Source organism: Mustelus asterias, chromosome 13 (assembly GCF_964213995.1).
Source record: "Mustelus asterias chromosome 13, sMusAst1.hap1.1, whole genome shotgun sequence".
Taxonomy (NCBI): Eukaryota; Metazoa; Chordata; class Chondrichthyes; order Carcharhiniformes; family Triakidae; genus Mustelus; species Mustelus asterias.
Genome location: NC_135813.1, coordinates 15,026,518 through 15,090,519, shown reverse-complemented (window position 1 = coordinate 15,090,519; position 64,002 = coordinate 15,026,518). Strand labels below are relative to the sequence as shown.

Here is a 64,002-nt window from a genome sequence, read left to right as displayed (position 1 = left end):
CCTATCCCCCGTAACCCCACATATTTACCCTCCTAGTCTCCGTGACACTAAGGGGCAATTTATCACAGCCAATCAACCTAACCCGCACATCTTTGGACTGTGGGAGGAAACTGGAGCACCCGGAGGAAACCCGCGCAGACACGGGGAGAATGTGCAAACTTCACACAGACGGTGACCCAAGCCGGGAATCGAACCTGGGTCCCTGGCGCTGTGAGGCAGCAGTGCGAACCACTGTGACACTGTGCTGCCCAGGCTATAGTGTCGGAACTTAAGAAATGGGAGCAGAACACGCAGCCCCTCGAGTCTACTCTGTCATTCAATTAGATCATGACTGCCTCAACTCCACTTTCCCCCCTTTTTCCCTTAATTCCTGGGAGACCCAAAAGGTTGATCCCAACCTTGAACATATTCAGCAATGGAGCATCCACAAGCCTCTGAGTAGAGAATTCCAAAGATTCACGGTCCCAAGTAAGGAAGTTTCTCCTAACTCTGCCCTAAATGGTCGATCCTTTAAAACCTGAGACTGTGCCCCCATGTCCGAGATTTCCCAGGACAGAAAGATCTCGCTGGTAGAATTCTCTGGTTCTGCTGGCAATGTACCCCTGCCACGCGTTTCCCTGCAGCGTGGGGAGGCTTCAATGGGAATTCCCACTGACAGCGGCAGAACCGGAGAATTTCGCCCCCCGCCAGTGAATTACACGCTGCCTCCCGCCACCGAGATAAACACTAAGCGACAGCCAGAGATTCTCACCCAACATCTCAATGTCAATCCTCTTGTATTTTCAACCTAAATGTAGGGACGCAAAGCAGGGGGATAAACTTGGAGCTGGAAAAGGACTGGAATGGGATACACGGTTGAAGCAGAGAGTAAAAGCAGAGTTAGATCCTTAATATCTGACAACTGGGAACAGCACATTCTGGTGCCTGAGGTGGGGGAGGCATTCCTGGGACTGTGGCTCATGAGAGCTCTTTCTGCCTAACATGGAGCATGTCTGCACCATTCCTGCTCATTATTTATCACTCACCCACACTGGGAAATGCTAAAAATTCACTATAGGTTTGCCAAGGTTTCGGGGAACAAGAATAGGCGAGTCCCCCGGTCAGGTACACACCTCCTGGAAACCAATCAAGAATAGGCATTGCGAGACACCTGAAACAACGCTCCCTTCCCTCCCCCTCCCCCCCGCCCCTTCAGCTGGAGAGAAAGCACAAACACAAAGAAAACGTATCTGCAAATGTTTCACCTGTGAAATGCTTTCATAGAATCCGACAGGCCACTCGACCCATCGAGTCTGCACCGACCAAAATCCCATCCAAGCCCTATCCATAACTCCATACATTTACCCTAGCTGGCCCCCCTGACACTAAGGGGCAATTTAGCACGGCCAATCCATCTAACCCGCACATCTTCAGACTGTGAGAGGAAACCGGAGCAGCCGGAGGAAACCCACGCAGACACGGGGAGAATGTGCAAACTTCGCACAGACAGTGACCCAAGCAGGGAATCGAACCCGGGTCCCTGTGGCTGTGAGGCAGTAGTGCCAACCACTGTGTCACCGTGCCACCCTAAAACATGAGAAAGCTTCAGCAACCCAATGTAACATCCTTGTAAAATTGAACCCAGACTGCATTGTTTCTTCTCAAGCTGTGAGACAATGCTGGATAAATATAACAAATGATCTTTTCTAATGCTTGTGGACACAAGCACTCACATCGTACAGAAAGCTCTTACCTTTTAAGCGAATGAGTTTTCCTAATTAGCAAAGAAAAACCTTATCATGATAGCACAGCAACCACCGTCTTCAGTTAACAATAGGAAGCCTTAAGGTTTACCCCTCATCCTCAAACTACGACCCCTAGTACTGGAATCCCCCACCCCCGGGAACATTCTTTCTGAATCTATCCTGTCTAACCTGTTTGAATTGTGAAGAAGGTTATCTAGGATTGCAACTTGATCAATTGGGATCTTGATCAGTTGGGCCAGTGGGCTGATAAATGGCAGATGGACTTTAGTTTAGATAAATGCGACATGATGCACTTTGGTAAATTGTACCAGAGCAGAATTTACTCAGTTAATGGTAGGGTGTTGGGGAGAGTTATAAAACAAACATCTAGGGGTACAAGTTCATAGCTGCTTGAAAGGGGAGTCAGAGGTGGACAGGGTGAAGAAGGCATTCGGCATGCTTGGTTTCATTGGTTGGAACATTGAACACAGGAGTTGGGACGTCTTGTTGAAGTTGTACAAGACATTGGTAAGGCCACACTTGGAATACCGTGTACAGTTCTGGTTACCCTATTATAGAAAGGACATTAAACTAGAAAGAGTGCAGAAAAGATTTACTAGGATGCTACCAAGGCTTGATGGTTTGAGTTATAAGGAGAGGCTGGATAGACTGGGACTTTTTTCCCTGGAGTGTAGGTTGCTATGGGGTGATCTCATAGAGGTCTATAAAATAATGAGTGGCATAGATAGTCAACATCTTTTCCCAAAGGTAGGGGAATCTAAAATTAGAGGGCATAAGTTTAAGGTGAGAGGGGAGAGATACAAAAGGGTCCAGAGGGGCAATTTTTTCACAGAGTGGTGAGTGTCTGGAACAAGCTGCCAGAGTTAGTAGTAGAGGTGGGTACAATTTTGTCTTTTAAAAAGCATTTAGACAGTTACATGGGTACGATTGGTGTGGAGGGATACGTGCCAAACACAGGCAATTGTAAATAGCTTAGTGGTGAAAACTAGGAGGCATGGACAAGTTGGGCCGAAAGGCCTGTTTTCATGCTGTAAACCTCTACGACTCTAATTTTATAAGTTTTTATGTGATCCCTTCTCACTCTTCTAAACTCCAGTGATATAATCCTATCCAACTTAGTCTCTCTTCATGACAGATCTGCCATCCCAGGGATCAGCCTGGTAAACCTTTGTTGTACTCCCTCTATAGCAAGGACATCCTTCCTCAGATAAGGACACCAAAACTGCATACAATACTCCAGGTGTTGCCTCACCAATGCCCTATACAATTGCAACAAAACATCCCTATTCCTATGCTCAAATCCTCTCGCTATGAAGGCCAACATACCATTTGCCTTCTTTACTGCCTGTTGTACCTGTGCGCTTATTTTCAGCAACTGATGCACAAGACACCAAGGTCTCGCTCAGTATCCACCTCTCTCAATTTACACCCATTCAAGTAATAATCTATCTTCCTATTATTGCTACGAACGTGGATAACCTCACATCTATCCACATTATACTGCTTCTGCCATGCACATGCCCACACACTCAGCCTGTCCAAATCATGCTGAAGCATCTCTGCATCCTCCTCACAGCTCACCCTTCCACCCAGCTTTGTATCATCTGCAAATTCGGAGATAATAAATTCAGTTCCCTCTTCCAAATCATTTATATAACATGAACAGTTGGGTTCCTAGCACAGATCTCTGCAGAATCCCACAAGTCAATGACTGCCAATCAGAAAAAGACCCATTTATGCAAACTCTTTGCTTCCTATCTGCTAACCAGGATCCTATCCATCAAGACATTACCTGCAATCCCATGTGCTTTAACTTTACATAGTAGTTTGTTATGTGAGACCTTGTCTAAAGCCTTCTGAAAGTCTAAATAAACCACATCCACTGGTTATCCTTGGTCAACTCTACTAGTTATATCCTCAATGAATTCTAATAGATTCGTCAAGCATAATTTCTCTTTTGTAAATCCATGCTGACTTTGTCTGATTCTACCACTGCCTTTCAAATGCTGAGTTACAGACCGACTGTACAAACCCACCAGACACACACTTACTCTTCCACATCGTCATGGAAACAGTATTGACAAAATGTCAGGCTGCTCGTGTGAACACACACAGCTCTCGAGAACCATAACGAGAATAAAGCCCTCAGCCAGATTTCAGTGATTTCATCCCAGTGTTGGAAGCCATTGTCCCAGTCAATCGATAGCTCCTCCGCGGAGCTGGTTTGCTATCTGGGTGGCTCACTCACCTCAAGCTCGGCCATTGTGCTGTCATTTCAAATTGGCAGCTTTGAAGAGATTTGAGACAATAGCTGCTTTATGAAGGTCGTGGTACTCCAAAGAAACCAGCAACTGGACAGTTAGTCATTTGGCAAAACAGAACTTTAGTATTGGCTGAAAAAATAACATTTTGTCAAACTTTTCATCTTGCACTCCCCAGGACCATGGCAAGAATATCAATGTTGGGGAAACAACAACTTTGTAACGTATAAGAAGAGAGTGCTGATCGGTTAGTAAGTAGATTGGTGGAGGCGTCGTCATGGGGAATGAACCAGTTAATGGTGACTTGACAGTTATTGTCTTTCCTGACATTGAAAATCTCTCAGAATACCATTGACTTCAGGAAGCGTAATGAAGAACGTGCCCTGTCTACATCAATGGGGACGAAGTAGAAATGGTTGAGAGCTTCAAGCTTTTAGGTGTGCAGATCACCAACAACCTGTCCTGGGTCCCCCATGCCAACACTAGTTAAGAAAGCCCACCAACGCCTCTACTTTCCCAGGAGATTAAGGAAATTTGGCATGTCTGCGACGACTCTCACCAACGTTTACAGATGCACCATAGAAAGCATTCTTTCTGGTTGTATCACAGCTTGGTATGGCTACTGTTCTGCCCAAGACCACAAGAAACTACAAAAGGTCGTGAACGTAGCCCAATCCATCACGCAAACCAGCCTCCCATCCATTGACTCTATCTACATTTCTTGCTGCCTTGGCAAAGCAGCCAGCGTAATTAAGGACCCCATTGCCAAACGACCCCGGACATTCTCTCTTCCACCTTCTTCCGTCGGGAAAAAGATACAAACGTCTGACCTCCTCAAGAACAGCTTCTTCCCTGCTGCTGTCAGACTTTTGAATAGACTTACTTTGCATTAAGTTGATCTTTCTCTACACCCTGGCTATGACTGTAACACTAAATTCTGCACTCTCTCTTTTCCTTCTCTATGAACGGTATGCTTTGTCTGTATAGCAGGCAAGAAACAATACTTTTCACTGCATACTAATACATGTGACAATAATAAATCAAATAAAAATTCTTACGACTATCCTGATGAGTGCAAGATGAAAACCCTTGACAAAACAGCTGGATAGTATTTTCCTGAATGGGATAGTGAAATTGACACAAGTCTCAGATTTTAATCAAAGCGTGGGCAGAATGGTTGGGCAACTTTTTTTAAAAAAAAGCTTTCTACAGAAAACTGAATGATATAAACTGAGGTTAACAGGAATGTCCTCTGAGGCCAAGCTCCTTCCAGCTGGGGAGCACTGTAAGAGGAGGGGGAGACATGATGTCAGAATTGGTACCTTCACACACACCGTTTTCTCCTTTGGAGAATAGTAGGGAACTGCTGTAAAGATGACTGGGCGGCACAGTGATTAGCACTGCTACCTCACAGCAGCAGGGACGCAGGTTCAATTCCGACTTTGGGTGACTGTGTGTGCGCGTGCGCGCGTGGAGTTTGCATGTTCTCCCCAAGTCTGCGTGGGTTTTCACCGGGTGCTCCGGTTTCCTCCCACAGTCTGAAGCACGTGGGGGTTAGGTTGATTGCCCATGTTAAAATTGCCCCTTTGTGTCAGGGGGATTAGCAGGGTAAATATGTGGGGTTACAGGGATTGGGCCTGGGTGGGATTGTTGTTGGTGCAGGCTTGATGGGCCGAATAGCCCTTTTCTGCACTGTCGGGATTCCATGAATAAAGTACTGAATTCGTATTGTTTTTAAAAATATAATTTTCCACAAATTCCTGGGAAAGTGATCACAAGTGAGAAAAGTGACAAAAGCACAGGACAACTTAACCCAAGGATTTATTGTCAATTGTTTTGCATAGCTGGATAATACAGTAAAGAATACTGACTGCATAGTGAAGAGTACATGTCTCGTTAGGAGTAAAAGGGTAATTACATACTGCGCTTGCTTACAAATGTACAATATTAAAGTAATACTGTAGAACCTCTACTGGTTACGCAAATCACATTGTGCAGGCAACATTCATATGAGGATTGTCATGTCAGATTTGTTGGGGGAGGGGGAGAAAAATAGTGGTGTCACTGGTCTAGTCATCCAGATGTTCGGATTAATGGGGTCAAATCAAACCACGACAACTGGTAAAATTTAAATTAAATTCGTAAATCTGGAATTATAAAGCTGGTCTCAGTAATGGTGACCATCACTGATTGTTGTAAAAGTCCATCCAGTTCACTCGTGACCAGGGTCTCCAGGTGATGTGACTCCAGACCCACAGCCAAACACTCACTGAAATGGCCCCACCCACAACTCAATGGCAATTAGCGACTTTTTTTAATTCATTCGTGGGACGTGGCTGACCAGCATTTATTGCCCATCCCAAGTTGCCCTTGAGAAGGTGGTGGTGAGCCGCCTTCTTGAATCGCTGCAGTCCACGTGCTGTGGGTTGACCCACAATGCCGTTAGGGAGGGAATTCCAGGATTTTGACCCAGCGACCGCGAAGGAACGGCCGATATATTTCCAAGTCAGGACGGTGAGTGGCTTGGAGGGGAACCTGCAGGTGGTGGTGTTCCCATGTATCTGCTACTCTTGTCCTTCTGGATGGAAGCGGTCGCGAGTTTGGAACGTGCTGTGCAAGGATCTTTAGTGAATTGTTGCAGTGCATCTTGTAGATAGTACACACTGCTGCTAACAACAAATGCTTGTCTCGCCAGTGACTCTCACATCCCATGAAAGAATAAAGGGGAAAAATAGTCAACAACGCTGGGAGGGCAGAGGACGACTGACTGAAACATGGGTGGAGACCTGGTACCGTTCCAAGCGTAATTCACTCGTCAGTTCCCCTCCAGTACTCCCACTCATGGTTCTGTACCAACTTTGAAAGTTAGAGCCTTTCACGTCTAGTCAGTGACTGATCGGAGCACAGTGCAATCGCTGGAACATTACAAGGATGAAATAAACTAGAAGTGAAAAGTTGATTGGCCATATGTTGAACAAAGTACAGCAAGTCTTTACACAAAAAGTTTCTGAAATAATATTGCTATTTGCAACTCAATTTCCCCCCCCCCCTCTCACAAAGATTATCTCAGCAAAGAGTATCTAAAAGGAACTTCATGAAACAGACTATGCATTTTCCACCTGTTTTCCAAACCGGGATTGAGCATCACTCAAGTGATACCATCAGCGTAAAACCTTCAACTTACAGAAGCTGTGAAGAGAAAAGTTTTGAATGTCTCACCGCAGCTGACATGGACGTAACTTAGTGAGTGAATTGCTGTCTGTTGGGTAGGTCTTATTTCGGCTGGTAGAGGCAGATGGACAGGGAGAAACAAGCCAGCCTCTGACCGGCTCAGATCTCACTCTGGCTGGATCCTGGAGTAGGGATGGGTTTAATGCGACAGCAGGATTTCAAACTTGCTTTGCCTGACTCCAGAACAATGTTTTTGGAAACTCTTATTGAATAAAATTACCTTCCGTTGTCAGCCAATGATTAGGTTTCAATAACTGCTAAAGAATCGTGAGCAGATGCCTGGTTCCTGCCATAGGGCTGAATGTAAGTCCCTCATTAACACCTGTAAAGGGCCTAACTGTTGTAGTGGTGACCGCTCAGAGTGCCATTATTGGATCATATTTTGCCAGTGTCCTTGGAGGTTCAGGGCCGCTGGTTCCAGAAATTGGCTCTCTTTTTGCACCCCCATGTATGCCTGTAAAATAGGCATAGCAAAATTCAGGATGCTTTCCCATGTGTGTGAGTTCAATGGTAAAAGTTCCTACTTGTTAGTTATTGATGGATAGATGAGCCTTTCATGTCCATTAGACACCTTGGGTCATAGCGCAAAATTGCAGATAGCAAATAGGCTGCCCATTTTCCATCACTCCCAACTTATGAAAAACAAATTGGAGAGTGTTACACCGACTGATAATTCACTAACTCCTGTCCCTTTACCAAGCTGAGTTCCTCTCCCTCGTCAATTTTGTAGCAGCTTTGTCCATTGGAAAGCAAAGCCACAAAAAGCCCTAAAGTCTTTGGCATGGGCAGGGTCTATTTAGTGGAGCCTAAAATCACCACTAAATTATTCTCCATATTGCACACATGAAAAAACCGCTCGGAATATTGTGTTTTTTTATTGCCATAAATCGACATAAAAAAGGTGATCTGTCTCCATTAAAGACCTAAAGCAGGGGGTGTTTAAGAACAGCATATTTTGATCCCACTCAATCAAGTCGCCAGTTTTCCTAAGCACATGATTTGAGTGAATAATCTTTCCTGTCAATTTCAATCCCACACAGGATAAATCAGAGAAACAGCTATATTTCTCGCAATAAAAATACCTTTGGCATTCATTGAGAGAAGATGACAATTCATTGACATCTTTAATGTGGCTACAAGAGACTAGTTTTGTTTGAGAATTATCTGAAAAGAGCTCATTTTCACATTTAAATTGCTATTGGACCATGACAGCTCCAGCAACACTTAACCACGACAATATAAATCACACACTTTGATTATCCATTGCAACTAAAGTATCCAACGTCCAAGCATTTCATTCACAACACCAGGTTGGTACATTCAGATAGATTAAAGCTCAACCTTGGAGAACAAACAGAATCTCTGCAGCTTTCAAAGTGCATAACTCTTTGCCTTCCTGCAGAAGTGAATTATTAAAGCAGTTTCAGATTTTTATGAGTGCTCGGTTAGTAAGTGCATAGATAGTTGGAGCTGAGCCAAGCAGAAGAGGCAAGTCCCAGGCTTGATCCTTGCTTCTGTGCTGATCTCCACCAAGGTTGGCTGTCAGGAATATTACATTTGATTTTGGAATCCTGGGACCAGTCTAGGGGGTAAAACTAAAAGCGATCGATAGAGATTCTTGCTCCCGATAGTTACCTTGGGAATCTTGCCGGATCAGCTGAAGAAAGTTCTGAGATCACAGTCGGAATTTTTTTGGACAAGGCAGGAATGCTGTTGCCAGGGCTGGAGGTGAGGGCAGGCCTGGGAGTAATTAAGTGGTAGTCATGATGTGGAGATGCCGGCGTTGGACTGGGGTAAGCACAGTAAGAAGTCTCACAACACCAGGTTAAAGTCCAACAGGTTTATTTGGTAGCAAATACCATAAGCTTTCGGAGCAATGCTGACGAAGGAGCATTGCTCCGAAAGCTTATGGTATTTGCTACCAAATAAACCTGTTGGACTTTAACCTGGTGTTGTGAGACTTCTTACAGTAATTAAGTGGCCACTGCTGGAATTACACCTGGAAGAAGAGGCTGCATGGTTGGATGGTGTCCTGAAAGTTTCCGGGCACAGTAAGCAGGGTCTGGAGGTTTCAGGGTCCTTCAGGCTGGCTCTGGTGAGTGGGAGGGGTTGTGGTCACTGAGGGCATGCAACACCGATGCACGGCAATGGTGACTGCAGATAGGGCATCCCTTTGTGAGCCAACGAGTGCCCAAAAAGGCACCCCACCCTGAGGGTCTGCCAGTGTTTACCTGACTCGTTTCCCACCCAGTAGAGGTGGTATGGTGGCACAGTGGTTAGCACTTCTGCCTCACAGCGCCAGGAACCCGGGTTCAATTCCGGCCTCGGGTCACTGAGTGAAGCTTGCACGTTCTCCCTGTGTCTGTGTGGGTTTCCTCTGGTTAGGTTGACTGGCCGTGCTAAGTTGACCCTTACTGTCGGGAGGATTAGCAGGCTAAATTTGTGGGGTTCCGGGGTCAGGGCCGGGGTGGGATTATTGTCGATGTTGGCTCGATGGGCCGAATACCTTCCTTTCGCACTTTAGGAATTTTATGATTCTATGAGAGTATCCCCTGGCGTGCTGGTAAAAAGGCAATGGAGGCAGCAAGAAGTGCTTAATTGGCCACTTAAGTAGTTCAATTAGACTCTGGGGAGGTGAGCCACATTGACAAAATGGCAATGAAATGTGAAGGCCTGGGCACGCCACCTCATGCCCTACATTGCCATTTTGCCAACTTTACTGCCTCCAAACTCTTCCCCAAAGGCCTTGTAAAATTTTGCCCCTCTTAAGATGCTTTCCGGATTCAGATAGCGTGTTGACACTCACTTTGGAAAGGGGAAGTGGTTGACTGTCAAGTCTGTTCTCTAACCAATGGATTGGATAAAGTGGCCCCTGGACCTTTGAAAATTCAGACTGCACTGTTTTAGTAAGCTGAAATATTTGATGTACTGTGCCAGGCCTCCATTCTCCTTTGGGTTTACAGAATGTTGGAGGGACAGGACACTTGATAAAGGTGTCAAGGTCTGCCGAAAATCCAACACAAAAGTTAAAGTGCCCGCTAAAGAACAGAAACAACACGAAATCCTTCGAGAAACAGTGAAATGACAGAACAAAATCCCAATTTACAGCAACCAAAGTGGGGTGACAGAAGAAAGAATCTAACAGTGTGTGACCCGCACACAATGTTACGGTCATTACCCTGGCAGTAAAAAGAAAAGGTTTCAGCCTGGTTACATTTGGCACGGGTATATCAAGCAATTTCTGAAGGGAGGGTAAAGATGGCAAAGCACACGAAGTCTGTACAAATAAGACAGACCCACGGAGCAAAAGCAGCAGCTTAAATATTTGTCAATTCACATTCTCTCAAGCAGGGTTCTATAATATTCTCTATCTTGGAAATTCCAGTTCCAATAAGGAACATGTCGGTACCCACAGAAGCAGGTAACATGCAGCAGCAACAAATCTACGTATCGCCTTATCTGCAGAAGCTGGGTGTGCCCTTGGCAGACAGATCGACTTCCATCTGATAAACAAGGGTTCCTTTTTTGCCAAAAATAAAACTTTTAGCAAAGCTGGCTGATAGGAAAGTTTAAGCAGCAGAGGCCAACAAATGCAAAGTACAAACTTCTTCAAAAAGCTAGCCAGCTGTTGTTCCCATCAGTTACATAGCAACTGGCTGTACAATCAGCTGGCATAATTCTAAAGCGGAGTCGTGTTATGGAAAATAGACCAGTAGAGAGAGCTAGGTATGCAGCAGATACAGTGGGCTCTACTTAAGATCAGCTTTTGCGAAGGCTTAATCCCACTTTACGATAAACCATTCTCAGTATACACCATTTCCATTCACCGTCGCATCCAACGTTGCAGTTTAAAATCTGCAAAAAATCAAAACTTACAATCACAACTTTCACATCTCGACTTGGCTCTTCAGGTCACTTAAAACTGAACGGCCCGTCTCCCTTCCCCAGAGCGGAAAAGCTCCTGCAAACCAGGATTTAAATAAGACTTTCATGACCACAAACTCACTCATTGGCCACTGACATCAACACCAGCAACCCAATCAAAAGTAAACACAAGAGCCTAAGAAATAGAGCAGCAGATGGAGCGCACAGTCCCTCAAGCCTGCTCCACCATTCAATAACTTCTACATACGCTCCGCGTCCTCCTCGTAATGAGAAAGATCACTCCATTGACGCTGTTTCCGCATCAGGTTATCTGCACTGCTGGATAAAGCGAGTGCAGCACTCATTCAGGGCCACCGGAATGTTCTTTAGTTGTATCTTTACTATGTACTCGAGCTACCAACAGCAGCAGAAGATCCCACCTGCATCATTTTTAAAGAAAGTTATATTAATACAGCTGGCAGCTCCACTGTAGTTTGCTTTGATTTTTTTTTTTTAAAAACAGCTGCAGACACCAGGTTTTCAGTCCAGGCTCCTCTGGTCACTGAGGGGCGGTTCCCAGTTGTTCTTCAATAGGGAGTGGCACCTTCCCATTCTACCAGGTACTGCACGTTGCCATCCAGAGTCAGCCTCCGGGCCAGCACCTGGAACTTTTCGCCACACGCCAGCCTTCCTGCAGCACCAAAATAATTTGTGATCGAGGATTTAAGATGGGACAAGGAGGTGTCATCGTCACTCATGTTGTTAAAGGTGTGGCCGTTAATGTAATTATTATCCATGCATTGATCAGTCTGATCCACCCCATTCACTGGGTCATCAATGCCTTCCCTCTGTTGGTTTTTGCTGTTCAGTGAATATTCTATCGGTGCCTTTCTTTTACGACTCCCCAGTGTCTTTCTAAGAGCAAGAAAATTAAACAGAACAAGTCAAGATAATAAATAACAATACTGGTGAGAGGTCACAGAAAATGTTTCTCTCCTTCCACCGATGCTGCCTGGACTGCTGAGTATGTCCATCATTTACTTTCTATTTCAGATTTTCAACATCTGCAATAGTTTGCTTCTTTCACAGAATTCCTACAGTGCAGAAAAGGCCACTCGGCCCATCGAGTCTGCACTGACTTTCTGGCAGAACATCTTACCCAGACTCTCTCCCCGCCGCATCCCCGTAAACCCACACATTCCCCATGGCTAATCCATCTAACCTACACATCATGGGACATCAAGGGGCAATCTAGCATGGCCAATCCACCTAACCTGCACATCTTTGGACCGTGGGAGGAAACCGGGGCACCCGGAGGAAACCCATGCAGACACGAGGAGAACGTGCAAACTCCACACAGACAGTGACCCAAGGCCGGAAGTGAACCCGGGTCCCTGGCGCTGTGAGGCAGCAGTGTTAACCACTGTGCCATGCTTATTGAAGGTAAGGTGTGCAGGACTGTAGGAAGAATCTCTTTATGACACAACTCTGCCTGAGCTTTAATGAAAAATGTGCCATCTTTCTGTGAAAAACATTCTCACTGCCTGTATTCTGTGGGTCAGGATGGATCTTTCTGTAGCTGGACAGTATTCATTAGGCAGACTCTACACAAATGTTTGCATAATTAATCGTGAAACAAAACTTACAGAGAGTCACAGGACAAGCTGGTTGAAGCAGAACCGGACGTACTTGCTGCATCGGTCGAGTCCACATCAGAGTTAAAAGTCCCCTCAGAGCGATCACTGAAAGCAGGTTAAAAAAAGAGACAGATCTAAAATCTCCAGGGAGAAGGAACAATCTGGCTGACAGAGGTTTTGAGGAGGGCAGAGAGGGTGAGCATGTCAGAGCCAAATAGGCTGGAACTTGAGCATCAAATGGGTTTGTGTCTGCAGTTGCTCCTTGCAGCCAGTTTTGAAAGCGCCAGCTTAACGCTGCTGTGCGGAGGCTAAAATCTGTCATCACCAGGTGTCTCCCGCCTTTCGCTGAGCTTCATAGAATCATCGAATCCCTACAGCGCAGAAGGAGGCCGTTCGGCCCATCGAGTCTACATCGACAACAATCCCCCACAGGCCCTATCCTTGTAACCCCACGTAATCCCCCTGACACAGAGGGGAAATCCCACCCAGACCTGTTCCCCGTAACCCCCAGTATTTACCCCGTTAATCCCCCTAACCTACACATTTTGGGACACCAAGAGGCAATTTAGCACAGCCAATCCACCCAACCTGAACATCTGTGGAGTGTGCGAAGAAACTGGAGCATCCGGAGGAAACGCAAGCGGAGATGGGGAGAAACTGCAAACTCCACACAGACAGTCAACCGAGGCCGGAATTGTACCTGGATCCCTGGCGCTGTGAGGCCCAGCAGTGCTAACCACTGTGCCACCATGCTGCCCACAACTTTCAAGGGAGCAATGCTGTAGGACTGGGAGCACCATTCAGTCCATCCTTACAGATGTTTGACCTGCTCTGACGCAGCACGCACATCCTGAGACTGTTTCCAACATGCAACTCAAAAGCGGGACCCCACTCACCTTTTCAAACTCTGAATGTCATCCACGGTGAAGTCAAACATGTTTGCCAAATAGTAGCTGGTATTTTCAGCGGTTGAGAAGTCACTCTATGGTTGGAGGAAAGTAAAATGATGAACAACAATTAGAATATTAATTGCAAATTATTATAATTCACTCACTCATTAAACACCTCATCACCAGGAAATATTTGAATGTTTCACGTCGTGCATTACTTTGCCTACATCATCCTACAATGAAAGGAACAGCCAGGTTTTGGTGCAATGGGTGAGGAATTTTGGTTTATGTAGGGTAAGGCAGAACAAGGGTTAATGTGGGACCGGGGAATGGTACCGTCTGCAGTGTAATGTAGAGAGTCACATGGGCAGCGCGGTGGCACAGTGGCAAGCACTGTTGCCTCACCGTGCCAGGGACCCGGGTTCAATTCCTGGCTTGGGTCACTGTCTGTGCGGAGTCTGCACGGGTTTCCTCCAGGGGCTCCGGTTTCCTCCCAAAGTATCAAGCATCCGGACCGTCAAAATTTATAATGTCAGAGACTCGAGGTGGGGGACAAAGGGTAACAAGTAAAGATTATATTGTAAATGTATTTAGGTAAGGACTTGGGAGGGGGAGGAGATGTAGTATAAGAGTATCCGACAGAGTAAGGGTTAAGGTGGGACTGGAGAACAGAACCGCCCACAGTATGATGGAGAGAGTCACATGATAGCAGAGCTGCCTTCTTGAACCATTGCAGTCCTTGTGGTGTCGGTACACTCAGTGTTGTTAGAAAGCAAATTCCTGGGTTTTAACCCGACAACAGTGAAGGAATGGCGATATAGTTCCAAGTCAGGATGGTGTGTGTCTTGGAGGGGAATTTGCAGGAGGTGGTGTTCCCATGTACCTGCTGCCCTTGTCCTTCTAGATGGTAGTGGTTGTGGGTTTGGAAGGTGTTGTTGAAGGAGTCGTGGCAAATCTTCTCTTTCAAAGTCCTCACTAGCCCCCACCTTTCCCCCCATTAGCCCCCACCGTTTCCCCACGGCCCCGCTCACTTTCCCTTTTCAAACAATCTCCAATTCCCTTTGGAAAGTTACTGTTTAATTATGAATCCATCACCCTCTCAGGCAGTGCATTGCTCAGTTTTTAAGATCTCTGCCCTCCGGTTACTGACTTTGCAGTAACTTGGACTTTAACCTGGTGTTGTGAGACTTCTTACTCTGGTTACTGACCAATCCTCCAATGGAATAATTTTTTTTACCTGATTTACTCTATCAAAAACCCTCAAACACCTTTATTAAATCTCCCCTCAGCCTCCCGAGCTATGCAGAGGGAAATCTCAGCTTCCCTCAACACAACTTAAGTGCTGGAAAATCTCTTCTGCGTTCTCTCCTAGGCTGGGATGTTCCAGCTTCGCCTGCGGCCGGGAATGGAGATTTGGCTGAGCGCCAAATTCTCCGTCTCCCTGGCAGTGGTAGCGGGGCGTGCGAGACTGGAACATTCCAGCCCATGGGGGGGGGAATTCTCAGGCCTCCCAGCCACGTGCTTCTCGGTGGCAGGAGGTGGCATCCCATTCGCTAGCGGCGGGTGTCTCCGGTCCCGCCACTGTCAATGGGATTTGCCATTGATGTCACCCCCAGGCCACCAGGAAACCCGCGGGAGGGGGAGCACTGCCAGCGGGACTGGAGAACCCCGCGGGCGAGAACGGCTGGAGAATTCTCCCCCTATGTCTTTTGATGACCAAAGCATTGTTACATATCCCAGGTTGTTTGGGTTACCAGCATTCCCGTACCGCATCCCGGATTCCTCAGGAAGTTGGTTTTGGAGCAGGATAATGTGGGTTTTTTTTAAACTGGTTATGATACAGACTTTCTTAAAGGGGGCTTTACAATTCACAGCTGAAGCAGAGGGTGGAGGGCGGGTGGTGTAACTAACCTCTGGAACCGCGTCCTGCAGAAACCAGTTTGATTTTCTGCTCTTTATTCCCCTTTTCAATGGAAGTCTTCGTCTGCGAGGTTGAGGCACTTCTGGCAAGGGACTGTGACACAGCAAACAAGAGTCAAAGGCAATTAAATCAGGTAGAGATCCAGACAGGTTATAATAAACAACCAAGTCAGTCTAAACAGTTATTCCTGCTCCTTCAGATCCCATGCCCTAAGAGGGCACTGGTGACCTCCATGGAATTCCACTGCATTAGTCCATGATTACATTGGCAAAGTATTGCAGTGGTTTGATGTTGCCTTCTGTGGCATGGCTGACCAAACTCTCCCACTCTTACTGCCTGCCTTCAGACGTACTGGAAGGATTTACAGGTTGATAAGATTGAGTACACCTTCCATCGCCATCAAGTCCTGAAGTGGGACTTGAACCCTGAGTTTCTGGGTCGGACACAGTAAGAAGTCTCACAGCACCAGGTTAAAGTCCAACAGGTTTATCTGGTAGCAAAAGCCACTAGCTTTCGGAGTGCTGCCCCTTCGTCAGGTCAGTGGGAGTTCTGTTCACAAACAGGGCATATAAAGACACAAACTCAATTTACAAAATAATAAATAAATTGAATAAATTAAAAATAAATTGAATCAATTCTGAGTCAGAGGCAGGGATATTACCCACTGCGCCACAAGATTTCCGCACCCACAGATGTGACATTCATATAACTACAGATACTGAGCAATTACTATAAACTTCCATCAAACTAAAGTACTCATTGGATTAACGGGCCATGTAGCTAGCGGTATGAGTCTGTAAACATGCTCAATACATACCCATACTTTGGCGCAAACACCAACATGTTTTTTCCTCTCCTCTTGATCTCGTTGGAACCATTATCAGTCAACTGACCAATATTCTCTGGCAAAACGATGTTTGGAGGAACTGGGGGTACTCGAGTACGGAGACGAAAAATACATTTTTTCTTTTTAATTTCTTTACCACAAATAAACCTTTAACATAAAAGATAAGTACGTCAAGGCTGTTTTATTAGCATGATCCAAGTTTCCCTTTGGTTCGGTCATTAGCCTCCAATGCACATCATGACACTACATTCTTCCAACATTAAATCCCTGAGGGTTGGTGTTGGGAGTTGTATCACTGAGAAATTGTTGTGCTTCTCACGTGGATGAACCTCATGGAATTCTTTGCGAGAGTAAAGAGGATGTTAAATACTGAATAGGAAAAGTGGGCCGAGCAGGTGGTTGAACTAAAACTCACAGCCCTTTAATATAACTCCAAGGATGTGCGGGTTGGGTTGATTGGCCGTGCAAAATTGCCCCTCAGTGTCCTGGGATGCGTAGGTTGGCAAAAAATGTGGTGTGACGAGGAGAGGGCCTGGGTGGGATTGTCATCGGTGCAGACTCGATGGGCCGAATGGCCTCTTTCTGCACTGTAGGAACTCCATGATTCTATGATAATCAAATCGAAGCTTTTGAATCAATAGAAATGTATCTTTCTTCCCTTTTGCAAATAACACAACTCTTTCTCTGGTTGCAAGGCCAGTCTGGAGGCTTGTCCCATGGCTGTTTAGAATGTCTCTCCACCAATGCCCACAACAGCGGCCCAGGAGTCAAACCAGCAGATTTTCTTCCTCTCCTCCTCCATTTTTGGAGACGCACCCAGCTTCAAACTCACACCTTCCCATGGAAGCAAGAACTGTCAGCGACTTGTTACATGATAGGTGTGGACTCAATCTGGATGCGATCCAGTTCACTAAATGTCTTCTACTAAGGATGAGCTCAACTTCACAAGGTACATAAGCTCAGAAGCTGTGAATGGGTGACAGGTGGACAATCTCCCCTTTCACCGCCAGCTGTTCATTGTGAAAATGGCCTCCAGCTGTTGAAGCCCCAAACCTCCAGCGAGGTTTCCCATCATTCCATGGTTCCGGCATGCACGCCAACCCCTCCCTATCTCCTAATTCTCACTGATTTTCAGCCGCCGTGGCCTGAGCTTCCTTCTCTTTTGCCACATTAATGGAGCGGCATCACGGTGCGCATCAATATTCTCCCCCGTGCCCCGAGAGGCATCAAGAATTCAGAGAAATGTGGAAAACAGCAGGTTCTCATCCGACCGTACTCCAGGGTGATTTATTGGGGAGTTTGAGATTGTTGATGACCACAGAGGTGGGAAAACAGTCGTCAATCTCACAGGCAGACTAAACAAGCGTGGTGTCATCAGCCCCAGCTTATGAAGTTCAAGTAAAGGAGCTAGAAGGGTGTCAAGGGGAGATGATAGCCTAGTGGTATTATCGGTGGACTATTAATCTAGTAACTCAGCCAATGTTCTGGGGGACCCGGGTTCGAATCCCGCCACCGCAGTTGGCGGAATTTCAATTCAATAAAAAAATATCTGGAATTCAGAATCTACTGATGACCATGTCGATTGTTGTAAAAACCCATCCGGGTTCACTAGTGTCCTTTAGGGAAAAGAAATCTGCTGTCTTTACCCGGTCTGGCCTACATGTGACTCCAGAGCCACAGCAATGTGGTTGACTCTCAACTGCTCTGAGGCAACTAGGGATGGGCAATAAATAAATGCTGGCCCAGCCAGCGAGGCCCATGTCCCATGAAGGAATATTTTAAAAATATGGTCACTTATCCTCCTGTCAGTTTGGGTACCTCGTTCTAACCGGGGCTGGCCAGCAAAAACATACAAAGGGGAAAATCTCAAGCATTGTTTTTCTAAAACACGAAATTGGTCTATAATAAAACATACCTTTCCTTATTAAATGGTTTGGTTTTGTTTTGTCTGTGAAGGGGAGGTGAGTGTTTTAGCAATAGTTGGAGCAATAAATGCCAGTCTTGTCGGAGATGGTCACATCTCAAGAATGAATATTAAAAAATACAACAAGGTGAAGCGTGGTGACTGTAAGTCACCGAGTGACGGTCCTGGTTGGTATTTTATTTGAAGCTCTTGTAGTAAGATTTTTTCATTTGAAAGTTATCTTTTATAAATTATTCATGTGGCATCGAGATGATATTTGCTGGAATTTAATTTGTCCCTTTCCATCCATATCCTCACATCAATCGCTGGGGTGAAATAAATTCCCCCAGAGACTCGGACTCAGAATTGTTTTTAAACGGCAGGCCGGTAAATTTGGTTCAACCGCGACAATGTGCCGGGAATGTGAAATAGAGAAATAAACCAGATGATGCACATTAGGTCGGTGATAACATCATCTCCCCCGTGACATCTTCCACCCATTGGGTGATTAATTGAATATTTGCAGTTGCCCCATCAAATCAGAAATGTGATTTTATATTAATGTTGTACAATTAAGAATAATAATGGTAGAAACACTGCAAGGTAAACGACTCTGGCAAAAAAAAGTCTTAATTTTTTTTTAGGAGGAGATGCAGAAACTATCCCCCTGCTGCCAATATAAAACCATGCCATTGTGGGACTGGTGGTCTCAACATCAAGCACTCCCAAGCAAGATTCAACGGACCCTTTCTCAACACTAGGGTGCTTTTAACTCTTACTTTTTGGATTAAATGGTGGGTGGAATTTTCTGGCCGCTCTGGTCTAAAAGACAGAAATTCACGCCCGACTGTCAATGGGGTTTCACATTGTCCGCAACCCGTCCGCTAAAATTCCAGCGGCAGGCGGGATGGGAGAATTCCGGCCGGTGTTTCCCCAACTGTTTTCCTGACGTGACCCCATTTTAGCCTCTGAAATTTACTGTGACCTTGGGGCACCAACAAAAAGAAAACGGCAATAAAGCAGAACAGTATTATGTAATTATTAAAGTTCACTTGTTTATAGAAATATGAAAATCTGGCCGCAGTTTGGCGCAGATTGCGTTAGCGCAGAGTGGGGTTGGAGAATCACGGGAGAGAGGCCTAGCGCATTCACCGCCAGCCAGCGCGAAATCCCATTGTGATCCTCCCAGCCACCGCTCCTGGACTTACTCTGGGATTACAGGGGAGCATATTTAAATATAAGATAATGCGGGGGCTGGATAGGGTGGAGGCGGAGAGATTCTTTCCACTTAGTAAGGAAGTTAAAACTAGAGGACACAGCCTCAAAATAAAGGGGGGTCGGTTTAAGACAGAGTTGAGGAGGAACTTCTTCTCCCAGAGGGTGGTGAATCTCTGGAATTCTCTGCCCACTGAGGTGGTGGAGGCTACCTCGCTGAATATGTTTAAAGCGCGGATGGATGGATTCCTGATCGGTAAGGGAATTAAGGGTTATGGGGAGCGGGCGGGTAAGTGGTACTGATCCACGTCAGATCAGCCATGATCTTATTGAATGGCGGGGCAGGCTCGAGGGGCTAGATGGCCTACTCCTGCTCCTATTTCTTATGTTCTTATGTAAATAAGTATTTAAATACACCGAATCGGATTCTCCCTGCTCCCTGGGATTTTCCGATCCTTGGCACAGCGAGAACACCCGAGAACCACTACTGGTCTCCACAAGCAGAGACCAGCCACGATGGCCACACTGGGGGGAAGAGAGAGGGGGCTCAGAGGCCATTGAAGCCCCTGGGTGGTTGGTGACATGACTGGGCCGTACCCATCAGGCACTGCCAACCTGGTGTGGCACTGCCAGGGCATGAAAGGGCTGGGGTGTACCTATCGGGCAGTGCCAATCTGGCATGGCACTGCCAGGGCACAAGGGACAGTGCCAAGGAGGTGGGGCACAAAGGGGCTGGGGCGTGAAGTGGGACCCATTGGGAATGTCCCAATACTGGCGATCTACAGCGGGGAGAGACATGCCTTCAATGAGTTTGCGGGGGGAGGTCCCAATGTCCACAAGGGGAGGGAGGAAGTCCTCAATTTCACTGAGATCGGAGCACGCTTTAAAAACAGCGTCCGGTCTCTGTGACGCCGGGCTTGCTACAGGGTTTAGAGCCACCTCAGAGCCAGTGCAAAACTCACTCCTTCCCAAAAAATGACAAAGTGTGGGAAAATTGCGATCTTTTCTCACCCAAATCAACACATTTTTTGGGAAAATTCCTGTGTGTTTTTAACGTATTTTATAAGAACGTTATAATTGTGTAGGTTTCAACCAATTTCTCCCTCTTCCCCAGTGACAGCAGACTCAGTCCCTCTCCCCCACCCCAACCAGTAGAGCTACATTGCCACTTAGTGGTTGTAATCTGCAAATGCAGCAGCAGAGAACCAGTTTATCACCGAATCCCTACAGCGCAAAAAGAAGCCATTCAGCCCATCAAGCCTGCACCGACAACAATCCCACCCAGGCCCCAAGCCCGTAACTCCATGGATTTACTCTGCTGATCCCCCTGACACTAAGGGTCAATTTAGCACGGCCAATCCACCTAACCCGCACATCTTTGGACTGTGGGAGGAAACTGGAGCGCCCGGAGGAAACCCACGCAGACACGGGGGGAACGTGCAGACTCCACACAGACAGTGACCCGAGGCCGGAATTGAACCCGGGTCCCTGGCGCTGTGAGGCAGCAGTGCTAACCACTGTGCCACCCCGTTGGAGAATTCCATATAGGAATTTTCAGTGTTACATGGGGAGGGGGAAAGCATTAAACTTCAATGGGACATTGACAGGCCAGTAAAATGGGCAGACAATTGGCAGATGGAACTTAACGCAGAGAAGTGTGAAGTGATTCATTTGGGTAGGAAGAACGAGGGAAGGTAATAAAAACAAAATCAGCAGCGCCATTCCAAAGAGGATGCAGGAGGGAGCTGGAGTAGAAGTGCAGGAATCAATAAAGGTGGCAGGGCAGGTTGGGAAAGCAGTTCATGAAGTGAATGGGAACCTAAACTTTATAAATAGGGTGTGAAGTTCAAAAAATTAAACTTTAAAAAGTGAGGAAGTTCTGATAAACATGCAAGAAACACTGGTTTGAACTCAGCAATGTGGTTGACTCTCAACTACCCTCGGGCAACTAGGGATGGGCAATAAACGCTGGCCAGCCAGCAACGCCCATGTCCCATGAATGAATTTTTTTAAAAACTGGATTATTATTGTCCATTTTTGGGCACCAAATGTGGTGCATTAGGAAGGATGTGAAGCTATTGGGGAGGGAGGGAGAGGGGTGGAGGCAGACAGAAAAGATTTACAAGAATGGTTCCAGGGATGAGGAGCTTCAGTTGAGAAGAGAAGATTAAGAGGAGATTTGATAGAAGTGTTCAAAATTGTGAAGGAGACAGGGAGAAAAAGTGTTCCTTTTGCGGAAGGATTCAGGACAAGAGGAGTTCGAGCGATTGGCAAAAGAAGCAACACTGGCATCAAGGAAAACCTTTTTAACACAGCAAGTGCTAAGGATCTGGAATGTTCTGCTGAGAGTCTGGCAGAGGCAGGTTCAAAAGAGAATCGAATCATTATCCAGAGGAAAGATTTGCAAGGAAGTGGGACTAAGTCAGTTGCTCTTGCAGAGGGGTAGCATAAATATGACGGGTCCGAATGGCCTCCTTCTGTACTTGTAACCATTCACAGTATTACAGTGGTTAGCACTGCTGCCTCACGGCACCAGGGATCTGGGTTCGATTCCCGGCTTGGGTCACTATCTGTGTGGAGTCCGCACGTTCTCTCCGTGTCTGCGTGGGTTTCCTCCGGGTGCTCCGGTTTCTTCCCACAGTCCAAAGATTTGCGGGTTAGGTGGATTGGCCATGCAGAATTGCCCCTTAGTGTCAAGGGGATCAGCTAGGGTAAATGCAAGGAGTTATGGGGATAGGGTGGGATTGTGGTCGGTGCAGACTCAATGGGCCGAATGGCCTCCTTCTGCAACATAGGATTCTATTCAGGTGTAAAAACGTGACCAAAAATGGTGAGCACAGGAAACAAAGTGTGCGCACGGCAATTGCAGGATTTTTAAATGAGGTATGATCTTCATTGGGAGTTTTGGAATGTTTTTCCCTTGAGGAAAAGCAAAAACACATTTTAATTTTGAACTTTTATATGTACTGTAGACGGAGATGTCAAACGTGAGCTGGGTGCAAACTTAGCACCCAAGGGTGACAGACAGTGCCCCCCCTCATGAATGTACAAATTATTCTCATTATTAAGCCTCTCGTGATATCAAATGGAGATGCGGCTTTTGCAATTTCACCCAAGTCCCACTCATAAAACACAAGGTAACATCTCACCGGCTTTTATAGCTGTTTAAAGCATCGAGAAGAGGCTGCTTCCGTTCATGCACTGTCATTTCTGTCAACTGAAGAGAAATAAGAATAATTATTCCGTGCGGAAACACTGCAATATTTCAGCAACAATATCTCCTGAGATTTTAATCTGGAAAAGAGACAGGAAGGTCGATGATTAGAATTTTATTGATTTTTTTTTTTAAATGCTCCAGATCTCACATGAACCAGAAATGTTTTTGATCCACAGCTGAGAACAGAATTATTAACCGTTTGGATCTTGCATCAGCAGCTTCCTTGCTCTTGTCTAGTGAGATGAATATACTGTTCCCACCCTGCACGCTGGATACACGAGCTAGCCAAGAAATGGAAAACTCAATTTATGCAGGTGACTGAGATTAAATTTCATTCTAGGTTGGGATATCACCCATCAAGATCCAACAGTAAAAAGTGACTGTACAGCCTGGATTTCTCCTCATAGCTTATTCCCTTTACACTAGGAGTCATCCTTGCCGTCTTTCGCTGCATCATCTTCAATGTGATATGGTGATTAGAACAAAACCTAATGCTCTTAGCCGTGGTCTGACTATTGGCATTGTAAAGCCTCTGAAGGTATGAACCTGACTCTTCTGGCCATGCGCCTCAATATTAGCTTTCTTTAAAAAATAAATCATCGTTTCAGCATTCGGCCTTGTTTTGTCATTTCCATATCCTTTTACAAAATCAATGCTATTTATTGTATTAATTGTACAAATTCTAAACCTGACAATTCAAAGTGATTTCCACGCCAAATGATTCATCCAATGTGTGAATTTAGTACAAAAGAGAATTGATCAGATAACTTGAATCAAGTTCAACATAGAAGATAGGAGCAGGAGGAGGCCATTTGGCCCTTCGAGCCTGCTCCGCCATTCATCACCATCATGGCTGATCATCCAACTCAATAGCCCAATCCTGCTTTTTCCCCATAACCTTTGCTCCCATTCGCTCCGTATATTTACATTGCAGATTTTTCACCAAATTTGTTCGTATTAAATGTAGTTTTCATTGGTCTCGACAGCTACATAAGTTTGAAGCATTTGGCTTCAAAGTTATAGAACTTTGGTGAGGCCACAGCTGGAGTACTGTGTGCAGCTCTGGTCGCCACATTATCGGAAGGATATGATTGCACTGGAGGGGGTGCAGAGGAGATTCACCAGGACGTTGCCTGGAATGGAACATTTAGGTTATGAGGTTGGATAGGCTTGGGTTGTTTTCTCAGGAGCAGAGAAGACTGAGGGGGTAACCTGATTGAGGTGTTCAAGATTATGAGGGGTATGGGCAGTGGGCAGCTGTTCCCTTTATTTGAAAGGTCAGTTACGAGGGAACAAGTTAGAAAAGAGGGGCAGGAAGTTTAGGGATTTGAGAAAAAACATTTTTTACCCAGAGGGTGGTGACGGTCTGGAATGCGCTGCCTGGGAGGGTGGTGGAGGTGGGTTGCCTCACATCCTTTAAAAAGTACCAGGATGAGTACTTGGCACATCATAACATTCAAGGCTATGGGCCAAGTGCTGGCAAGTAGGATTAGATGGACAGGTCAGGACCTTTCATGTGTCGGTGCAAACTCAATGGGCCGAAGGGCCTCTTCTGCACTGTAGTATTCTGTGACTATACTTTATGGCTGAGTTTTTAAACTCAGTTGAAACCTGCCCACTTACACAGAGCTTAACTCAGGCCTCCTATCTCTATTGTAACCCCTATTTAATTTCAAGCTCAAAAATTGAGAACCTTGCAACTGATTTCGGTTTCCAAGACTTTTCTGTTGAGTTAATTCTTACATCTTTGTTTACCAGGTTTTGTGGTATAAAGTTAAAGTTTACTTATTAGTCACAAGGCTTACATTAACACTGCAATGAAGTTACTGTGAAATTCCCCGAGTCGCCACAGTCCAGCGCCTGTTCGGATCAATGCACCCTAACCAGCACGTCTATCAGAATGTGGGAGGAAACCGGAGCACCTGGAGGAAACCCACGCAGACATGGGGAAAACGTGCAAACTCCACACAGACAGTGACCCAAGCCAGGAATCGAACTCGGGTCCCTGGCGCTGTGAAGCAGCAGTGCTAACCACTGTGTCACCGTGCCACCCCATTGAGGTGTATGTTACCATACCCACAATTCCTCTCTCCCTGCCTAGAGGGAACAAAGTTAAACTCTTGGGGACCAGACAGTTTGCCCATTCCTTCAAACCCCACACTTCCCATCCACAGTTAAGACCAGGGGGAAATATCCAGAAGACAACCAGTCAAGATGCCCACTTAAAGGAATTCCTCGAGCGCAAGAGTGACTAACTGACGGAAAATGTCTCATCATTATCAATTTAGGAGTTTTTTGTAAATAAAGCAGTTAAATTTCTTTTTCTGACTGAAATTGTTGATATTCCAGTGCAAACAATTGCGCTTGGCCAAGTGTTGCAGACTGACACATTCCGAGGTCCAGGATTACGTGCTGAGGGACACACTCAAGCTTGTGGCAGCCACCACCAAGACCAAATGGGGAAAGGCCAATGTGTAAGGCCTTTCAGCCAATATGGACTGAGGGGCTAGTAACAGTGTAAAACCCCTTAGACTGTAAGCTTAATCCTGACTGCACATTGCAAATGTTGAAGCACTTCACAGTGCGATATGACCGATGTATATAATTTGCTGTTGAGATGTCGGCGTTGGACTGGGGAGGGCACAGTAAGAAGTCTCACAACACCAGGTTAAAGTCCAACAGGTTTATTTGGAATCATGAGCTTTCGGAGCTCACCTGATGAAGGAGCAGCGCTCCGGAAGCTCGTGATTCCAAATAAACTTGGAGTTTAACCTGGTGTTGTGAGACTGTATATAATTTAAACAGCATTGTACTCTGTGATGAAAATATTGGAATGTTTGTAATGCTCTCAGTGTATTGAAACACCAAGTGCAGTTTGATCTCTGTAGAGGATGTGAATATCATTGCACTTTCCTGTAATGTCAATTTGAAATGTTTTTTCAGATATTTTATGAATAAGGTACATTTTATGGAAAAAAACATTAAACCCTTATAACCATAAAACAAAGAATTACATTAACACTCTGTCTTTTCTGCAGTTACAAAAATCAAGCTATATGTTCGATTGTATTCCTGATCGTTTCCTCAGGAAGTCACATTTGAGTGTTTGTTTTTCTGATTTTACACTGGCGTTTGAAGGGTTAAGAACCCAAAATGAATTACATTCGAATGTTGATGACCAACACTGGGGACTATTCCTTAACATCCATTAAACTGGCTTCAAATCAAACAACCTTTCAACCACTTTGCCAGATATTGCTGAAGACAAACTAGTTTTTAATATTAGGAAAGATCATTGATGTGGAATTGTAAAGTTTATTTATTAGTGTCACAAGTAGGCTTACATTATCACTGAAGTTATTGTGAAAATCCCCTAGCCGCCACACTCCGGCGCCTGTTCGGGTACACTGGGGGAGAATTTAGCATGATCAATGCACCTAACCAGCACGTCTTTCGGACTGTAGGAGGAAACTGGAGCAATTGTACCTGTGTCAGAGCAGGAGAGCATTTAACTATACACCCGCCCCACAGAAACATGTACACCTACCTTTCCAAGCTGGAGGCTCAGCCAGTTGTGATTAATAAATATTAATATTTCCTCTTCAAAATCAAAGTACTTCTTTTTCCCACAGACCCCTAAATTGTACAAAACGAGGTGCACGACATCTACCCTAGAAATAAAGCACAGGGATAGGGTTTTAATAAAAGAATGAGGTGCTCCCAAAACATGTCGCATTTACTGATACGGAAATCAGACACTCAAAGCCCCCAGTGTGTGACGTTCAGTTATACTACACTTCAGTACTGATTCCAGAATCACTCCGCCAAAATCATGCCCAAATATCTGGTGCCGCATCTTTGGGCCAGTCACCTGCTCAGTACAAACCACAGCTTTGATCCTGGTCTCCCTTGGTGTAGCCACAGGACAGGTTGTGCGAACACGTCATTTTCAGGCTGTGTTAGAATAGAATAGAATCCCTACAGTGCAGGAGGCCATTCGGCCCACTGAGTCTTCACCGACCACAATCCCACGCAGGCCCTATTCTCGTAACCCCACATATTTACTCTGCTAATCCCCTTGACACTAGGGTCAATTTAGCATGACCGTTCCACCTAACCCGCACACCTTTGTTGTGCTGGTGACCTGTAGTTTTCCTAGAAAACGGAAAGAACACCGGAATATGATTGACAAAGCATTGGAATTACTTACTCCAAATTGTGGGATGTTGGCGTTGCTGGCTAGGCCAGCACTTATTGCCCATCCCCAATTGCCCTTCAGGTGCAGGTACACCCACAGTGCTGTTAGGGAGGGAGTTCCAGGATTCTGACCCAGTGACGGTGAAGGAACAGTGATACATTTCCAAGACAGGGTGGTGTGTGGCTTGGAGGGGAACTTCCAGATGGTGGTGTTCCCGTGTGTCTGCTGCCCTCGTCCTTCTAGATGGTGGTGGTCATGGATTTGAAAGATGCTGCCTAAAATCCTGTCATTTCCTGTGGAGTTTGATGTGTTCAGTCACCAAAAACCAAAATTGTCCAATATGTTACAGCGTTCTCCACATGAAGTAAATTGGGAATTTAGATGCGGCCAATTTCCTTTCTGATTAGGAAAATAAAAATGGAAACTGTCATTGAACATGCGGGGTGGAATTCTGCCATTTTGAGACCAGGTGTGGTGGCTCCAGTGGCCCCTGTTCAGCCACCCAGAATGGTGAGATCTTGCGCTGTGATCTAACCCCAGTGAGGTTAGGAGTGCTGCGCTGTAAAATTGAGTCAATGCATTGGGTTATAAAGAAAAGTGAGTCATATCTATTGCTACCCAGTTTATCTTAGAGAAGATTTTCACCCTCTCCTGTCACTTTTATTTTTGATGTTCATTATGTGATGATACTGTGCCTTCAAGAAATGTATTTTAATCATGCTCCTTGGCAAGATTTTATTGGTGCCGTGTTGTCTGTAGCTGGTGTCCTCTATTGTTACTGGAGCAATATAATGAACAACATGCTGATTTTAATCTGGACTAACACGGTGTCCTGGGGCTTTATAGTCCTTTGCGGATTGCTGAGTGGAGCTGATTTGGGGATGATTTATAGGTCAGGTGATATGCCTGGGGACAGTTACTTTTTTCCCCACAGAAAAGTTCAAGTTTTAGTTTAATCTTCTCAGTTGCTTTTAGAAGCTGGTGGAAGAATGCAGTGTCTCTTTTTTTCTCTCTCTCTCCAGAGGCGTGCTGAATGTCCCAGGGCTGGGAAACTTCAGAGAACTGATCCAACATTCAAAACATCAATTCATAGCAGTTGTTAAAAAGCTGGAAACCCAGCATCTCAGGAACATACTTGTTTCTGTGCCAAGTCTGAAGAAAGGTGTGTGTCTGAAGGATGGTGTTTAACTTGGAATGACATCGAATAGCCAGCTGCTAAGGTTTATACTGTGCCATGTTTAATTTTTGTAATTGGTAAAGTTATGCTAATTCCTTTTATTATATTTTAACTGTGTTCTTAAATAAACTTTGTTTGATAAAAGCTTCCTAGTGGGTCACTTGAATCATACCTGGTGCTAAACACCTTATGCTCAGCCTAATGCCAAACTCAAATGTAAAACTTAGGGTCTAGACTAACTTTATAAAACATCTTGGAGTTTCTGGCCTGGGTCTTAACAATTGGGATTACAGCAAAATTATACATTTTCCCATTTCTAGCACCCAGTTTCAGAATCAAGGTCACTTGGGAATTTACTGCATGGTTTACATGTAGACTAAAGTCTACCCCGAACTGATGATGAGGCCCAGCCTCAGAACAGAATTCCTAAAAGCACGGCGTGAATTTACACTTTGAACAGCAGAACTTCTGTCCCCACTCCGCGTGGGATTGCTACTTCATTGTCAGTTAGTGCTGACTGTCGCTTTCTTGTAGAACTGTGCCTATTAAGACTAGGTTTGACAAACTCATCTCATACAAGAATAGCAGAGAAAGGCGGCATTCATCCCATTTACACAGGCAGGAATTAAAATACTCGCCCGAGATGCGATGTGCTAATCCATTGTAAAGCTCAATCCCTCATAAAACGTCTTTCTCCTGACTATCTGTCCCTCTACCGTGGTCATGTATGTGGTTGGGGGACCCTGAAAAGGGAGGATGGGGTGTCCATCGATACGCTCCAAGCCTGGTGGGCACCGCAGTGGCTGGAGCACCCCTTCATCACCCTCGGGAATGACGTTTTGGTTTGATCAGATAAATTTATTTGAATGTTTTGTGTTTTGTGACACTGACCCACCAGGGGTTGTAATTCCCCCACACCCACCACCGTTTTTGTTTAATTAAAAAGAATATAATGTCTTTCTAAAAATACTCAATGCTGAAAGCCAAGCATCTGTTTTCTCCACATATTAATCATACAATATTAATGAAAGCTAATTAAACAGGAAGAAGTGATGCTCGAGTTTCTTTGGTTGGACCTCTGGTCATATTATTAATTCATTGTGTACAACCACGCAGCATACCAATTGCCACCAGTCGACAGCTCATTAACCGCTGATTTCTGTTGGTGAGCTTGGTTTCAGTCTTCACCTCCACCCATCCCAATATAGCAACATGATCTACGATCATATCCAGCTTGGGGGTGATCCGAGTCGAGGATTGCCTTTCAAATGTGACCTGGCGTGGGGGTCAGTGCCTCGTTCACTCCGAGTGGTGGAAAATGCCTGAGCGACAACGAGGCAAACAATCGGACCTGCTGTGAATCAAACTTTAAATTATTTTTCTATTTTAAAATCCATTGAACGACTTACCATCTGAGGGGTAGGCGTTTGATATATTCGGGTCCTTTATTGCACACTGAGCAAACAAACAAATAAAATCTGAAAAGAGAACAGTAAATAGTCAATACAATAAAGATACGTGCAGTGAATGGGCATCTTGTTAATGGGGATGTTTGGCAAATGGAAACACTCGGGTGGAACTTGGGAGAATTAGGAGTAGGCAATGCACGCCATTATTAACAAGCAAACCGGTCAAGAAGTCCAGAGGATTTGAATTGCAAACCTCTAGAATTGCTGGCCAATTAATACAGTTTCACCATTTGCTTTGGACAAAGGGTATCTTACTCTTCACCACCCTTTAGGTTTAAGAACTTTCATATCAAGTGTCCATTAAACTTGCCACAGAAAGATAAATGTGGTAATTAATAGTGTAAGCACACTTTCAGGAAGATGATAATAGTTACTGTAAAGACAAACAACCTCTCTGGCCCAGAAAACACGATCAATTTAAACTAATGAGTCTTATTCTTTCGGGTAGTGATTATGTTGGGAGAGTTTAAAAATGTAAAACTATTTAATGTTTACATTCTTATTTTTCCTTTGTCTCTTTTTTTCACTGTTTTAAACAAATCTTCCTATGCCTCTTTTTATTCCTCTCGTTTCTGATTTGACTCCGATTCGTCCTGCTTTTCAGTCATTCCCCTGTTTATTTCTCAATCCCCAAATCTCTTTGGTTAAGGTTGTTGGTCCTGGGGTTCACGGAGCTCCCAGATACTCTGGTCGCCCTCACCACACTATGATCAGTCCTGACTTCTTTTGTATTCATTCGTGGGACATGGGCGTCGCTGCCTGGCCAACATTTATTACCCAAGCCTACTTGCCCTTTAGAAGGTCCCCAGAACATTAGCAGAGTTTCTGCATTAATAGTCCAACGATAATACCACTAGGCCATCGCCTTCCCTTTCAGCAAGTTATGGTGCAATTTGAGCTGAAGGGAGTGGGAATATTTCTAACTGATGGCATCTGCCATGAGTTGTGCTATTCCAGCAACATCTGATAGTGTGATTTTGAGTGCAGGGAGAATGGAAAGTTCCTTCATTTATGTTCAGGTTACCAGTAAACTTCAGCTCATGAACAGCAGAGCACCTGCCACACACTGCGGGGCACTTAAACAAAAACAAGATGCAAAAAGTTAATTTAACCATCCAGTCATCTAAGTACTGAAACCTCTGAGACACGGGCTGCTGACCTTCTTTACGAAACAGAAAGCGGGGGGGATTTCTTGCCTCATTCTCCCACCCTGGTTGCACATTTTAAATTTCTTCTGTAAAAATGCCATTGAGCCTCTAACTAATAAAGTTTTAAAGTTTACTTATCAGTGTCACAAGTAGGCTTACATTAACACTGCAATGAAGTTACTGTGAAAATCCCCCAGTCGCCACACTCAGGCGCCTGTTCGGGTACACTGAGGGAGAATTTAGCATGGCCAATGCACCTAACCAGCACGTCTTTCGGAGTGTGGGAGGAAACCGGAGCACCCGGAGGAAACCCACGCAGACACGGGGAGAATGTGCAGACTCCGCACAGATAATGACCCAAGCTGGGAATTGAACCCGGGTCCCTGGCGCTGTGAGGCAACAGTGCTAACCACTGAGCCACCGTGCCGCATACACAAATGCTGCTGAGGAGACCACAATGTTTGCCATCTGAGATCTGGGGCAGGACCTTACAGCCTCACTTGAGCGAGACCGGACATTCCCACCCGAGGTCAACGGACATTTCCGTTGTCTGCCCCTCGCCCGCTCCGATTCCATGGCGGGCGGGGCAGTTAAATTCTGGCACTGAATGCCCACACTCCCATGCCCTGGGAAAATTCCACACTGCACCGTGAAGAGTTTACATCTGGCCAAATTTCTAACTTCACAAAATGGGTGCGCGATATCCACTTTCAGTAAATGTGTGAAATAAACCTTTAGTCAAAGAGGAGTAACGACGAGGAAAGAGAAACAAACAAGCCACATTTGTGACTGAAGCAAGTATGGACTTGCCAATCTCCCAAGTGTAGCTATCAACACAAAAGGTATCTGACACGTACTAGAAGAACACATTGCAGGTCGTGTGGGAATAATAGTCATTCGCAGCGTGGCAGTGAGTGAAAGAATGATACCCCCCCACCCCATACCCCACCCCTTATCATTCACCATGACATTAGGAAAATGACTGAATGTGAACAGACCTGTCTCCAAACATCATGGCTTCGCTCAGGCACTGAGTGCAGGCTTCGTGAAACCACTGCTTACATCTGCAGCACTGAAGCATTTTCAGGTACCACCTGGTGTCAGAAGGCGGAGAGGTTTACATCAGGGTGAAATATCAGCAGATTTACAATGAAACACGTCAGCACATTTGAACCTTCCCTGGCTGATAATCCACATGAGTGGCTGAAAATCATTTCTAACAAGTAAACTGAAGACTAGACTGAGAGAATTCCGACGTTTTAAAAGGTGTTGGTCCGTGCATAAAGATCGCGTACCCTCTGTGTGACATTTCTCTGGCAGTGACTATTAAAAAATTAATGGCAATGGGGCTTTTGGGAACGTATAGAGCTTCCTCAGTTTTGTACATTTTCCCCATTTTCTCCCACTTTTCCCATTGAAGACCATTCCCTCGGATATATTCCCATGGGTGCCAGCGTCCCTCAGCCAAGTGGATATTCCTCATACATCAATCTAGGGGGTTGGTGTCGGCAGGCTCATTAACCATGAGAAACATCTTGCTCGAGGTCTGTCTCACTGTCAACTAAAGTCCACAAACCCTAAATCCAGCAGCAGACACGGGGCAACAATCAGGAATGTGATCCTTAACCAACTGCTTTCCCTCTCTAAGCCGAGGCCAAATGCAGTTCCTCGGTAGCTGTCCCAACAGAAATTAGGAACCAATCTGAGATCCTCTGGTCTGTGTTGTTCAGTAGCTGTGCCCACTGGCTCACTAAGGGGAGTTTTACGCACCAGTGTAATGGAGGGCAGGTGCAGAAATATCGTGATTCACTAGATCTTAAACACAAACAAAAAATTGTTAAAATGTCTAAGCACTAAGCTATCGTATGCAGCACCTTATTATTCTGTCAATTTGCCATTGTAGGGAAGCAAAGTGCTGGAAACTAGGTGGAACGACAGTGCAGAAGGAGGCCATTCAGTCCATCCAGTCTGCCTCTCAGACAACAATCCCATCCAGGCTCTATCCCCCTAACCCCATATACTTACCCCACTAATTCCCCTAATCTATACATCGTTGGACACGAAGGGGCAATTTATCATGGCCAATCCAAATAACCCGCATACCTTTGGACTGTGGGAAGAAACTGGAGCACCCGGAGGAAACCCACGCAGACACGGGAGAGCGTGCAAACTCCACATAGACAGTCACCCAAGGCTGGAATTGAACCTGGGTCCCTGGCCCTGTGAGGCAGCAGTGCTAACGATTGTGCCACACAAATGACATTTAATGGTCCTTCCTATTTAATCATTTTAATTATGGTGTTTAAAGCTTCAGATTTGGTGCAACAAGTAGTGATGCACGTTTGGGGGATGAGCTCCGATCCAAATTGTACCTGTTTAAAATTATTCCATGGGATGTGGGCATCACAGGCTGGACCAGCATTTATTGCCATCCTTAACTACCCTTGAACTATGCTGGGCCGTTCCAGAGTGAACCAGATTACTGTGGAGTCACATGAAGACCAGACCAAGGATGGCAGATTTCCTTCCCTAAAGGACACCAGTGAACCAGAAGAATTTTTACAACAACCAATGTTTCATGGTCACTCTTACCGAGAATAACTTTCAATTCCAGATTTATTAATTGTCTTTAAATTCCACCAGTTGCAGCAGTGCGATTTGAACCCTTGTTCCTCAGGTGTTAGCCTGGACCTCGGGATTACTAAATCCAGTGGCAAGACCACTACACCAGCGTCTAGCCAGTACTGAGCACTCTGACTACTCAATTAGTCAGTTGGGGTGGGGTGGGTCAAACATTCTGAGGTAAAGTCTACCTGTGCCACTCTCAGTGGATGTATCCTAGTGATTGGTCAAAGGAATAGGGTAAGGTACCCGGGATGGTGGGAGAAACATCAAGGGAGGTTTGGGGTGAGTGCAATTTAAAAGAAAATCTAATCTGCAAATCTTACTCTCCAGGTCCTCCGCAGTAACAGTAACATTGCTGGAGGTTAGTTCTATGCAGAGAATCCCAGTTAAGTTCATCCATACTGTAGGGTAAAACTCGTTTGACGATCTGTAAGGCTTTAGCAAGTGGGCCCTTTTTTAAAGCACCTCCTTTCTGTTATAAAGAGACAGCAAAATAAATCCAGTGTTATCACAACAGAGACACAATACCTCAGCATTATTACATCCCCACCAGAAGCTTTGCACATATCAATAGCCGCTCAGTATGAGTAGAGCATTCATTATGGTTTCCTTGCTGCCCAAGTCTAAAATCTGGTAATTGTCGAACCCACCCAAACTGGATCATCTTTCTCTGCGGCCTGTTATTCCCCCACTGACCAGTAAGCTTTGACAAAGGGTCATCTGGATTCGAAACGTCAGCTCTTTTCTCTCCTTACAGATGCTGCCAGACCTGCAGAGATTTTCCAGCATTTTCTCTTTTGGTCTGACCCTATACGATCCCTCAATCTCAAAGCTTAGTCTACAGGCTGCCTGCACCAACTTCTCCACCATGTGGGTACAAACAGGCTGTGACTGATTCATCTGTGCTGAGAAGCTGGTTTCTGGCATTTCGTTTTTTTTTCCTGGCGGTTGGGGGATTTAGAATTTTTGGAATTTGGTTTCAGATTGGGCCCTTTCCTTTCAATGCAGGTGGTGGATTGGTTAACATGAAGGTTTCACAGTTGCACCTGAATTACAAATATGGCACTTGCACCAAACAGCATCAAAAATCACAACTGAATGGATCGAGAACCTAGCAATGCACAAAATGTTTTTTAAAAAAGAGCTTGAAGAAAGAGGAATAGCAATTAAACTGTATCTGAACTCAGGATATATCTGACAGCAATTACCTCCTAATGGGACTCAGATAATTCCTACTCACAGCAATTAAACTTTGCGGCATAAAAGGACATCTTAGCGACATGTGGATAACAGGCTGTCCTTATAAAACAGCATATCCTACAATTTTCTGCAAGTAGTTCCATGGGAGAACTGTTAAGTCATTGGAAAAAAACTAATATCAGGGCAAAACGGTGTTAAGACATGAAACTCTCCAAGTATCAGACTAACACTGCGCAGTCTGAGGAAGCTGGCATGAAACAGGGTGCAGACTCAAAAAGGTATAGGGTCAAGAATTGAAGTTTGGAGTTGAATATTCAGATTTTGTTCTGACAATTCTTCACACCAATGAGAACCATCAATAATCAAGAAGAGAATTTTCATTGCTTTTCAGAGTTCAGGGACACAGGACATTATCCTGCCCAACATCTTCCCTCATCCAAATGGAGCCAAAGAAAAGTCGTTCATCCCATTTGCTGGGATCTTGCTGTGCACTAATTGGCTATCTGTTTTCCTTAATAGCAACGGCGACTGTCACACTTCAGGGGCGGCACGGTAGCACAGTGGTTAGCACCGCTGCTTCACAGCTCCAGGGGCCTGGGTTCGATTCCCAGCTTGGGTCACTGCCTGTGTGGAGTTTGCACATTCTCCTCGTGTCTGCGTGGGTTTTCTCCGGGTGCTCCGGTTTCCTCTCACAGTCCAAAGATGTGCAGGTTAGGTTGATTGGCCATGCTAAAAATTGCCCTTAGTGTCCGGAGATGCGTAGGTTAGAGGGATTAGTGGGTAAATATGTAGGGATATGGGGGTAGGGCCTGGGTGGGTTTGTGGTCGGTGCAGACTCGATGGGCCGAATGGCCTCTTTCTGTACTGTAGGGTTTCTATGATTTCTATGATTTCACTGGCTCGGAAAAGCCTTGGGACATCCTCAGGATGTGATCAGGTGCAGTTTTGATTCCTCAGTGAGGGATTATGAAGTGTGCCCATCATTGGCTCCATGTCCTGTAAGGTTGAGAAATCCGTGCACGGAGGAGCATGGAAACCCATCAACAACTGGGATGAAGATGCCATAGCTCAGAGCCAACAACTTTATTTATTTCTTGCAAACCTGTCAGTTCAATTCCTTCTTTCCTCATGTCTTCCATTAGCCTTCTGGAGTTTTGTAAATTAATACCAATTGTTTTAAATCCTTTCCCAAATATTAACCAGTGCTTCATAATGACTGCCTTCGGAATGATACTGAACTATTTACTACCCATTAGACAAGCTGAATAATCTTATAAACATGCACTTGTAATTTTTAGTAGCACGAAGACAGTATTGCCAAAACATACAAATTATTGAAGCCGGAACTGCTCTTACCCTGACAGCCAATGCAAATATACACTGTCGACAAAACCAAGGTGAAGTGGATGAATTCGTTGTGCTATCTACTTTGGGATTGTGGCATTGCTGATGGTAACCTAAAGAGAAACAGAGTTTTACTATTCAAATTGAATACATACTACAATTGATGGCAAGAGACAAATGATCTGCATTCTGGTAGCGCAAGTAAAAGAGTGTTTGCAACAAGTAAACAAACTTGGCAAATACATTCGGAGACAAATGGGAACATTTTTGTGAGATTTGGTGCCCATCAAGATGAAGTGTGTCCGGTATCGAACACTCCCAGTTTAGAAATGGTATTGTTAGCTTTAGAGTAAAGCCCACTTCAACAAGGGACCTCATCAGTGTCATATTTTGTATACCAGCCGTGTGAGATTACCAATCTAGGCCTGTCTGGTGATGAATTTGAACTGTGGACTCCATTGTTCAAAGTCACAAACAACCCTGACAATCAGCTTTTTATTCTGATAACTTTCAATTTAAAACCATTCCCTTTGGAAAGAAAACATCAACTCCCTTCAGTCTAATAGGTTCCTCTTCCCCTTAATGTATCAGGCAGCTGGTATACTCAAACATTACTGTCTCCAATGCACTAGTATATTCAGAAATACTAGATGAACTTATGCAACAGGGTAAAATAATATGCTTTACTAAACAGCATTTATTGTTCTTGATCAGAATTAATAGTCTTCAAATGGATAAGATTAGTATATCATTTCCATTTAATCAGAACATCTGACCTACAAGTTAGGAAATTTCAGTTAACTCACCTCATCAGTTAAAATATCCTTTCAAGGTTCAAGATAACAAGAATGTCAATTGGCGGACTTCAGTTATTGGCGAGACTAGTGAAGCTGGTACTATTCCACTTCTAACCAAGAAGATTAAGGGGAGATTTAATAGAAGCATTCAAAATTATGATGGGGTTTACAGGGTAAATAGAGAGAAATTGTTTCCAATGGCAGGCAGGACAAGAACCAGAGAGACAGAAAGAAGAGACATGTTTATAGTCACAGGACCAGAGAGGAAGTGAGAAAACATTTATTTCTGATTCAAAAATCCCTGCCTGAGAAAGTGATGGAAACAGGTTCTAATGAATCTTTCTGAAGGAAATTGGATAAATCCTTGCAGAGGAAACATTTCCAGGGCTATGGGAAAAGAGCTGGGGAATGGGGATATTTGTTAAGTTGGGAGACCTCACGAACACAATGAAACAGTGGCCTCCTTCTGTGCTGTATAATTCTATGATTAGTTATGGTATGCACTAGTATGGATTGTTAACGTGTCCAATTCCACACGTTGAGGTTCTACTCTTGGTCCAGCCAAATTTGGAAATGACCAAGAAAGGGTGAGAGGGGAGAGAGAAAGGGGAAAGAGGGAGAGAAAGAGAGAGGAAGAGAAAGAGAGGAGAGAGCAAAAAAGGAATATTGTAAACAGATCCAAGGGATGAACTACACTCTGCAATTGACTGGAATTTTACAGCCCCTCCCACCTACAGGATCTTCCAGTCCTGCCGACTGAATGGACATTTGAGTGGCTCCTCCATTTTCCGGCCTTGTCCCTGCCGTGATGGGGCTGGAAAATTCCACCCATAGTCTTAAACAAGAGGAAATTGCATAAACTAAAGAGGAATAATACATTAGTGATGCTGATATTAACCAAATTCTTATGTATTCGTATACGAAGGGCTAATTCTCTGCCCATAGCTGGGATTCTCCAGTCCCGCTGCAGTGAAGGGAGATTTGGCTGAGCACCAAATTCTCCAATCTCGCTGGCAGTGGCAGAAGGGCGTGAACGGCCAGAGAATTCCAGCCTAAGATTTTCCAATCTGTTTTCAATTCCTTATGTCATATAATTTCTATTTGAACTGAAATTTCTGACAAACTAATACTGTTTGCCCGGGCGCTGTTCGCAAATACAACCTACAATCCCACAACGTGCAGCAAGTAAACTTGAGCAAATAACATTTCCAAATGATACTGTTTTGTGATGCTAATGGTGACACATTGTGTCCCAAACAAGCAATATAGGGACACAGAGTGAAGAGTGACATTCAAAAGAACTTTTTCCACACAGTGGGGGGGGGCTATTAGGGCATGGAAAACTGTAACAAGAGTGGTTATTGAGCAAACTGTGACATTAAAGAGAAAGAGAATTAAGTAACTACTTAAAAAGAAATAAACGTAAAAGACACAGGGAAAGGGCAGTATGGAGTAAGTAGCTGGATTTGAAGGACGAGGACAGGCACAGTGGGTCGAATGTCCTCCTGTGATGTAATTTCTAAGATTCGGTGACACAACGGTATCTCCCAACGACATCAAACGCTGCCTGCTCGATAGGGACATTTTATATAAAATCCCTGCTAATACTGGAACCAAAGTCAATTAGGCTGCAACAAACCTCAGGGGCTGCATTTATAGGAAGGGGCTTTTTAATCACACCATTTACAGGAATGCACAAAGCGCAGCGGAGAGTCACCATTATTGCTGATGTGATAAATCCTGCGGTTATTTTCACTGTCCTGCAGTTTATTACAAATGGGTAATAAATTGATCACGATCTTTTCTACAATCAAAATGTAGACTTTGGAAAAAGAAACAGGTGACAATTTGCCTTTAGTCACACAGCATGGGACAATTACAAACACGAGTGTACCTGGCACCTTCCAGCAGCCAGTAATACAACTAATGTTACTTCAACAGTGCAGCTTATGAGGATAGATCATGAAATACCAGAATGTTAGAATGAGGAATACTTACTATATATCATTTAGTAATCAACACGTGTTTTCTCTGTTTCTCAGATCAGTACTTTAAAGACAAAAGCAGAGGTTGAAAATCTGAAGCAAATGCTGGAAATATTCGGCAGGTCAGGCAGTGTCTGTGGCGAGCAACAGAGTTAACTTTCAAAATGTTTCAGACCAGAGACATTGGCCGTGATTCCCCCCCTTCCCTGGCTGCAGGTTTTCCTGTGGCGGATGTAGCAAGCCGCTGGCAGGGTCTTCCAGTCCCGCCGAAGTCTACAGTGTTTTGCATGGCTCATCAGCCCCACCTCTGGGGAATCCCACGGGGAGTTGACTTCGGTGGGACTGGAAGATTCCGCCAGCAGGAAGGGCTGGAAAATCCCGTCCATTAACTCTATTTCTCTCCTCAGATGCTGCCTGGCCTGATGAGTATCTTCCGCATTTTGATTTTTAATCACCCGAGTAGCAAGCCTATAGCGAAGATAAATTCAATTCAGTTTCATTCCTCCCAGTTGCATTGGAATGGTGTACATTTGTAAACACTCATTTGTCACGTCTCTTGCTTGGCCCGAATTGTCTGTTCTGAAGTCACTGCTAATGTTGCTCGAAGGGATTCACCCCCTCCCCTCCCCCCAATTGCCTTCTCTCTCTCTCTCTCACTGGGAAACCCCCTGGGCGCTGCTCAGGAGAAATTCTGGATGAGATCAGAAACTGATTCTGTGGAGAGCGAGTTGCCATTTGAACACCGTTTCCAATCACCTTCCAGCCCTATCTGTGGTTAGCCGTGAGTATTCTCAAAGGGGGTTATTATCAGTGCCTCTTACCTAACCCGCACTTGCCACAAATCAAAATTTCATTAGGTGCTGTTGATGTTTTCTCCGAGCAGATGGTACATCTCGGTTCCTCCCCAGGAACGCCAGCTGTTAGAAAAAGAAAATGGTCTTTTAATGCGCAAACCTTGGACAGTGAAACAAGTGCGAGGGAAAATTAGAAGACAAATGAGAGCGAGATAATTTTGATGTATTTCAAGGGCTGCAGTTTTCAAATGACCTCAATTGCCCAGAAAAGGAAAGGGGAGGGGGGGGGGGGGGGAATTCAGCTCGGATTTCTACCCCCGATTGAAGGCAGCGGGATAGATCTTGACTTTGCCTAATACTGCAAAGTGGACATGAGTGAATCAGCACACTGTTTTGCATCTCTCCCGAGGTTTAACTCTATTAAAGTCAATAAAAATCAGGAGAGATGTAAAAACAGGCTGCTGTTTCATTAGCACCTGTCTCACATCACTGCACCAAGTCAATAACTACCCCATTGACTGCTGTTATACAGCACGTGTGTGTGCGCAAATTTCAGGTGAGGAACTGGGTTGTCTCAGCAATGACACTTCCCCATTTTCCAACAGCCCATTGACTTTCACTGTCTAAATTCAAATACAGAGCGGTCACTTGGGGGAAGTAGTGGACAGCTGCTGACAGCTTGATCATAGAAACCCTACAGTGCAGGAGGCTGCCATTCGGCCCATCGAGTCTGCACCGATAACAATCCCACCCAGGCCCTATCCTCATAATCCCACACATTTACCCCGCTAATCCCTCTAACCTACGCATCCCGGGACACTTTAGCATGGCCAATCAACCTAACCCGCACATCTTTGGATTGTGGGAGGAAACCGGAGCACGCGGAGGAAACCCGTGCAGACATGGGGAGAAGATGCAAACTCCACGCAGACCCAAGCCAGGAATTGAACCCAGGTCCCCGGAGCTGTGAGGCACCAGTGCTAACCACTGTGCCACCGTGTTCAACAAATAATTGTCAAGCACCTGCCTTCAGGAAGAGAACTCCAGAGGAAACTAAGGAGGGGAAAAGCTGACTGTTATCAATGGATTCTGACAGGAAAATTCACTTGTGTAGATGTGAGGCTGAGGACCATAAGGGACACATACACAACAACCTCCACATTGAACACATTAACTACACTCTGGACTTGTTACAAGGCTGTGCCCCTTTGATTTTGAAAAGATTATGATTTTTCAACTTTCAACTAACTGACTGGAAATTTTGCGATTTGAACCGAGACAGAGCAAATTGCTTAAAAGTGCAAAGCCACATCCCAAGGTGAAGATGAGAAACCAACGAATCATCCGCTGGGGAGTGTGAAGAGAGAGACATTTCCTATAATCCAGACACCAATCAAAATTTGTAATTGTCTCAGGAACAGATATTAAAAATGCAAAGTGCTGGATATTAAAACAACGACTACCATAGGCAGACTGACCCAAAACCTCTTTGAAATACACAGTTTGTCAAGGCAAGGCTGCCCAGCCACTTGAGAAAGATTGCAAGTGACAGACAGGCAGTGTCCTGTGAAAGTCTTCAGCAGAGGAAAGAGGCTGAAGGCAGTTCTCCCTCTCTCTTTTGGAATAAGCCTGTTGCCCTGCTTGAAAAACCAACTCCACCAGAAATCAGCTGTGAACTGAGTTTTCGTAGCAATTGCAACATCTTCTACATCTGACTGCAACCAAGAAACCAGCTAACCCAAATCGGTCGCAATGTTTAAAATCTACACTACAGAAGGCACTTAACCATATATTATTTTACCATTTTTTTATTGGACTCTCATTCCCTTTATTTTCCACCCGTGTGTTGTGCGTGCGTGCGTGTGTGGACTTGCACAAGTGTCCAAATAACTGCAAGAGGGCTGAATGCTTAACATTGCATTTGCTTTTTCTTTGCCACAAGAAAACCTTGTTTGATTGGCTCCTTATTGCTCATAGCTTCAACAGTTAAATACATTCTGATTTGGAAAAGGCATACCCTCGTGAAAAAGACACTTATCTTTGTGGTGACCAACGGAGGAGATGGAATAGAGGGAAGCCCATTCACTCCTTCTCACCTGGTCCTACACTTGGAGGATAGCCTCTGGCACCTGTGATACTGTACCTTAAGAACATAAGAACTAGGAGCAGGAGTATGCCATCCGGCCCCTCGAGCCTGGTTGATCTTTTTGTGGACTCAGCTCCACTTACCATAACCCTTAATTCCTTTACTGTTCAAAAATTTATCTATCCTTGCCTTAAAAACATTCAATGAGGTAGCCTCAACTGCTAGACTGGGCAGGGAATTCCACAGGTTCACAATCCTTTGTGTGAAGAAGTTCCTCCTCTACTCAGTCCTAAATCTGCTCCCCCTTATTTTGAGGCCATGCCCCCTAGTTCTAGTTTCACCTGCCAGTGGAAACAACTTCCCTGCTTCTATCTTATCTATTCCCTTCATAATCTTATTGTTTCTATAAGATCTCCCCTAATTCTTCTGAATTCCAATGAGTATAGCCCCAGTCTACTCAGTCTCTCCTCTCTGGTTGGCGATCAGTGACTAGTGGTGTGCCACAGGGATCAGTGTTGGGACCGCAATCGTTTACAATTTACATTGATGATTTGGAGTTGGGGACCAAGTGTAGTGTGTCAAAATTCAGATGACACTAAGATGGGTGGCAGAGCAAAGTGTGCAGAGGATGCTGAAAGTCTGCAAAGGAATATAGATAGCCTAAGTGAGTGGGCGAGGGTCTGGCAGATGGAGTACAATGTTGGTAAATGTGAGGTCATCCATTTTGGTAGGAGTAACAGCAAAATGGACTATTATTTAAATGGTAAAAAATTGCAGCATGCTGCTGTTGAGAGGGACCTGGGTGTCCTTGTGCAGGAATCTGAAAGAGTTGGTTTGCAAGTGCAGCAGGTAATTAAGAAGGCAAATGGAATTTTGTCCTTCATTGCTAGAGGGATGGAGTTTAAAAATAGCGAGATTATGTTGCAGCTGTATAAGGTGCTGGTGAGGTCACACCTGGAGTACTGTGTACAGTTTTGGTCTCCTTACTTGAGAAAGGATATACTGGAACTGGAGGGGGTGCAGAGGAGATTCACTAGGTTGATTCCGGAGTTGAGTGTTTTTAAGGCAAGGATAGATAAATTTTTGTTAACCTGCAAACCAACTCCTTGCGATTCCTGCACAAGGACACCCAGGTCCCTCTGCACAGCAGCATGCTGCAATTTTTTACCATTTAAATAATAGTCCATTTTGCTGTTATTGCTACCAAAATGGATGACCTCACATTTACCAACATTGTACTCCATCTGCCAGACCCTCGCCCACTCACTTAGGCTATCTTTCTCCCTTTGCAGACTTTCAGCGTCCTCTGCACACTTTGCTCTGCCACTCATCTTAGTGTCATCTGCGAACTTTGACACACTGCACTTGGTCCCCAACTCCAAATCATCTATGTAAATCGTAAACAATTGCGGTCCCAACACTGATCCCTGAGGCACCCCACTAGTCACTGATCGCCAACCAGAAAAACACCCATTTACCCCCACTCTTTGCTTTCTGTCAGTTAATCATTCCTCTATCCATGCTAATACATTACCCGTAACGCTGTGCACCTTTATCTTATGTAGCAGTCTTTAGTGCGGCACCTAAACTGTAAAATAATCCAATAAAATACGATCCAGGCTCCCCTTACTTTTCTCATTAATTTTAACATAAAAGTGGTGATATAATACTAACATTATTGAGCGAAAGAGAGACAATTATTATGAAAAGTCAGCATATTGACCTTTTAAAGCAGAGGAATGATTCTGTAATGTGGTGACCCTCCATTCAATAGCTGTCCATACAGAACTGAATACTGTACTCACCATGTTGTATATCTTTCCAAAGAATCCAAAATTCAGAATTATCTTCAAAGACTAAAAGACAACTGCGTTTATGCTTGTTCACCTGGAAAGTTTCAGCAAAACCCATTCATTAGTTCAGTTCCAAATGTATGATTAATATTTCAGCAATGATTAATAATACAGATAATCTTAAAAATAAATATTTTCATTACTTTCTCCACAATTTTCTCTTTAAGGTGCTATTGTATCAGTGAAATTTACTTACAGCAGGCTAGGGAAAACTATTTTTTTTAACTCAGTCAACATTAAGGGCGGGATTTTCTGGCCGCGCTCTTCTTGAAACCGGATAAATCCTGCCCGAGGTCAACGGACCTTTCCATAGTCTGCCCGGACTCGCTACGATTCCCGTGGTGGGCGGGACGGAAAAATTCCCTCCATAATGTTTGCAAGATAACTGAGCTATTCAAAATACAGTTAGAGACCATGTTGAGGGAGTCAATTCACTGCGGGGGTGAACTCTGTAGAACCGATTGGCTTTTCCTTCACACTGGGGTTTATTTTCCCCTGTGTAACATTCATTACACAGTCATAATAATGGACCAAGAACCACAATGTGAGCTTAAAAATTGGGAAACTTGTGTCTGGACCTCAAGCTCAACTGCAATTCATAATTGCGTTTCTCCTGGGGTTGTTGGGTGCCTGGAAGGGGAGGACGGAAAGAAATTTGGTTGTGGATGGTCACATTCCTTCCCGCACCGGCCAAATGTATCACTGGAGTTTGGAAGAGTAAGAGGGGATCTCATAGAAACTTATAAAATTCTAACAGGGTTAGGCAGAGTGGATTCAGAAAGAATGCTTCCGATGGTGGAAGTGTCCAGAACTAGGGGTCATATTTTGAGGATAAGGGGTGAGGACTGAGGCGAGGAGAAATTTCTTCACCCAGAGAGTGGTGATGGGTGGAATTCACTATCACAGAATGTAGCTGAGGCCAAAACATTGTCTGATTTCAAGAAGAAATTAGATATAGCTCTTGCGGCTAAAGGGATCGAGGGATTATAGGGGTTGGAAGGCAGGATCAGGATATTGAATTTGATGATCAACCATGATCATAATGAATGGCAGAGCAGGCTCGAAGGGCTGAATGGCCTCCTCCTGCTTCTATTTTCTATGTTTCTTTGTACTGTTGGTGGATTGGTTAAGGGATATAGAGATTTACACAATCTGGGTCCTCATGCCCACACAACCAGAGAGGACAGTAAGGGACAAAGAAAAGACAAATAAATAGCAATACAGTCATATATATGAAGAGGCATTTTACTGAACAAACATTTCTTTAACTGTTTTAGTAAGGAATATCCATGCCTTCTTGATTTTTCCCAGGTAGAGTAACCCATCTGTCCATCTGGATAAGACATACTGCCCTTCAGTAAATACACAAGGCTGTTCCAAATGCACTGTTCCATTTTGCAAAGACTTTTTGGAGATCTTCTGGATGCATTTGGAGATGGGACCAACATCTCTCCGTTGTGATTGCAATGTGCCTTTCTCCATCAGCTCCTCCTATTGCCATCAAACCAAAATGAGAAAAAAAATCACATATTAACAACACAAGATCAGCCAACCTACAAATTCTACTGCACTCAAATGCCCATCATCTCTGCAGACCCTGGGCCACTTCCAACTGTTTAATTCAAAGTTACTACAAATAGAATTGACAGCATAGTTTATTACTATTACATAGAAACTACAGCACAGAAAACAGACCAATTGACCCAGCTTGTTCTTGCTCCACACTAGCCTCCTCGCGCTCCACATATTCTCTATCCAATTAGTTCCTTACCTTTCAAAGGATAAGTGGTCTTCTTTTGCCTCCCTATCTTCCTTTGTGGTACACTTTACAACCTACCTCTCTGACCAAGCTTTTGGTCATTTGCCCTAATATCTCATGTGGCTCATTATCATATTTTGTTTTAAAATGCCCCTGTGAAACACTTTGGGATATTTTATTATGTTAAAGACCCCATATAAATAGTTATTATTGTTGATGCCAATAATGTTGGATAAGCATGATCTTGACTTCAGAAATACATGCATTTTTACATTATATTCTCTATCTCTAGATGTTATCTGATCTTTTAGCAATAGGGTGGCACGGTGGTTAGCACTGTTGCCTCACAGCGCCAGGGACCCGGGTTCGATTCCCAGCTTGGGTCATTGTCTGTGCCGAGTCTGCATGTTCTCCCCGTGTCTGCGTGGGTTTTCTCCGGGTGCTCTGGTTTCTTCCCATAGTCCGAAAGATGTACTGGTTAGGTGCATTGACCATGCTAAATTCTCCCTCAGTGTACCCGAACAGGCGCCGGAGTGTGGCGACTCGGGGATTTTCACAGTAACTTCATTGCGGTGTTAACGTTGTGACACTAATAAACAAACAATGAGTTTAGTATCTTCCCTGCCACTGACGGTAAACTAACTAACTTTTACGTCTCTGGAGCTTGGTTTTAAGTCTTTTTTTGATGCCAATGTTATTGAAAATTTTCTTTTATTTTACAGAGTAAACAAACACAGATACATATCCACACATTGCTCACGTATACATTCCAACATGACTGGGCACAGGGCTCCCCGTGGCCAGGGGACAGGCCCCTGGTACCCCCGGCACCCACCCCACCCGAGTCCCATCTAATTGCACCAGTAATGACGGTGATAATATAAAAACAAAAAGGCAAAGGAACGTCGCTGGAAAACCAACTGAGCGCCCAAGCAGCCCAGACTATAAACTAGCGAGCAGAGAGAAAGAGAGACAGCGAAGAAGAGAGAAGAAAGAGAGCGAGAGGAAAATGAGAAAAGGGGGAGGTGCCGGATGATTGGAGGGTGGCTCATGTTGTTCCGTTGTTTGAAAAAGGTTCCAAAAGAAATCTGGGAAATTATAGGCCAGTAAGTTTGATGTTGGTGGTGGGCAAGTTATTGGAAGGTGTGATAAGGGATAGGATCTACAAATATTTGGATAGACAGGGACTTATTAGGGAGAGTCAACATGGCTTTGTGCGTGGTAGGTCATGTTTGACCAATCTATTAGAGTTTTTCGAGGAGGTTACCAGGAAAGTGGATGAAGGGAAGGCGGTGGATGTTGTCTACCTGGATTTCAGCAAGGCCTTTGATAAGGTCCCTCATGGGAGGTTAGTTAGGAAGGTTCAGTCGCTGGGTATACCTGGGGAGGTAGTAAATTGGATTAGGCACTGGCTCAATGGAAGAAGCCAGAGTGGTTGTGGAGGATTGCTTCTCTGAGTGGAGGCCTGTGACTAGTGGTGTGCCGCAGGGATCGGTGTTGGGTCCATTGTTGTTTGTCATCTATATCAATGATCTGGATGATAATGTCGTAAATTGGATCAGCAAATATGCTGATGATACAAAGATTGGAGGTGTAGTGGACAGTGCGGAAGGTTTTCAAAGCTTGCAGAGGGATTTGGACCAACTAGAAAAATGGGCTGAAAAATGGCAAATGGAATTTAACGCAGACAAGTGTGAGATATTGCACTTTGGAAGGACAAACCAAAGAAGAACGTACAGGGTAAATGGTAGGACTCTGAAGAGTGCAGTTGAACAGAGGGATCTGGGAACACAGGTACAGAATTCCGTAAAAGTGATGTCACAGGTGGATAGGGTCGTAAAGAGTGCCTTTGGTACATTGGCCTTCATAAATCGGAGTATCGAGTATAAAAGTTGGAGTGTTATGGTAAGGTTATATAAGGCATTGGTGAGGCTGAATTTGGAGTATTGTGTACAGTTTTGATCACCTAGTTACAGGAAGGATGTAAATAAGGTTGAAAGAGTGCAGAGAAGGTTCACGAGGATGTTGCCGGGACTTGAGAAGATGAGTTACAGAGAGAGATTGAATAGGTTGGGAATTTATTCCCTGGAGCGTAGAAGAATGAGGGGAGATTTGATAGAGGTGTATAAAATTTTGATGGGTATAGATAGAGTGAATGCAAGCAGGCTTTTTCCACTGAGGCTAGGGGAGAAAAAAACCAGAGGGCATGGGTTAAGGGTGAAAGGAGAAAAGTTTAAAGGGAATATTAGGGGGGGCTTCTTCACGCAGAGTGGTAGGAGTGTGGAATGAGCTGCCGGATAAAGTGGTAAATGCAGGGTCACTTTTAGCATTTAAGAAAAACTTGGATGGGTTCATGGATGAGAGGGGTGTTGAGGGATATGGTCCAAGTGCAGGTCAGTGGGACTAGGCAAAAAATGGTTCGGCACAGACAAGAAGGACCAAAAGGCCTGTTTCTGAGCTGTAATTTTCTATGGTTCTATGGAGCTGCAGATTTGCAAGTCCTTATTCTTTTTAAGAATAAGCGAAATTGTCGCTTGCCTCAAAATCTGCGGGAGAGCTCGGTTCTCATGATTCATTGATCATGCGCAGTAGCAGGGGAGCCAACCTATCCATAAATGTTTTTTAGAATTCAATGGGGTACCCATCTGGTCCTGGACATTTCCCACTCTGCATAATTCTGGCTGCCCTGACAATTTCTTCAACGTCGACTGATTTCTCCAGTGCTGTGGCCTCTCCCCGTTCACCACGGGGAGATTCAGAGCCCCAAAGAACTCCGGAAAGTCCGCCTCATTGGCGGTAGTCTCCGAGCTATAGAGGGTTGAGTAAAAATCCCTCAACAGTTCATTTATTTGCTGTGGGTCAGTAGAGACCTCATTCGGAGTCTGCATTTGTGGTACTAGACTTTTGGCGGAGAATTGGCGCAGCTGATGAGCAAGTAGCTTGTTTGCCTTGTCCCCATGCCCATAATGTGTATACTTAAGATTTCAACAGCATCTCTTCCACTTGACGTGAGGACAAGGTCTCAAACTCTGCCTGTAGTAGTAAACATTCCTTATATACCTCTGGGGACGGGCCCACAGCATGCACGGCATCAACTTGGACAATACGCCCCAGCAATTCCGATAACCTCCTACCCCTCTGCTTCGCCTCTTGCGCTGAATAAGATATGATCTGACTCCTTAAATAAGCCTTCAATGTCTCCCATAAGGCAGCTCTGAGACTCCCGGAGCATCAATAAACTCTAAGAAATCATCAATCTGGGTTTACAGAAATCTAACAAATTCATCATCAGAGAGCAGACAAGTATTAAATCGCCAAGGCGTACGGGGGCCCACCCTCCTCCCCCACTACCAAGTCCATTGTTAAGGGATCATGGTCCGAGATTACAATGGTTTCGTAGGAGCATGAGCACACAGCCGGGAGCAAATTATTCACCTAAAAGTAATCTACACATGAATACGTTCGGTGGACAGGTGAAAAAAAAAAGAATATTCCCTACCAGTGAGGTTAAGAAACCACCATGGGTCCCACACCATGTATGCCGTGAGAAATGATTTTATAATTTCTGCCGACTTGGAAGATACAGCGGTCCTGGGGGAGAAGTGGTTCTGGGGGAGGAGCGGTCCTGGGGGAGGAGCGGTCCAGGGCAGGATTCAACCAACAGTTGAAATCTCCGCCCAATATCAACCAACGTGAATTCAAATCTGGAAGTAGTGCGAAAAACGACCGGAGAAAGTTTTCACAGTTCCAGTTTGGGGCATACACATTGGCTAACACCAGGGGCATCTCATATAATTTACTTGTGACAACGACGTATCGGCCATTTGAGTCAGAAACGACATTGGCTATTACCAAGGGTAAGGACTTGTGGATGAGGATTGCCCCCCCCCCGCGCCTTGGTGTGAAAAGTTGAGTGAAAGCATTGACACCCCATCCTCTACAGATCCTAAAATAGTCCACTGGCCTGAGGTGGGTCTCTTGGAGGAACGCAATTTGAGTACCCAGTTGTCGAAGATGTTGCGGTCACAGGTGCTATAACCTGAGAAGGTCTTTAGAAATACCAAACACTTAACCTAACAGTCACAAAACCCGTTATCCTTTCCTGGCCGACAATTCGATCCGGGTGTAGCATGCAGGTTCATAATACAAAAAAAAAATCATCATTTTACATTCGCCCGATCACCCGATTCAAAAGTCTGCTCCAAATTTCATCGCCGCCGCCGGATCCGTGAACTTGTGCTCAGTTCCATTGACGAGTAATCCTCAAGCAGGCTGGAAAGCAAAGCCCAAACCTGACCCCAGGACAGTCACGCAGAAATCGCTTCACATCAGCGAAGACATCACCTTCTCCTTGCCACCACTGGAGTAAAATCTGGAACTATCAACAGCTTATTTTCCTGGTACCTCAGAGTGGTAGCCTGTGCTGCTTGCCGTAGGATTCTGTCTCGTGCTGAGACGTGATGTACTCATGCAATAATGGGCCAAGGAGCTTCTCCCAGTCTGGGCTTTGCCCGTAACTCTGTGTGCGCGATCCAGAAGCGGCTCATCCTCAAGTTCCAGCACATTCTTCAATAGCCGGGCGACAAAGTCTATGATATTTGGGCCCTTGACTCTCTCCGGAAGGCCTATCAGACAGATGTTATTTAGTCTTTGGCATCCTTCCATCTCGTCACATTTCTCCCTTAGGGACTTAACCTCCGATGTCAAATGAGTAACTTGGATCTTCAGCTCGGAGATGTGTTTCCACTAAATGCCTCCGCATCCTCAAGCTCCTTCAAGCGGTTCTCATGGGCAACGATGACACCTTGGAGAGATTTAACAGATGATCCGAGCTCCTCTCTCAGCTCGTCTATCTTAGCCTGCAACTCAGTGGCCCACCGGTCCAATTTACTGTCCAATCTTTACATGGCCTCCATAATAGCTTCCCCTGTCCTTTCACTCAGCATGCTCTGTTCACGGATCCCTCCAGGAGAGCGTGGTGGAGAACCCCCCCTTCTGCCCCTGTGGTCCCACTCTTCGATTTTGGTTTGCCCTCTGCCATTTTGCCAGAGCCAGTGCCACTGGGCTTATCCATTTCCTCCATGACTTCACCTCTTCCATATCTCTGGAACCACTTCCAATTCTACAACCCTTCAGGATCTCTGCATCCCTGCAATTCTAACCTTGTGCACATCCATAGCCTGGAGCGCTATTTCTTGGTCCACATATCAAGCTGTCTCGCTGTTCGATCTACCAGAGTTCTTACATGGATTGCTTTTCACCTCTTCACCCTTAACCGGGTGAACAGAAGCAGCAAAGGGTTCCCAGCCAAGCTGCAACTCTTCGCCCTCACTTTAATTCACCCTTGATTGGGTGGAAAAAGGAACAGCACAGTGTCCCCAGGTTGACCTGACAGTTGCAGTTTTTATGACAAGAGGCCTTCCCTGGGCTCCGTCCACCCTAATCCAATTCACACTTGACTGTGTGAAAAAACTACAAGATGGTTCTGGACTGAACTGCAAGTCCCAACATGCTCCTCAGAGCTCTAGCTGTTAAAAAAACAATCCAAAAGTAGAAATAGCAGCTTGCAATTTGCAGCAGGACCTCAGTGGCTCCTGCTTCCCACTTTAATTCACCCTTTCTTGCGTGAAAAGAGAACAGAGTTTGCAGACTGAGCTGAAGTCCACAGCCCCTTCGCCTGCTTCCCACACAGTAAATTCCAACCGGCAGGAAGGATTCTAAAAATAACCCTTTCCAGCTAGACTTTCGAAGTTCTCTCTTTGCTACTGCATTCCAGGTATGTTAAAGCTTGCTTGATGTATATTAACCTCTCTCCAGACCACAAACAGCCAGGGGCGGCACGGTAGCACAGTGGTTAGCACTGCTGCTTCACAGCTCCAGGGTCCCGGGTTCGATTCCCGGCTTGGGTCACTGTCTGTGTGGAGTTTGCACATTCTCCTCGTGTCTGCGTGGGTTTGCTCCGGTTTCCTCCCACAGTCCAAAGATGTGCGGGTTAGGTTGATTGGCCAGGTTAAAAAAATTGCCCCTTAGGAGTCCTGGGATTAGCGGGTAAAATATGTGGGGGTAGGGCCTGGGTGGGATTGTGGTCGGTGCAGACTCGATGGGCCGAATGGCCTCCTTCTGCACTGTAGGGTTTCTATGATTTCAAAGAAGGATCTTGCCACCTGTGGATCATGCTTCCTCTCACACCAGCGCCATCTTTGATTCCGGTTTTGACAGTTTTATCCTTAGTTTCAAAGCCCTCCACGGCCTCACCTCTTCCATATCTTGGGAACCACTTCCAGTTCTGCAACTCTTCAGGATCTCTGCATCCCTCCAATTCTAACCTTGTGCACATCCCAAATTTCAATACTTACATCACTGGTAGCCAGTGGCCTAGTTCCTGTGCTCTGGGATTCCCTCCTTAAACATCTCTCTCTCGCCTCCTTTCAAGCCTACTTCTGACCAGCTATCCTAATCCTTGTATGGCTTAGTGTCAAATTTTGTCTGATTTCATAGAAATCATAGAAACCCTACAGTGCAGAAGGAGGCCATTCAGCCCATCGAGTCTGCACAGACAACAATCCTACTCAGGCCCTATCCCCATATATTTGCCCTGTCACTCCCTTTAACCTAAGCATCCCAGGATACCAAGGGTTAATTTAGCATAGCCAATCAACCTAACCTGCACATCTTTGGACTGTGGGAGGAAACCGGAGCACCCGGAGGAAACCCACGCAGACACGGGGAGAATGTCTGTGTGGAGCTTGCACAGTGACCCGAGCCGGGAATCGAACCCGGGTCCTTGGAGTTCTGAGGCAGCGGTGCTAACCACTATGCCACCGTGTCGCTCTAATTTCTCTCCTCCAAAATGGGTTGGGTTTTTTAATTCATTCATAGGATAGGGGCTTTGCTGGCTAAGCCAGCATTTATTTCTCATCCCCGATTACTCAGAAGGTGGTGGTGAGCTGCCTTCTTGAAACTCTGTAGTCCATATGGTGTTGGTACATTCATAGTGCTGTTAGGGAGTTCCAGGATTTGATAGTGAAGGAACAGCGATATATTTCCATATCAGGGTGGTGAGTGGTGGTTGTACATTTCACGTGCTTTATGAATGCAACTTTATTTATTTTGTGGGTAAGAATTTTATTTGCTGTTTGCCAATGCTTTGGTGTTATTCCTTTATCTGTTGAATCTTTATTTATAGATACCAGTGCCTCAGCCTTCTCCTCTTCCTTCCAGTATGGTGGGTGCAATCCCACTGGATCAGTGGTCTTGTCCTCCTCACGTTTAGCTAGTTTGCTTAACATCTTTTTCTTTTCTTTCTTAACTGATGCTATGCAATCCTCTTCAATACTTCTCATTTCTGCTTTGATAGCTTCTTCAGAGAAAACTGTGGCAAAGAATCTGCCACTTCTGAGACTTGCAAGTTTATCTTGGCCATATCCATATCTTAGCTGTCCTTTTATTACTGATATGCCTCTGCAGGTGTATTTTACATCTGTACATTCATAGAATCATAGAACAGGATCCTACAACACAGAAGGAGGCCATTCAGTCCATCAAATCTGCACCGACCACAATCCCACCCAGGCCCTATCCCCATAATTCCATGCTTTTACCCTAGCTATTCCCCCTGGCACTAAGGGGCAACTTTAGCATGGCCAATCCACCTAACCTGCACATCTTTGGACTGTGGGAGGAAACCAGAGCACCCGGGAGGAAACCCACGCCAACACGGGGAGAATGTGCAATCTCCACACAGTCAGTGACCCAAGCCAGGAATCGAACTCGGGTCCCTGGCGCTGGGAGGCAGCAGTGCTAACCACTGTGCCACCCCATTCATTGGTAACTTATTGATACATCTATACATAAAATCGTAAATCTGAATGACAATTTATGCAGTCAGCTCAAGCCAGCTGGTAGTAATCTTGTCCCTGTGTCAGAAAGTTGCGAGCTAAAGCACGACAGCAAGATGTACATCCCTAATTTTAGCTCACACACCAAGGCAACATTTAATGTTGATGGAAGTGGTGTCCTTCAAAAGAAACAGTTAAGATTCTATCTGATGGTTTAGTGTGAAAATAAGCAGCAAGTTCTCCTAATACCCTGACCAACAGTCCCCCTCAAAACCAGGTTTACCTCCATAACAACAGTCACCACTCTCTAAAACATTACAGGCAGAATTTTCCTGTCCCGCCCGCCACAGGAATCGTAGCAGGTGGGATCATGCAGAGGTCCTTTGACCTCGGGCAGGGTTTTCCAGCCTTGGGGCGAGTGTGGCTGGAAAATCCCACCCTTCATCTGTGAAGGATGTTGAAACATTTAAATTGTTGATACTGTACACATTGAAGTTTTTATTTGATACCTCTGTTACAGTTCCATTCCTTCTAAAGTCTTAACTACAAATGTATGTGCAAGAGACTGAACAATAACATAAAAATTGTTACATATTTTCAGGTGAACTTCAACAATTATTGAATAAAAAGTGAGTCAAAAACAAGGCAATGCAAAAACTGCACTGACGTTTCAAATAAAATATTCAATCTCTAATTATTCTTTGCATATTTAAACACGCCAAGGTTTAAATTACCCCCAGGCAGGGGGCCGCAAGATTGAAATCATGTTCACTAACAATGACTCCATGAATAAGATTAAATACATTTAATACACGCCAAACATTCCATAACGTGTAATAGAAAATGCTTAATTATTTACATATTAGTAGAACCATCATCAACTTCGAATGATAAAAACAAAAGAAAAATTTACACTCTGGACAGATCTCACCGTCAATGTTGTGAGCAATCAGCATGCACTTCACTTGCCCCTGCTTTATGTGTGTGTCATTTCAGGCATACCGGTCAGAAAAAAATCTATACCGATGGAAATCAGCCGAAAATGGCAATCTTGCACATGGGCAGCGGTCAATGAAATGTCTCACGGGCTGCACTCAGAACCCAGTTGCGCCACATGTGGCCCCTGAGCCACAGGTTGCCTCCCACTGGTTTAGACCACATCAGTGCCAGTAAATTCTGTTGCCAGATTAAAATACAACAGGTGTACTGGTGTGTAATTTTCACACAATCTTAATTCAACAGTACACTTTTTAAAATATCTTGTCACCTGCCGAATTTGTCTGTCTATTTCTGTTCCTATATTAATTTTCTTGTTGCACGTTTTTAACCTGCTTACTCGGTCTATTTATGAATTTTTGGATGCAAGTCACATTGCAATTCAGCTTTCGAGCTGTGTTTCTCAGCGTGCTTCCTGAGACAAACTTCATTATTAATACAACAGCACTTTTTTCACTAAATTTTCCTGCATACTGAGGAAAGCCAGTGTCATACTTTTGTACCAGAAATAAGGCTCCCTGATTTGGGGTTTAAATGGATTGTCAGGATAATGTCAACACAACCTCGGCATTGAAATATCCAGGCTTCATGTTTCCGCCAATAAAATTGCTGCAGTGAATCCTGACATTCAGGAACCTATTTGTCCTCTGCTTGTGATATTCTGAATCCTTAACACTAATTCAGTTATATTTACTATTGGAATGTACATCCCAATGTGGACACAATTTAGGAGTTATTCTGACCCTGTTATTAATCCCATATTTTTATATTAATCAGAGTAGTCAAAGTGCAGAAACAATTCAGTGACCACCATGAATTCTTTAAGCGTCCAATAGACTGAAAGGACTCCGAGATAGATCTTCAGCTGTATTACTCTGTATCCCCACAAGGTTTATAAAAGTACTGACTCGCATTAAGCAACAGAACTCCATCAGTACTGTTAGTATTATCATCAGGAGGAAGGATGTGAAGGCTTTAGAGAGGGTACAGAAAAGATTTAGGAAAATGATTCCAGGGATGAATGACTTCAATTATGTACAATCAGGGAAACTTGGGCCATTCTCCTTAGAGAAGGGAAGGTTGAAGGGAAGGGGCACAGTGGTTAGCACTGCTGCCTCACAGCGCCAGGGATCCGGGTTTGATTCCTGGCTTGGGTCACAGTCTGTGCAGAATCTGCACATTCTCCCCGTGTTTGAAAGGAAGTTAAAACTAGAGGACACAGCCTCAAAATAAAGGGGGGTCGGTTTAAGACAGAGTTGAGGAGGAACTTCTTCTCCCAGAGGGTGGTGAATCTCTGGAATTCTCTGCCCACTGAGGTGGTGGAGGCTACCTCGCTGAATATGTTTAAAGCGCGGATGGATGGATTCCTGATCGGTAAGGGAATTAAGGGTTATGGGGATCAGGCGGGTAAGTGGTACTGATCCACGTCAGATCAGCCATGATCTTATTGAATGGCGGGGCAGGCTCGAGGGGCTAGATGGCCTACTCCTGCTCCTATTTCTTATGTTCTTATGTTTGCATGGATTTCCTCCCACAGTCCGAAAGACGTGCTGGTTAGGTGCATTGGCCTTGCTAAATTCTCCCTCAGTGTACCCGAACAGGTGCCGGGGTGTGGCGACTAAGGCATTTTCGCAGTAACTTCATTGCAGTTTTAATGTAAGCCTACTTGTGACTAATAAATAAACTTTTTTAAAAAACCTGTTGAGTTCATCACCAATCCCTGGGAAGCCCGATTCAATGAGTCCCGCAGGGAGATCAATCAGTGATTCCCCGTGCAAGTCCTGGGGGTTATCGCCAGTGGTCAACAGAGAAGTTTAAGTCACATCGATGGAGCCCAATTGCATAAATACTGTGTCCATGCATCAGCACTAAAATATGCAAGAGGCTGTCAGTTTACTTCATTCAAAATTTTCTGTCTGGAGTACAGAATTATTATTTAAAATGTACATTTTTATGGAAAAATTAGAAACCCAAGTTATTTTAAGATATACCAGTTTTTCAGTTTCAGGAACCCCTGGTTATCAGTAGCTGGATTTTATTTTTTGAATTCAATGAAACAGTTTAATTTGTCAATTTAAAAATCAACATGGCTAAAGGGCCTACAGGATCACAGAATGATTTCAGCACAGGAGGAATCCATTCAACCTGAATGGATTGAAGTCGAGGACCGAGTTGAGGAGGAACTTCTTCACCCAAAGGGTTGTGAATCTGTGAAATTCCCTGCCCAGTGAAGCAGTTGAGGCTACCTCATTGAACGTTTTTAAGGCATGATGTGGAGATGCCGGCATTGGACTAGGGTGGGCACAGTAAGAAGTCTCACAACACCAGGTTAAAGTCCAACAGGTTTATTTGTTAGCACGAGTTTTCGGAGTGCTGCTCCTTCATCAGGTGAATCATCTGATGAAGGGGCAGTGCTCCGAAAGCTCGTGCTACTAAGTAAACCTGTTTGGACTTTAACCTGAGACTTTTTACTGTTTTTAAGGCAAGGATAAATAAATTTTTGAACAGTAAAAGAATTAAGGGTTATGGTGAGCGGACGGGTAAGTGGAGCGAGTCCACGAAAAGATCAGCAATGATCTTATTGAATGGCGGAGCAGGCTCCAGGTGGTGTCCTCCTACTCCTAGTTCTCATGTTCTTAACCTGTCAGATCAGCACAGGATCTCTGCAAGAGCTGGTCCCACTCTCCCTGCAATAGTGAAGCTGGGACATCAGGCAAGGTGAGTGGGCCTGTCATGCTGAATGTCTGCACACCATGCACTTCCTGAGAATGTCAAAGCGCGCCAAATAACACCCGCCCCATTGGCTCCCACCAGCCAATGGGATGGCGGTGAAGGCCACAGCGGCCCCGCCCCCGGCCCGGGATTGGTCCAAAGTTTGCAGTGGCTGCCGCCATTGGCCCGTCCCAACGTCAATCAAGCTCAGGGCCGGTGAGTTGGGGCTGGCAGTGACAGCAGGCGCCGTTACTTCCCTTTTCTGCGATTTTACTGCACTTCCAGCAAAAGGAAAGGCTCAAGTTCACGCTTGATATCCACTGTCCACTCAACACCAACCACGACACCGCCTGAGAGCATTAAATCCAGCCCCACTTCAACCCCAAACTGGCCACCTCCTTAACACACTGCAAAAACCCACCCCCCCATTCAAAAACTCACAACTGCAGCAAATAAAATACAATTTAAACTGAGATTCCAGCGCCGGGAGAGCTATATGCTAAACATGGCCGCTTTGTAAAGCAATAATTTGGGGGTAATTTTCAAAAATATAATTTGGGTTCACAATGATACATTTTAAGTTGACAATTCAAACTGGTTTTCACTGAATTTAAATAAATCCTGATGCTCCCCCCACCCAAAAAAATTATACTCCAGCAGAGGGTCAGATTTTAATTCGCACGCTGACCTTATTTGTGGGAGGAAAATAAATGATACATCTTCTGGATGATTTTGCATTAACATTTATCTCTTAAATCATTATTAATGGTGAGCAAAAAAAATAAGTAGTAACTGCAGCTGGAGTTTTTGGAGAGATTCAAGTCAGGGCAGTTTTTTTTCTGAAGGGAATCACTTCAGGCTCTGCCTTCACTTTGAGCAGAGTTAATCCAACATCAGACAGCAAAATATTACTTTCTGTGTTGCATTTTTCAAACTCCTTCCCCGCCCTCTCTTTCTCTGAAGGACAAACCTGCTGAAGCTCCTGTCTTACCCTCTCTCCTCTCTCTCTCTCTGCTATACACACTCTCCTCTCTCAGCTGCGAGTCGCTCCTTCCCTGTGGACGCTCAGGAAGCCGGGTGCAGACCATTCGGGGGCCACCTCTTGCTGCTGGGAGAGGCTGGGGAGGGCACTGGCACTCTGTCCACTTCCACTCACAGCTCCCTGCCCCCCAAAGTCGCCATTTTTTTTTCTCTTTCCCGCGATTTATTTTGCGTGTGCTTATGTAATTAGCACATCATCAGGGAGGAAGTTTAGCAGCGAATGTGTGCGGGCTCCTGCCACTGCACTCCCCCTTCCCCCCGCCCCTCAGCACCGCCCATTGCCAGGACAAGCAACCTTCTCCAACAAGTTAGCTCCATCACACACACACTACAGGTACCTGTCCAGCCTGATCTCAAAGCAAAATACTGTGGGTGCTGGAATCTGAAACAAAAAAACAGAAAATGCTGGTAAAATCCTCAGCAGGTCTGACAGCATCTGTGGAGGGAGCTCTGATGGAAAGGTCATCCAGACTGGAATTGTTGCTTTGACAAAGGGTCATCTGGACTCGAAACGTCTCCTAACAGATGCTGCCGGACCTGCTGAGATTTTCCAGCATTTTCTCTTTTGGTTTCAGATTCCAGCATCCGCAGTAATTTGCTTTTATTTTTTTGCCTCTATTCTCTCGCTCCACAGATGCTGTCAGACCTGCTGAGACTTGTTGTCTGGGATTTTCCGGCCCCGCTCACCCCAAGACTGGAAAATCCTGCACAAGGTCAACTGACCTTTGCATGGTCCATGTCCCGCCCGCTACGATTCCCGTGGCGGACAGGACGGGAAAATTACACCCCCTACCCAGTCTATCCACCCACCCCCAGAGGCGACAAAGCCAAAGACTAGATCCCACATCCCAATTGTGCAGAGTTGAAATTTGACATCTACTTCCTGATTCAGAAAATAGCAAACTTACACAAACTACTTTTGAAAAATTGAATAGGCATGTACAAATCAGTCACAGCTCCTGAGGTTCGTGTCTCGAGAATTCTTCACTTGTCTTCTTGATGGGTTTTGTATTCCAGACGGGATCTGGAAACGGATGGGAGATATCCCCAACACCTTGATCATTGACAAGGACACTTTGCACAATGTCCCCATGACACCAGCACAAGCACATGTACACTGCCCCCCGGCAATGAATGTTCTCGAAGGAACAAAAAAAACATTTATTTCACAAAAATGCCTCATAAATGAGTCAACACATTTGATGTCCCACTTTGGGGAAGGGCAGCAGCATGGTCTGGATGATACTATTTTGAGAGTGGTTGCAAGAGCAGAAGGACGCAAGGATTTATTTTCCAAAGATTTGTGAAAGTGGCAGCCAAGTTAAAAACACAAATTGAATACTTGGCTTTTTAAATAGGGACATTAAATACAAAAGCAAGGAAGTCATGCCAAACCTTTTCAAACCACTGGTTAGGCTTTAGCTGGAGATTATGTACAAGTCTGGGAGATTTTTATTTTGTTCATTCAGGGGAAGTGGGTGTCATTTGCTGGGCCTGCATTTATTGACCTTCCGTAATTGCCCTTCAACTGAGTTATCCGCTAGGCACTTCAGAGGGCATTTTTGTCAATTTGCTGTGGATCTGGTGTCATATGTTGACCAGACCCAGGTAAGGATGGCAAATTTCCCTCCCTAAAGGACATTAGGAAGCCAGATGGTTATTGACGACAATTGACAATGGTTTCATAGACTTTTAATTCCAGATTTTTATTGAGTTCAAATTTCACCATCGAACCTGTGCCCCCAGAGCATTGCTCTGGGTCTCTGGGTTACCAGTCCAGTGACGATGCCACTGCACCACTGCCTCTCCTTATGTACAGAGGAGATTTACCAGGGTGATATCAGGAATGTGGGTAATCAGTGCAGTGGAGAGAGTGCAAATGTTGAGACAAGTCTCCTTAGACTGCAGAAGATTAAGTAAAGATCTAATAGAGGAATTAAAATAGATCTAATAGGGGAATTTCACAGTAACTTCATTGCAGTGTTAATGTAAGCCTTACTTGTGACTAATAAATAAACATTAACCTTTTAACTTAAAATTATGGAAGATTTTGATGGAGCAAGGAGGGAGAAACTTCCTTTTGGCAAAAGGTTCGGTAACCAGACGTCACAGATTTAAAAAAAGTGGCGAAAGAAATAGAGGGTAATGGGAGATTTTTCACATGGTATCACTCTGGTACTATTTATATCCCGACAGAAGATGTTTATATTAGTTGCCAGTCTCTTTTCATACTCTCTCTTTGCATCTTTTATTTGCCTCTTCATCTCCCCTCTGAGCCTCCTATATTCAGTTGGTTTTCAATTGTATTTTCTATCTGACGCCTGTCATAAGCACACTTTTTCTTTAATTTCTATTTCCTTTCCCATGCAGGGAGTGCTGGATTTGCTTCTCCTACCCTTCCCCTTTCGAGGGAATATAGCTAGACTGTGTCCGAATTATCTCTTCTTCGAAAGAAGCTCATTGATCAGCTAACACTGTTCCTGTCACCATTTGATTCTTTGTTGTGAAAATCATGAAAATCCAAATTTTGATTTTATACCATTTTTACTTGCATTTTATAAGCCTGAATATAAAATTGAGGGAGAATTTAGCATGGCCAATGCACCTAACCAGCATGTCTTTCAGACTGTGGGAGGAAACCGGAGCTCCCGGGGGAAAACCCACGCAGACACGGGGAGAATGTGCAAACTCCGCACAGACCCAAGCTGGAAATCGAACCCAGGTCCCTGGCTAACTTTTTTTACGGTAAGAAGCCTCACAACACCAGGCTAAAGTCCAACAGGTTTATTTGGTAGCAAATACCATAAGCTTTCGGTGCTCCGAAAGCTTATGGTATTTGCTACCAAATAAACCTGTTGGACTTTAACCTGGTGTTGTGAGACTTCTTACCGTGTTCACCCCAGTCCAACGCCGGCATCTCCACATCATAACTGTTTTTACATCATACTATAAATATACGTTAATACTACTTGAAATCTCATTCCAACTGTGGTGCAGCTGCTCTTTAAAAATCTCATTATTCATTTATTATTCATTGTTATTTATTAAAAAAATAACTTTCTTTCACGATGAAACCATTAGCAAATTGACTTGGAGAAAGTGCTGAGTCCCTTCATTGTAGGAAACTAAATGAAGGTTCACAAGTCTGAATTATTGGCTGCATCACTGTTTACATCAGATCACTAGCCTATGAAGTTCAGTAGTTTCTCTAAACTAGTGTAATTAGCAACTGTACAGGAATTCTGTTCATGTACGCTGCATTTTATAAGAACATTTCAAATATATTGTTGCACAGTTGCATAATTCATTAACTACCAGGGACCTTTTCACAAGATTCCGATCCCACCTTTTAATCTTTACCACCTGGACTCGGATAGTGTGCAGAGAGGAAAAGCTGGCAGAGAGGATCACATATTTCTTACAGATCCTCCTAACCTTCCTTCTATTAGAGTGAATGGAAGGAAAATCCAATGGGTTCTATAAGGGATGTACAATCCTCCCTCCAAAGCTTACCTTTCTGCACTCTTCCCAGATGATACTTAACATTCATAAAGTAAACAGGAAAGTCTACCGTAATGATGACCATGAAACCATTGCCAATTGTCGTAAAAACCCATCTGGTTCATTAATGCTCTTTAGGAAAGGAAGGATGTGGAGGCTTTGGAGAGGGTGCAGAGGAGGTTTACCAGGATGTTGCCTGGTATGGAGGGGAGATCCTATGAGGAGAGGCTGAGGGATTTGGGATTGTTTTCGCTGGAAAGGCGGCGGCTAAGAGGGGATCTTATTGAAACATATAAGATGATTAGAGGTTTGGATAGGGTGGATAGTGATAGCCTTTTTCCTCTGATGGAGAAATCCAGCACGAGGGGGCATGGCTTTAAATTGAGGGGGGGTAGTTATAGAACCGATGTCAGGGGTAGGTTCTTTACCCAGAGGGTGGTGAGGGATTGGAATGCCCTGCCAGCATCAGTAGTAAATGCGCCTAGTTTGGGGGCGTTTAAGAGATCCGTAGATAGGTTCATGGACGAAAAGAAATTGGTTTAGGTTGGAGGGTCACAGTTTTTTTTTTTTTTTTAACTGGTCGGTGCAACATCGTGGGCCGAAGGGCCTGTTCTGCGCTGTAATGTTCTATGTTCTATGTTCTATCTGCTGTCCTTACCTGGTCTGGCCTACATGTGACTCCAGAGCCACAGCAATGTGGTTGATTCTTAGCTGCCTTCTGAAATGGCCGAGCAAACCATTCAGTTCAGGTACGAATAGGGATGGGCAACAAATGCTGGCCTCGTCATCAACACCCACATCCCATAAAGAAAGAAATATATATATATAGTATACTTATATAGATTCCAGCATCCGCAGTATTTTGTGTTTATCTTAGCGTTTAACTCACTGCCACTTCTCCTCCAGGAATGTCTTCCCTGAAGAAGTACTGCTCTTCTTACCGGAGCTCTGACGAAGAGTTATCTAGACTCGAAACATTGGCTCTACTCTCTCCACAGATGCTGTCAGGCCTGCTGGGATTTTCCAGCATTTTTCAGTTTTTGTTTCAGATTCCAGCATCTGCAGTATTTTGCCTTTATCTATATTGTATTCTGTCTAGTGCAGGACAAATGAATTCCTAATACTGCAAGTTCTATGATATGCATTTGCAATTACTTTTAAATGTAGTTAAACACCAGGTCTTTCTGATTTCAGAATAATTGGATTATCTATAACAGAGTAAGAAATTTGGATTTATATTGCTGCATACTCTGAAAACGTTATTGCAGGTTTATTATTATCTTTACTTACTGTGAACATAATGTAACTTATTTTTTTAATATGTTAGAATCATAGAATAGAATCCCTACAGTGCAGAAAGAGGCCATTCGGCCCATTGAACCTGAACGGGCCACAATCCCACAATTCCAGTAACCCCATATATTTACCCTGCTAATCCCCCTGATACTAGGGTCAATTTACCATGGCCAATCAACCTAACCCGCACATCTTTGGACTGTGGGAGAAAACCGGAGCACCCGGAGGAAACCCATGCAGACATGGGGAGAATGTGCAAACTCCACACAGACAGTGACCCAAGGCTGGAATTGAACCTGGGTCCCTGGCACTGTGAGGCAGCAATGCTAACCACTGTGCCACGGTGCCACTCAGACACATTGTGTCAGGCATTCGCATCAAATTGAACTGTTTAGTTGGTCTCTACTTTTGTACAAATATTATTTGTTGGTACAGTATTATATTGACACTTGAGATAGATCTAGGATGTTTCATGTAGAATAGAAAACGCTAATTGGATGAACTGATGAAGGGTAACTATCACCTCGATGGGAAGTCGATGCAACAGGAGAAAAAGCCAAAGGAAAATGCTATAGATTTGCATGTATTTTTGCACCAGGTTGATCCCACTCAGACACTTCAGCTCCCAGAGAGGGCATTCACTAATTTGCTCCAATGTAAATGTTTGACAAGTAGGCATTGGAAATATCCATTCAACCTCAATGGTGAAGTCAATATTCAATGCCAGCAAAATCATTTATAGTTACCAGTTTGCTTTTGATGCAATTAAAGGGGAAAAAAGTGAGGATTTATATGAAAAACGTTCTACATTTCCCCACAGTATCTGCCATAAAAACGATTAAATGAGGATCTGAATTAAGTCACCCAACTATTATTCCATAACTGCCAGGATATCTTGTGACGTTCCCCTACATTTCTGTTTGCTGCATTGCCCCATCTCCAGCACAAGATGAGGATGACAGAAGCAGAGGTTTGGATTTGCTTTGGCAGCAGGTTTGAATACTGGGATTGTTCCCAGTTGGGAATACTGTCTCCTGGTCCCATACTCTGTAGTGGTAATGATGGCAAAATTGTCAGCATTAACTGTCAATTCTCCACTGAAACTGACAGCAACCTTGGGAGTCCACACATGTGCAGGACAATGTGGAGATCCAAGAGTTGTTATTGGTGATTCTATGTTTCTCCAGAGGTTCATCTGCAGCCAGAAATCCTTAATAATCAGCAAATTGATGAAAACTTCCACTACTCAGGATTACTACTAAACATCTGGCTGGCCCAAAAGAGTTCATTTTATACTTGTGAACGTGGATTTTGTTCATTAGAATAGAAAATTCTTGATATTTTAACCACTTTAACTACTACCCTAATCCAATCATAATCATCTATTTGCTATCTGAAAACTTAAATAAACAGTAAAGATAACCTGTACTTCTTGACTTCTGGGTTTGCCGT

At 44.6% G+C, this 64,002-nt stretch overlaps 1 protein-coding gene across 1 annotated transcript; it reads right to left on the bottom strand.

The window, feature by feature from the left end:
* Positions 1-11,567: 11,567 nt before the first annotated feature.
* phf19 (PHD finger protein 19) lies at positions 11,568-58,013 on the bottom strand. The gene is made up of 15 exons (XM_078226397.1): positions 57,704-58,013; positions 44,701-44,898; positions 43,360-43,441; positions 39,496-39,591; positions 35,905-36,005; positions 33,672-33,820; positions 31,722-31,817; positions 29,516-29,584; positions 26,279-26,402; positions 22,664-22,731; positions 16,367-16,543; positions 15,540-15,642; positions 13,635-13,720; positions 12,748-12,843; positions 11,568-12,016 (listed from the first exon to the last, which is right to left on the bottom strand). Exons 2-15 carry the CDS (start codon positions 44,887-44,889, stop codon positions 11,689-11,691), a joined length of 1,764 nt encoding a protein of 587 aa, XP_078082523.1. The 5' UTR covers positions 44,890-44,898; positions 57,704-58,013; the 3' UTR covers positions 11,568-11,688.
* Positions 58,014-64,002: the final 5,989 nt, after the last annotated feature.

Bases quoted from the DNA above. Each gene is read 5' to 3' on its own strand.
- phf19 (XM_078226397.1), bottom strand. From the start codon at position 44,889: ATGGAGAAAGGCACATTGCAATCACAACGGAGAGATGTTGGTCCCATC. The intron at 22,732-26,278 runs GTAGGTGTACAT...ATTTCTCTTCAG, and splicing joins TGAGCCTCCAGCTTGGAAAG to TTGACAGAAATGACAGTGCA. The intron at 12,017-12,747 runs GTAAGTTTTGTT...TCTTGCTCTTAG, and splicing joins AGCTTGTCCTGTGACTCTCT to AAAGACACTGGGGAGTCGTA.